Source organism: Rattus rattus, chromosome 2 (assembly GCF_011064425.1).
Source record: "Rattus rattus isolate New Zealand chromosome 2, Rrattus_CSIRO_v1, whole genome shotgun sequence".
Lineage (NCBI taxonomy): Eukaryota > Metazoa > Chordata > Mammalia > Rodentia > Muridae > Rattus > Rattus rattus.
In genome coordinates, this window is record NC_046155.1 from 23,182,599 (window position 1) to 23,253,908 (window position 71,310).

General features: G+C 46.1%; 1 protein-coding gene across 1 annotated transcript; it reads left to right on the forward strand.

The window, feature by feature from the left end:
* Positions 1–21,180: 21,180 nt before the first annotated feature.
* Klf9 (Kruppel like factor 9) lies at positions 21,181–44,490 on the forward strand. Its single transcript, XM_032891720.1, has 2 exons — positions 21,181–22,195; positions 43,279–44,490. Exons 1-2 carry the CDS (start codon positions 21,691–21,693, stop codon positions 43,506–43,508), a joined length of 735 nt encoding a protein of 244 aa, XP_032747611.1. The 5' UTR covers positions 21,181–21,690; the 3' UTR covers positions 43,509–44,490.
* The last annotated feature ends 26,820 nt before the right edge of the window (positions 44,491–71,310 follow it).

Consider the following 71,310-nt stretch of genomic DNA (forward strand, 5'->3'; position numbering starts at 1 on the left):
CTGATAAGGATTAATTCATTAACAGATCAACAGCAATAACTAAAGGCTAGAAATGGAGCTGGGAGGCAAAATGATTGCTTAGTAATAACTAATTATATAATTGAATATTCATGGACTGTAGATGCAGCTTAGGGATAGAGATCTTGCTAATTATGGGTTTGGTCTTCTGGACCTCAGAAAGTTATAACAATATACTGCAAGAACAACTATATGAGCTAAGCGTGGCAGTGCAGGGCTGTCATCTAAGTACTTGGAAGGCACAAGTAGGAGGCCAGCCTAGGGTACATAGCAAGACTCTGTCTCAAATATGTAGGGCTGGCAAGATGGCTCAGTGGGTAAAGGCTTGCTGCCAAGTCTAACAACCCCAGGACCCACACTCTTGAAGGAGGGAGCTGACTCTGATCTCCACGTAAATGCCATAGTATGCATGCACACCAATAAATGAGTAAATGGATAAGTGTAATTAAAAATATATAAAGGAAAATCTTATATTGTGTTGTATTATCGTGTATTTTGTTAATTTTTCTCACCTGCGGCTGATAGTGAATAATATGGCTGGGATATATCTTTAAATCCACCACCTGGCTCACGCAAGCCCACATGATGTCTCATCCGACACAACACATGTTTTCTGATGTTGTCCACTCCGTTCCCAGGGCTTGTTCTTTGTTTTTGTTTTGTTTTTCTTTCAAGATTTTTTTCTCTCTCTGCTCTTCTGACTACATCATTTCCACTGGTCTATGGCCAGGTTTATTGAGTCTCCGTTAACCGCCATCTGATGTTAAGCTTATACTATGGCTGCTTCATTCCTCTCTCCCTCTCCCTCCTCTGCTCCCATCCTTCCTTGCTATCTTCCCTTCTTTCTTTCCACATGGGGCTAGGAATCAAACCCAGAGCCTTCTACCACTGGGCTATTTCTCTAGGCATATGTTTTCATGTTCTAGAAATTCCATTTGAGTTTTACATCTCTGCTGAGGTTTCCTCTCCACTCATCACGAGTAGTTGCTTTAGAAGTCCTAGCCCCAGAATCCAACATCTGGTCAACCTCTATTGATGACCGTCTTTTCTGGTGGTAGTGGACTGTGATTCGCTGTCCACATACTGAGTTGAAAATCTATTCTGGATGTTGTCGGTAATGCGTCTGCCACAGGCTAGTTCCTCCTCCGTAGCTCAGGCTAGTTCCTCCTCTTATCTGGAATCTCTCCTTAGCTTTTCATCAACTAAGGGTGCCCCAGACTTTGTCCTCTGGCTCTCAAGACAATAAAGTCAAGTATGCTGCCTTGGGGCTGCAATCCCAGACTTCAGGAGGCAGAGTCAGGATTTTTGTGAGTTCATGGTTAGCCTAAGCTACAGAGTAAAACCCTGTCTCAGGAGAGAAAAGTGGGAGAAGGGGAGAAACAAGATTATTTGTGTACATGCATCCTGTTTGCCTTTTAGCTACTTTTAAGTGGCACAGATTGGGACTGTCCTCCTTTGCTTTCGATTGCTCTGATGGACACCATGACCAAAAGCAACTGTGGAAGAAAGGGTTTATTTCTTCTTACAATTCTGTCACTGTCTACTACTGAAGGAAGTCAGAGCATCAGGGCAGGACCCATGAGTTCCTGAAGCCGAGACCACGGGGAAAGGAGGCTTACCAGCTTCCTCCTCCAGGCTGCTTTCCTGTACCACACGACCACCTCTTCCCAGGTGACCCTTGCTCATATCAAGTTATCAAATAACCATCCCAGAGATGATGGATGTTCACTCTCAAAGCTGTCATCACTGAGACGTTCTCTCTCTCTCTCTCTCTCTCTCTCTCTCTCTCTCTCTCTCTCGATTTATTTATTATATATAAGTACACTCTACTGTCTTCAGACACACAGATGGTTGTGAGCCACCATGTGGTTGCTGGGATTTGAACTCACGACCTCTGGAAGAGCAGTCAGTGCTCTTAACCACTGAGCCATCTCTCCAGCCAAACGTTGTCTCATTTTAAATGTCTGCATTTTTAATTAATTTCTGTGACATTAGGGATAAAATCCAGGAATTCACCAAGCTACACCCTGAATCCCTAAATTCGGAGATATTTGATTGACAAATAAAGATTATATATGCGACAGGATAGCAATGACTACCCACCAGAACCCAGTGAATTAAGACACCTGTCCTTAGCTATCAGACTTAGTGGACTTACAAGTGAACGTGTGTGCCTTTCATCAACATCCTTTTTTCTCTCTACCTTGGTGATCCTCTTCACTATCAGTCCAGTCTGGAAATATCAACTCTTTCTACTGCCTGCTCTCCTGGTCCTCCCAGAGCCCGAGTAGTTGGGTTTTGTTTTCTTATTGGTGTTCATTTTGTTTGTTTTCCCATTTCATTTACAATTTTGCTTTAGACAGATACATAAGTTGTTTTGTTTTGTGTGTGTGTGTGCTTTCTTATTTTTTGGTTTTGTTTTATATTTTGTTTTGTCTTTTGTTTTTGTTTTGTTTATTCATTTTTTTATTCCGTTTAGAATTTTGTTTTAGAGTGATATATAAGTTGTTTTGTTTTGTGTGTGTTGTTTCTTGGTTTTGTTTTTTTGTTTGTTTGTTTTGCTTTGTTTTGGATTTTGTTTCTTTTTTCATTCCATTTAGAATTTTGTTTTAGCGAGATATATAAATTGTTTTGTTTTGTTTGAGACTGGCTTCAAACTGGTAATCCTCCTGCCTCAGCCTCCTTAGTGTTGGCATCATAGACTTGTACCACATGTCAGGTTTATTTTTGTATTTTATCCAGAGTGCATGGTTTATTTTTTCTTATATCTAGATGAATATACACCAGAAGCTTACTCAGCTATGCTAGATATAGGCCCAGTAACTATTTCTATCTCTGTGCCTTCTGGACATGTGGATGAATCGTGCTTTCTATTCCTTGAGGGTGGGATGACAACATATGAGATGTGATGGAAAGTTCCGCCTTCAGTGTTCCAGATGGTGGCTCTTCCCTCAACCTGGACCCTGAATTGACAGACGCATCACCCAATCTTTGTTTTAAATGTATTCCGAACAATAAACAAATCATTTTTTTTTTACCTCAGCAACTAGCAAGGGGCATCGTATGCTATTATTGCTTCGTCGTCTAACCTATCCTGACGGATCCACGCCTCATTTTCCTGTCATTTGCATCAGTTCCTGGGGCTGCTGGCACAATGTACCACAACTTTAGTGGATTAAAAATCAGGAAAACAAATCAGCTTCGAGAATCAGCAAGTGTAAAATCTGCCTGTAGGGCCGCATTCCTTCAAAGTCTCCTGAGAAAACATCACTTTAACTTTTGGGCTTCCGAAAGCTGCCTGTTTTTTCCCCCTCCATCTTCAAGGATAGAACTGTGACGCCATCTTCCAGCCTCCTCTCTCATCAGATTGTGTCGTGCCTACTCTGTTAACCCAAGATAAACGTCCTATCTCAAGGTCCTCATCTGAAAACTTGCTTTTGCTGTGTAAGGTCATGGATACAAAGGCTGAGAATCCGAATGTGGATGCTTTTGGGAGACTAATATTCAGCCTACCAAATAAAATGGCAGTAGTCTCTCTAACACAGTAACTCAGATAGAGGAGGTGCTTGCTAAGTGTGCATTAATTAAACACAATTTTTGCTATTAGCATTAGCACCACTCGGGAGCTCGTTAAAATGTAGCAGTTTGGCCCACCCCAAACCTACTGAACCCAAATCTTCATTTTAACAAGCTCCCCAGGTGGGCCTCTCTACAGTGATGCATGAGGTGGGTTGGGGTGAGTCATCTAATCTAATAACAATGGCTAACACTGACTGAGACTTGGAAATCCGTTCTCTGTACGCTCTGCCTCACAGGGTCATGACCCACCTCTAACCTCAGCTGCACCGAACATTTCTGTAGAGTGCAAATTTTGGGAGGAGCCCAGAAATGGAGGGGTAAATAAACCTGAAAGAGACTCTCGTCAGAGAGAATGGAGTGCTGGTGAACACGTCTCGTTGCTTCCCATCCTTGGAAAGGATAATTGTAAGAAGGTTTCCTACAGGAGGGATCTCAGTTGTGCTCTCAAATGCTTACTCCTCTTTCCTGGCATCCACCACAGAGAAGCTATCTGTCTCTACAGCAAACACCAAGGTGGTACTCAGCACCAGCCCCTCAGCTGAATGTCCTTTATCTCGTGCTGTACTTGTAGCAGCTCTGTGAAGAGGCACTATTTTCATTCCCTGTTTTTTGTCTTGTTTTTATTTTGTTTGTTTGTTTTGTTTTTTTGAGACAGGGTTTCTCTGTGTAGCTCTTGAGCTGTAGTCTGGGCTGGCCTCAGACTCACCAGAGATCCACCTGCCACTACCACCCCGAATCATTTTTACCTCTTTTTAGATGAAATTTTAAGACTACAAGTCTCAGCAAGGCCCTGGGTTGGTCCCCAGCTCGAAAAAAAAAAAAAAAAAAAAAAAAAAAGACTACAAGTCTCAGTCATGGTGAGATAGGGAGAACCATCAAGAATAGAAGGTGAGTCTGGGCTACATAGTGAGAATCCACCCCCCACCCCCCCCAAAAGAAACCATGCAAACAAAGCTAGTGTGGTACTATTGTAAGCCAGGAATCCCAGCACGCAGGAACTGGAGGCAGGAAGACCTGAAGTTGAAGGTCGTCCTCAAGTGTACAGCCAGTTCTAGGCTAACGAGGGCTATATGAAAACTCAACTCAAAAACAAAACAAAACAAAACAACCACAACAACAAAACCAAGTCCACGAAATTCTAAAAGAACTAATACAATTTTCCCAACTTCAATGAAATAACGAGTGGTAGTGTCCATTGAAAACGGCCAACTGGCTTGACTTTATAGCCTGACGCTCAGTGTTGCACCTGTTCAAGTTATGGTCCAGTTCTGCATCCCAGCCCCACACTCCCAGAAATAAGACTCAGACTCAAAGTAGATTCACTAATACTTCAGACATATAGTTAGGCTCTTCTCTAACGAGAATCGTAACTTAATAGAATCTATTTATTTCAGTTTATATTCTGCCACATGGCTGGTTACCTGTGCTCAGGCACCAGGTGTCCATCTCCTCACATCTTCCTGGGTCTCTCTTCCTCCCCAACCCCCACACCTGGCTTTACCCTCCTGGATGTCCCACCTCCCATTTTCTGCCTAAACCATAGCCCGTCAGATTTATTATTATCTGGTGCCACTTCCATACACACGTAAGATAGTCTCTCTATAACACCGCTCCTGAAAGAACACACAGTGTCTTCCACTACATAGCGTTTCTCATATTATGACTGGAAACCAATGTGGCCTGGTGCATACACCTTAACCCAGTGCCTCAGTTAATCTAGTAACTTCAGTAGGCTAGAGCAGGCAGACCGTCCCAAGTCTAGGACCAGCCGTAGATACACAAGGAGACCTTGTCTCAAACGGAGGTCAGCAAGATGGCTCAGCAAATAAAGGCACATGCCTACAGCTCAGGTCCTTCCTGGCACCCACATAAAGATAGAAGGGGAGAACCAACTCCACAGAGTTGCCCTCTGACGTCCAACCATGCCGTGATATCATGTACACACAGGATAAACTCTAAACAAGTAAAACTCTAAAACTACAAGCAAAAAGAGTTAAATAATTAAGACGGAAAAAGAGTAGGCCCGGGGAGGTGGGCCTGTAACCTCAGCTACTCAGAAGGCTGAAGGGAGGATTGAGAGAGCTCTAGGGCAACTCCAGTCTTCTCAACTTCGTGAGAACTACCTCAAAACAGAGATCCGCTGTGGAGCTGGGACAACAGCTCAACTGGTAAAGTACTTTCTGCATAGCATGAGGACCTGAGTTCGAATCCTCAGCACCCAAGTAAAAAGCCATAAGCCAGGTGTGGGGGTGTGTGCGGTAACCCCAATGCTGTGGGAGGGGGCTGAAGAGACAAAAGAATCCTAGGGGCCAACTGGCAAGTCAACCAAGCCAAGACAGTGAGCTCCACATTCAGTGAGAAACTGACTCAAGTCCATCTCCGAAGGCCAGCAAATAAGGCAGGTGGAGGTACCCTGCAGAGGAAACACCATTTGTCCATCCAGCTCTGTTCCTTCCTTCCTTCCTTCCTTTCTTCCTTCCTTCCTTCCTTCCTAACAACATGCCAAATGCCACACCTCCCCCACTATGACCCTTAGTACTCAGCAAAGAAAATCCACTTCTAAATCCAGAAGCATAATTTAACCGATTCTAGTGTCCCACCTACTTCTCCTCCTCTTTTCCCTTCCTGCCCTCCTTTTCCCTCTCCCACTCTTCTCTTTCTCCCTACTTCTTTCTCCCTTCCTTTCCTTTCTTTTCCTTTCCTTTCCTTTCCTTGCCTTGCCCCGCCTTGCCTTGCCTGCCCTTCCTTCTTTCCTTCCTTCCTTCCTTCCTTTCTTTCTTTCTTTCTTTCTTTCTTTCTTTCTTTCTTTCTTTCTTTCTTTCTAGGCAGGGTCTTGAATTAGCAATCCTGCCTCTGCCTCCCAGTCACTGGGGTGACAGGTCTGAGCCATTGTCTCAGAGGAGTCAGCAAACTGTCTTGAACATTGCTGGTGCCGTCTCTTCTTTCCTTACTGTATAATGCCTGGCCAATGAAAGCTTTGTCACCTTGCCACTCATTAGCTTTTAAAAGCATTTTCCAAAACCTTCTAGAAAGGACTGACTGGTGAATCTCTAGAATCACCAAGTATCCCCCAGCCTCCATTAGAGGTCCATGGAAGTAATTTAGCTCAATCAAGCTGAAGGAAAGACTTGCATAACCCATGGCTGTCTTCCTGTTTTGTTATGGCAAGTGTGAACAAGAAGGCACATTATACCAACATTATACCATTGCTCCTGGCTGCCACTGTCCACAGTGTGAGGAACTGACTAGGAGGAAGGGACACTGTGCAGAGTGGGGGGGGAGAGAGAGAGAGAGAGAGAGAGAGAGAGAGAGAGAGAGCAGGCATCATTGATGCTAGGACTGTAAAGACGGAAGAGATGTTGTGCTGTGATCACGCAATGTCTGTGGGCCTTTGGCTCAGGAGCTTTTCCCACCACACTGTGATGTCTTCACACAAGTCCTCTCAGCATCTTCATGAGGACTAAGATCCTCCAGCCAAGACAAACACACAGCCGTGTCCCCACTCGGCACGGCACTCTTTCTTCGGTGTTTGTGTCTGGAGTAGGAGGAATGGCCTGCCCCTGCGACACGCTCTGCTCTGCCACACATACAGATGACATCTGGAAATGCCATTGTGTGCTTCTGCAGCTGACTGCAGCTACAGAGGAAGAACTTGTTGACAGTTTTTCCCCCCTTTTACAGGCAGAGGCAGGACCACAGAGTGCTGGATGCAGGGCCCTGAGAGCAAACCCCAGCTTTGCCACTGTGTGACCTTGGGTTTGAACCTTTATTTCCTCATCAATAAACATGGAGTGCCCAAATCACAAAGTACATAATTTAGTGATGTCTGGAAAATGTAAGAGTTTAAACGTTCCAGGCTTTCTATCCTCTGATTTGGGCATTTGGCAAAATGTATTGGGAATGTATTATCTTCCAGGCATTGTTGTAGGAACGAAGAACACGTCGGCGAGCAGAATGGCTTGTATTCCAGCAAGAGAGAGACCCAGAATTAACAATTAATATGAAATGAGAAAACAAAGCCATGGAGTGAAAAAAAAAAGACAACAAATGTTTTCTTTGGAAAAGAAAATGTGAAACAGAGCCAGGGGCAACAGGAAGCTGCGGCGTTTGCAGTGATGAACTGGCCAGGGCAGCCTTCTGTTGGGAGGGAAAGCAGGGTGTAGTTCACAGGTCTATAATCACAGCATTTGGAAGGCGGGGGCAGGGAGGTCAGGAGGTCAAGGCTAGCCTTGGCCACATAGAGAATGAGGCCGATCTGAGACCCTGTCTCAAACCAAATAAATAATGAATAAATGAACAAAGGAATGAATGATTACCCAAAAGAATAAGGAGTGAGCTTGGGGAGAGGGGAGTCATGTAGAATGGGGGAGAAGAGGGTTCCAGAATAAAGTAATGCACCTCTGTGAAGGATTCTAAGGCTAGAAAGCAGCTGGTTAGCTTCCATGAACGGAAGGTGAGCAGACGGTTGGAGTGGACTGAGGAAAAGCAGCAAAGTAGAAGAGGGGCCCAGCATGTTCAGGAAGGTAGTCCAGACAGACAGACAGACAGACAGACAGATAGACACACACACACACACACACACACACACACACACACATACACACACACCCGAGCCCCGCAGGAGGTTGTTCTCACTGTGCAGATCGCAACAGGTGCTCTGTGGGACATACAAGGTTTTACGGAGAGAAGTCCTGTCACCTGATGTATTAAGGAATCTCTAGTTGTGTGAAAAGAGGAAACTAGGGTCAGGTGGAGGCAAGGAGACCCACTGGAAGCCCAGTGCAGTGAGAGGCAAAGGTGGCAGCAATTGGGGTGACGGGAAGGGTCAGGTTGTGAAGACATGGGGGGAACTTGACTGAGAGAAGACCCAGAGGTACACAGAGAGGTCCTGTCTTTCAGTAGACACCTATCACATCCGCTCTTGACCCAAGCCACCAAACAATACAAGGAGACACCAAACAGAGGGCATGAAGTCTTAAGGGCTTACGAAGTCACCAATGGAATGGGGAAGATGTAGGCAGAGCTCAGGGGTCACTCAGTTCTGAGAGAGTTAGAAGAGGGCTGGAGAAATGACTCAGCAGGTAAAAAGCATTTACCACACCAACCTAACCAACTGAGTTTGGTTCCTGGAACTCACAAAGTTGAAGGAGGGAACGGACTACCAAAACTCATCCTCTAATCTCCACAGACAGTGAGACATTCATACAATAATACGTATTTCCTTCTTTCTCCCCTCCCCAGTCTTTCTTCCTTTTTGTTTTTTTTAAATGACACAGGATCTCACTGTATCACCCCGGCTGACCTGTAACTTGCTACCTACACCAAGCTGGCTTCCAACTCAGAGAGAGCCACCCATTTCTAGCTCTAGTGCTAGGAATAAAGGCACATGTGGCCTTTCTGTGGTTTTGTTTCAATTTTATTTTATGTGTGTGGTTCTTTTGCTGCACACATGTCTGTTGTACCACATTCGTGGGCCCAGAGGCCAGAAGAAGGTGTCATCTCCCCTGGAACTGGATTTACAGAGTTGTGAGCTGTCATGTGGTATTGGGAATCAAGGGTCCTCAGGAAGAGCAGCAAGCGATCTTAACTGCAGAGCCACCTCTCCAGTTTCTTATACATAAACCTCTTTTAAAAAGATTAATATATATGACTACACTATAGCTGTCTTCAGACACACCAGAAGAGGACATCACATTCCATTACAGATGGTCGTGAGCCACCATGTGGTTGCTGGGATTTGAACTCAGGACCTCTGGAAGAGCAGTCAGTGCTCTTAACCGCTGAGCCATCTCCCCAGCCCTAAAAGCTGTTTTATTCACCTGTTTTTCATTATTGTCTTAGTTTCTATTGCTGTGAAGAGACACCATGACCACAACAACTTTTACGAAGGAAAACGTTTCATTGAGACTGGCTTACAGTTGCAGGGGTTCAGTCCTTTATCATCATGGCGGGAAACATGGTGGCATGCTGGCAGACACGGTGTTAGGAAGGAGTTCTACACCTTGATCCCCAGGCAGCAGAAGGAGACTGTCACTGGATAGATCTTGAGCATATGAGACCTCAAAGCCTATCCCCACGGTGACACACTCATACATTGTCATTTATGCATCATCATACTTTGTGTGTGTGTGTGTGTGTGTGTGTGTGTCTGTGTGTGTGTGTGTGAGAGAGAGAGTGTCTGTGTGTGTGTGTGTGTGTGTGTGTGTGTGTGTGTGTGTGCACGCAGAGACCAGGAGTTCTTTCCTTAGCTCCAATAGACAAAGATTTTTGTCATAAAGCTAGCACAGTTTTGTGTTTCACATTAAAGTATGTGATCTGCTGCCTTAGTGTTTTGCATGAAGGATGTGACATAGGGTGGCATTCACTTACTTATTCCTTTTGCTTATGGATGGATATCCTGTTGTCATAGTGGACACAGGGCCACAGCTACTCCAACAGGGCCATACCTACTCCTCTTTTTTCCATTAATTTTTTTTTATATCAGATCTAAACTTCCCCTCCCTCTTCTCCTCCCAACCTCTCACTCTCCTCTCCCCTTCCCACACTCCCTTCTTCTCTTCTCTGCAGAGAAAGGGAGGCCATCCATGGATATTAACTACTTTGGCATATGAGGTTGCAGTAGGACCAAGTGCATCTTCTACTGAGGCTAGACAAGGTAGTTAGGGGAAAGGTACCCAAAGGCAGACAGCAGAGTTGGAGACAGCTCCTGTTCCTGCTGTCAGGGGATCTACATGAAGACCAAGCTGCACATCTGTTACTTATGTGTAGGGGCATAGGTCCATCCTGTGCATGCTCTCTGGCTGGTGGTTCAGTCTCTGTGAGCCCCTGTGGGCCCAGGTTAGAAGAGTCTTTAAGTTTTCTTGTGGTGGTCTTAACTTCTCTGGCTCCTTCGATCCTTCTTCCTCCTCTTCCATAAGATTCCCTGAGCTCCATTGATAAGTGGCTATTAGCCCAAATGCTTAAATTACCCTAGATGCCTAGAACAAATGAAACTCAGGCGGATGATCAAAATGTGAATACTTCACTCCTTCTTTAAAAAAGGGAACAAGAATACCCTTGGCAGGGAATAGAGAGGCAAAAGATTAAAACAGACACAGAAGGAACACCCATTCAGAGCCTGCCCCACATGTGGCCCATACATATACAGCCATCCAATTAGACAAGATGGATGAAGCAAAAGTGCAGGCCGACAGGAGCCGGATGTAGATCGCTCCTGAGAGACACAGCCAGAATACAGCAAACAAGAGGCAAATGCCAGCAGCAAACCACTGAACTGAGAATAGGACCCCGTTGAAGGAATCAGAGAAAGAACTGGAAGAGCTTGAAGGGGCTCGAGACCCCATATGTACAACAATGCCAAGCAACCAGAGCTTCCAGGGACTAAGCCACTACCTAAAGACTATCGTGGACTGACCCTGGACTCTGACCTCATAGGTAGCAATGAATATCCTAGTAAGAGCACCAGTGGAAGGGAAGCCCTTGGTCCCTGCTAGAATGAACCCCAGTGAACTAGATTGTTGGGGGGGCGGCAATGGGGGAAGGATGGGGAGGGGAACACCCACAAAGAAGGGGAGGGGAAGGGGGATGTTTGCCCGGAAACCAGGAAAGGGAATAACATTCGAAATGTATATAAAAAATACTCAAGTTAATAAAAAAAAAAAGAAAAGAAAAAAAAAAAAAAAAAGATTCCCTGAGCTCCGCCTAATTTTTGGCCGTTGTTCTTTGCAGCTGTTCCCATCAGTTGCTGGGTGAAACCTCTCTGATGATGGTCATGCTAGGCTCCTGTCTGCAGGTAGAGCAGAATATTATTAATAGCATCAAGGATGGACTCTGTTTCTGGCATGAGTCTCAAGCTGGACCAGTCATCGCTTGGCCAGTCCCTCAATTTCTGCTTCATCTTTGTCCCCGCATATCTTGTAGGCAGGACAAATTGTGGGTTGAAAGTTCTGTGGTTAGGGGCTGGGGATTTAGCTCAGTGGTAGAGCGCTTGCCTAACAAGCACAAGGCCCTGGGTTCGGTCCCCAGCTCCGAAGGAAAAAAAAAAAGAAAGAAAGTTCTGTGGCTGGGTTGGTGTCCCCATCCCTCCATTGGAAGCCTTGCTTGCTTACAGGAGGTGGTCATTTCAAATCCTATATCCTCTCTTCCTAGGAGTCTTGGCTAGGGTCACCCTCATAGATTCCTGGGAGTTTCCATTGTCCTAGGTTTCTAGCTTATCCCAGAGATGTCCTACCCCAACCATGCACTGATTCCAGTTCTCTGGAGGGTTCAAGTCTAGGGGGGTGTGTGGAGGAGAGAGAGAGAGAGAGAGAGAGAGAGAGAGAGAGAGAGAAGGAGGGAAGGACTGGGGACCACACCTCTTAACTCCTATGCCAAGCATTCAGACTCATTCATTATTTATGGAGGATATTCCTATTCAAACCACCACAATTTCTATAACAAAATAAGGCAGACTGCTTTAAAGAGAAAGGCATGTTTTGGCTCATGATTCTAGAGATACAAGGCCTAGGAGGGCAGTGCTAGTCTTAAAGGCATAGAGCTTCACCTGCCAAGGGACAAGGATACTAGAATCTGCCAGTGACTGTCCTCTGAGCCAAACAACTGCTCTCTTGGGGAGTTCAGCTATACCCCTTTGCCAAAAGATTGTCCCAGTTGTACTATCCGGGTGTTTACTAGGATCTTAGTAGAAGGGACCTGTAGGTAGACAAGCATTTACATGGCTTCTAGGGACCAACCTAATGTCCTCTTGCTCATTTAGCAACACAAAGGGTAAGGAAGCACCGAGCATGGACACCAGTCTTGAACTCCCAGATTAAATTATATTCTCACGCGCTACCAATTCGTGGGTCCTGGCCTATTCTTTTACAATCTCAAATAGGGATTAAACTTCAACACACAAAGCCTTGGGATCAAACAATATCCTACCCACAGCAATAGACAATGGGGAGGCACCCTGGAGAGGCAGCCTGGTGTTGTGTGTGAGGTATGAATGAGTATCCAAGGGACAGAAGTGTGGGCAGAACCTGAATAGAAAAACAGAGAGCATGGCAGTGCAGTAGGTGGAAGGTGAGGTGTTTTGTCAAATTGCCCTTATTTTCTCAGTGAAATAAGCAGCAGGAGTTTTAGCTCAGAGTGGAATGAAGAGGGTGTTGGGGACAGAAGGTGCAACTTAGTTATTTCAGAGTGTGGGAAAGGAAAGTCCCTGTGGATATGCAAAAGGACAGTGTTCAGAGCCCACCAGAGACTGGTGGCAACAGTTAGCCTTGCTATTTTAGTTCAGCATGGCAAGTGAGAGAGAAACTGTGTCTTGCCAGGACGTTCCAGGAGCCAGGTGAGCAATGCATGCGTAGAGACTGTGATGTCATAGCTCGGGAGGAAGGATGTAAGGACAAGATTGAACACTGAGGAAAGGAGATTGGAGGCCACAACCAAGTCGAAGGATTGTTCAAAGATGGTCATTGACTCAAATCAAATAGAGAAAGAATGTTGGTAGGTGTCTTAGGGTTTCTATTCCTGCACAAAACATCACGATCGAGAAGCAAGTTGGGGAGAAAAGGGTTTATTCAGCTTACACTTTTGCATTGCTGTTCATCACCAAAGGAAGTCAGGACTGGAACTCAAGCAGGTCAGGAAGCAGGAGCTGATGCAGAGGCCATGGAGGGATGTTATTTACTGGCTTGCTTCCCCTGGCTTGCTCAGCTTGCTTTCTTATAGAACCCAAGACTACTAGCCCAGGGACGGCACCACCCACAATGGGCCCTCCCTCCCTTGATCACTAATTGAGAAAATGCCTTACAGGAGGATCTCATGGAGGCATTTCCTCAAGGGAGGTTCCTCTGTGATAACTCCAGCTTGTGTCAAGCTGACACAGAAAACCAGCCAGTACAGTTTGGAAGTAGGGTGCCGGAAAAGAGTTCAGAAATGGAGGTAGTATCTGGAGTTGCAAAAGTCTAGGGTACCTGAATAACAGTGAAGTGTGAGGATCTCACCCAGAGGGGCCACTTACCTACCTGAATGCTAACCCCACTAACTGTTAATGGCTGGGAGGGAAGGCTGTATGTGAGTTAAGTGTGTGGTACTTACAGAGCGTGAAGGTGAGTGAAAGTCACAAGGTTTCCACAGGGCACCAGGTGGAGCTTGCTTAGCCTGTGGGCAAGGTCTAAAGCTGCAAAGGGGAAGAAAGAGGCAGAGTAAACAGTGAACAAGCCTAATGCTGACAGCAGGTGCTGAATTCCACTCCTTGTAAACTAGGCCTTGTAAACTTCATCCTCTCCTCCAGAGCTAAGAGGCCACCCTGGGTAAAGGATTTATTCAGGGTCCTGGACTCGGAAGGAAACAAGAAACAGCTAGACCTTTTATTTCCCTTTTTCTGTTTCCCAAATGCCAACGCAGTGTTTTGGATATTTAAAAGAACACTTAAAACGCCCTTGTTTGTTTCTGCCTTTGTATGATCAGTGCCGCTCAAGGACAGGGCGGTGGTAACCATGGCAGTGAGCAGAGGGTGGTGAAGAGGTGGTTTTTTTTAAAATGGGGTGAACCTCAGACAGGCGGCAAACAGAGCTGGAACCCCTTGTCCTCCTTGGGGCTCTTTGTTCATTCAGCTTAACTGTAAGGAAATTCTTCCCTGCAGGGAAGCAAGCTTAAAAGAGAAGGGTTTGCCTCACTCGAGGTGTGTCCCTGGGAATAGATTTCGGGGGTGGGGAGCACTAGGAAAAGTTGGGGCAGCGGGCACAAACAGGGCAGAGACAAGACAGTCTGTGATGGCAAAGAAACTAGCTCTCTTGCCTCCCGGGTGCAGAGTTCTGAGGACCTATCAGCTGTCTCGCCACCTCTCCCCAGACAGGTGGCCGCTCATTAGGGGTGGCCCAGTATTCCAGCCAAAAAGGCTTCCAGGCCCTGCCTTTGCAGGAAGGTATGGGGTTGGGGGAAGGGTAGAGGAGACGGAAGGAGAGAGCTGACGCACTGCTGGATTAGGAGCCTTAAGAACCTTCCTTTCCAGGACGAAGACGCGCCCCAAGCGGTCACAGGGCAGGGCAGGGCAGGGTAGAAAAGGGCAAACCGGAGGCACATGGGCGCAGGAAAGTCCCATGACTGCAGTGTTTTGCCGCAGGTTTCCCAGCTACTCTAGGCAGGAGGGAGGCAGCCCCGGGTGATGGGCGAAGGGAGGGAGAGGGAAGAGGAGGGAGGTAAACAGGAGACCACGGAGAGAGCCAGTTCCCGGTGTTCAGAGAACACCAGACGCCTCCAGTCTCGGTGGGTGGCTGTATGTGTGGAAATGAAACAGGGAGTGGGAGGGAGAGTGAAGAACAAGCACACACTTTTTTGCCTGTCATCCACTCACCTCTTCTTCCCGACCCTGCAGCCCACGTCCCTACTCCGGTAGGGGTGGCAGGAGGTGGGAAGAAGACAGCTCACCCAGCACCCACCCCTAAGTACAAGCAACTGTCGCTGAATCAGAACTGTCTCAGCCGCCTGTCACCTGCGCTCGCTCGGGAGGGACACATGGCATCAGACTTGAGACTTGCGACGAGAGGGGGTGGAGGACCCAGCAACGGGCCAGGGCGTGGGGTGTCTCCGAGGACTAGGAAAACGGGAGTATCTACCTCCAAACAACTAGGGGGACATCGGAGAGAATGGGTGGGACCAGGGTCTTGAGGGGACTTGGAAGCAGCGGGAGGTGATGAGAGAGGGCGGGAGTGTCCGGCAGTGGGAAGCACCGGGGAGCGGCGCCGGGGCTGAGGGGCGGCTGCTGCCGCCGCCAGTGCACGGGGTTATGCGAGGTAACCGAGCCTGGAGGAGGAGGGAGGCGGCGTGGGCCGCGGGCCGGGGTGTCTGGCGCTCGTTGGACAAAGAGATGATGAAACGTGAGCGCTATATTTACCAAGGGGGTGGAGACCGGTGGGAGGGGGGTAAAAAGGACAAACTGTTCCACAACAACCACAGGAAACACAGCCCTTCTGACTCACCCAAAGGGCCGCGCCGACCCCAGCGCAGGCTTAGCCCCGAGGCAGAACCACAGCCCGGGGGCGCCCGCACCGGACCGAACCCCGGGTGCCCGGCTGGGGATGGATTGGCTTATAAATGAAAGGGACACCGGGTCGAAAGACTTCATGCGTGTGCGCGTAGCTCTTGTGGGGGTAGGGGAGAGCAAGGGACAACATTAATGGTTTTTAACCGGGTGGCTGGGTCATCGCGGGAAAGACGTGGCTGCAGTTGTGGAGAGCACGGTTCCTGCAAAGTCATCTCCACCCGCACAGCTTGGCCTGGCAGCCCGCCCCGCCCCACCCCACCCAGGGACAGCAGCACCAGCCACCCCACCTCTCTTTTCCTCCCCCACCCCCGCGCCTTGCTCGCAGGGCCCAGAGTTGGGGTGCGGTGCGGACTATGTTTAGAAGCTGATGTCATCGCGACACCCTACTCTGCAGTGTTCCCAGGGGGACCGCAGGGCAGGTTTTCCTGATCTTCGAGGATGTGGGGGTGGAGAGTGGCCTGCCTTCTCAGCACACCTCATACCCATGGTACCCTAGGGATTTAAAAAAAAAAAAAAAATCTCTCAAGAGTTACGAAACAGGGAGGTGCGCTCACGTGGAGCGTGCAAGCCCAGTGGCTAGCGCCCCAGGGGCCAGCAACCTTCCCTTGTCACTCCACCTCCACCTCAGGTGTGGGGGCTAATTTCAAGGTTAGCTCACGTGGGCACGGGCGCCCGGAGCTCCTTGCACGAGTTTGGGGCGGGTTCCTGGTCCCCCAATCTAGGGCAGTTTGTTCAACTGCAGCAAAGGGAGCTTGATGTTCCAGCAGGGAAGGGATTTCTGAGAACTGGGACTGTCCTCAGATGAACCTGCCTCCTCCGGCTGCTGCGGCGGCGGCCGCCTGCGGAAGACTTTTTAAAAGGGCGATGCCAGGCCCAGACGCTCGGCGCGCAAGTGGCTGAACCGCCCGCCACTCTGCGGCCGGAGCTCAGCACCCGCCCCGAGCGCCACGCGGGGCTGCTCTGAGCGCAGGGGGCTGCCGGCTAAACTTATCCTCCTACATATGCATGAACGGATGGCCTTTCCGCTCTGCAATGGAGAGGCCTGGGGTTTTGCGGTAGGCTGCTTAGTGGAGCGAGGGTAAAAGTAGGGCGTCGTGGAAGTTTTCGCGCTTGTCGCAGCTCCCCGCCCCCTCCAGACACTGGGTGTTTAACCTGGCCACAATCGGTTTGCCAGATCCGGCTTTATCGGATTGTGTTTCAAATCCAGGAACATCACTAGAGTGGAGAGCTCACCCCTTCATTCTTGTCAATATTCTTCCTAAACCGACCACCTCTCACTGCCTTTCAGCAAAACGAACACAGCTTTCCCCATTAGGCCCTTCATGTGCTTTGGGTAGGACCGCTAAAACTGCTGAGCCCAGGCAGGGAAATGGGAGAGGTGAGGATCAGTCCCAACGTGAGGTCTGACACGTGATCCCCTACCCCCAGCGGGCCATCTGTTCTTCTTCCTTCCCGCCGGGAGGCTGGCAACTTTGTCCAGGCATTGTCCACGCCTCTCAGCAGGAAAAGACTGAGAAAAGCCAGAATCGGCAGAAACCTGTATCTACAGCATGTGACTTTAGGCTGAACTTCGGGCCTAGAGCAGGGACCGTACTTGGCCATCTGTGTTTTAAACTAACTGCCAGGTGATAGGGCCCCACCCAACAAGACGAGGAAACCCTGCTTCAGGCTAAATATGTCTCCAGGGGAGGGGCCCCCAAATCGGCAACGTTAGCCTGGACACACCCTACCGGGGTTTACCTAGGAAATAGAACAGATTTTAAGCTTCTAGGCCACTTCCTACAGAGCAGTGTCAGAAGCGGGTAGAGGTGAGATTATGAATTAGGATAAAATGGTATGTTAGTTAAAACTTTAGCTTTGGGGAGATCGAGGTGGGAAAATCTAAAAGTTGGAGGCTGGCCCAGGCCTTGGGTTTGTTGTTGTTGTTATTGTTTTTAATTTTGTTTTTTGTTTGTTTTTTTAATTTAGGGGGGGAAAAGGCATTCTCATTAAGTACTGGCTTTAAGGTTCCCCAGCCTTCACTGTAAGGTGATGTAAGCAGATAAGGTAGTGTTTCTGGGGGAGCAAATCTTAACTCCGCATCCTCCATTTCTGCTCGAGACAGTCTCACATACCTGTAGTCTCCTTCCCTCTTCCTCCCTAGTCCTGTGATTTCAGGTACTACAGGTGTGCCATTCCACAGCCCACCCCGTCCTGCAGGGAATTTTTACAGACCCCTGCAGCGCTGGAGTTTAAAGAGACTGCAACTGTGTTAATCTAATCCTATCAGTCCACAGATAAGAAAATGGCTCTGAGGTGGGGTGAGGTCACAGATCTCATTTAGGCCCCAGAGGCCTTCAGGGACTACCTTGTACCAGATCACACAACGGTTATATTAGGAAGCATTGTAAACGAGGCTCTCGTTTCTGGCTACAGGCTAATAAGCCTTGGCCATAGGCACTTGGAACCTCTGATTAGGGAGACCTGAGAACGGAACATAACGTGAACTAGAAACGGTTACAATCTTTGGGTTCTCTTGTTTCTCTGGGTGGGAGGTAGGAATGTATAAAGACTAACTTGGGGAAGCAGACCTCTTCGAGTGACCTGGCCCAATATTAGGAGGATATTTTGCCAAAATGTAATTGAGACAACCACATGCTGGATAAAGAGCATAAGCTGGTTTTAATCATAAAACAGTTACAGTATATTCCAGTAGAGCAAGGGAAAGAATCATGATGGAGGAAATATCACTTCTTGTGCTCTGTGCTGTCAAACTGTGCGTGTACAGGTAGCTGTCATCTTATAGACAACAGGCTCCCTCTGTATTTCTATATTTGTATATCTATTATCTGAGAATGAATGGTCGGAGAAGGGGAGCATGGCGTACAGTGCTGGAATTGCCGAATTGGAAGCGATTCTCTAAATCCAGTAGCATGTGTGCTTTCGAATCTGTGAGAGACATTCACACGGGTGAGATCTGCTTCCTTCATCTTCTTTATAACCGAGTCGAGAGTGTTGAGAGTGCAGTCACGGTCATGTGAAGTTAAAGGGCACTAGAAAGAAGGTGGCAAGAAGAAAGGGAAGTTAAGGTTTACCTTTAAAAAACCCTGAGGTGACTGTATTCCAAATCAGAATCATAACCTTTAAGGCAAGATACAGGCTCCTCCTCCTCCTCTTCTTCCTCCTTCCCCCTCTTCCTCCTCTCCTCTTCCTCTCCTTCTCTTCCTCCCCTCCTCCTCCTCTCTTCCTCTTCCTCCTCCTCCTCTGAGAATAATGCTAGTGCTAATCTTTGGTAGCCACTCAGACCCAGGCCTGAGGAGACTTCATAAGTGTAACTAATGCCAGTGGAAACACAGGTCTGGAAACACAGATCTGGGAGGCTGTGTAGGCCTCTCGGACTGATCCCTCTGGTTGTCTGTGCTGTGCCCTAGGGAGGCAGGCAGAGGTGCAAATTCTAAAGACTCACGTACCCTAGGGACAGACTTTATTCTAGGGGGAAAAAAAGATCATGAACTAGACAGTGCCAGTCCTTCCCTCTGCCCCTTTTCTTTCGTCTTCTTCCTTCATTTTTTCTTCTTTCGTCTTTCTTCCCTTTTTTATTTATTTATTTTTGAGACAGGATCTCTGTAGCCTCCTCAAATGTTCTATCCTGCCTCAGCCTCCTGAGTGCTGGGACTTCTGGTCAGCACCATCATGGCCAGCTGCAGTGAATTCTCTTCTGAAATTAAGGTTTTTAGAATGCAAGATTTCCAAGATGGCTTCCCTGTTACACAATATATACACATACCATATATATGTGTGTGTGTGTGTGTGTGCGCGCGCGTGCGTGCGTGCGCGCACACCCACACCCACACCTCACATGGATGTTATAAGGGTCTTTGGACCTGGGCCTGACACAAAGTGTGTCCCCTGGTGCTCTCAGGATGTGATGTAATGCAGTTATAATTCTCCATGGGTTAGCACCTCCTTTCTACATGTTCTTTTCCCAGCAAATGACCTTGTGTGGTATCTTTCCTGCCCCGTAGAAGTGTCCAAATCACTGAGGCTTAACCACTAGTGGGAGTCCGGGTTAGGTACTGTCTCCGAGACAAGAGCCTTTCGCACTCAGGCTAGGTGGATGGGTTTTTTAATCAGAGGTGTGGACAGTAGCCCCTGCTAGGGATACTGGCCCTAGGGTCTTTGCTCAGCTATCAAGATGGAAAACAACCCCAGTATTCACCACCGGAAGAAGCACGCTGAGTTAATCAGACTCCCAAATCCACTCTAATTGTTGACCAAGTAATGCCACCAGATTCAGTTGTTAAGGATCTCTGGCTGATTCCAGTTCTTAAAACTATTTAACACAGTTAATATTTCACTGGGGTGGTTCTTCTAAAGCAGAGTCAGGAATCAGGAACCCTGCGGTTTCTATCGAGTTCTGCCTCCTACACCAGATAAGATAGACTAGTCCTGTTCTCCACCATTGTGAAGCAAGAGGAAGGAAATGTGCCCTGCAGGAATTGGGAGGAGCCCCTAAAAAGAAAAGGATTTTTTAAAGTTATGCAAATGAAGGGTTTTACTGCCCCCCCCCTTTATGGGTTAAGATAGCTTCAAAATAGAGTTAACTTAAAGTAAATAGCACCCCAGGAAGTAGAAACCTTGAGGTTTAGCAAAATACCAAGATGGTGGTGCTTCAATGTAAGGACCATTGAATACGGAACCAGATGTTTTGTTAGCTGTGATTTTTTTTTAAAGATGAATTTCTCTTAGTTAATGTGTGGGCTGAAAAAACTTTTAAACATCTCCAAAGTGCTGCATTCCAAACAAGAACAAATTGACGCTGTTTCATCCGAGTTTGTCCTTGGAGAACGTGGCCTTCCCTACCGAGGGTTTGTTTAAAATTATAGATTCACACTGCGGTTTTTAAGCACCATGTCCTTCTACATTTTAGGGTTACCACCCGCAACACTATATAAAAAGATCTGTTCGATTTCACTACTGCTCCTCAGGTTTACAAGTGTCGAGCGCTTCCTTTTGGAACGCTCTTCTGATTGGCTGAGTCAATGCCAGTGACATCAACCAACTTACTTTTGATTGGAAGGCTGGTTGCTGGGACTGTCGCGTTTGCAGGAAGTCACTTAACTATTTGAGGGCTGGGAACACGAAGGTGAAGTTTTGTTTCGTCCCTAGGGATGGGTGTAACTGCCTAGGGGAGATGCGTTCCCAAGCCACGCCAGCTGGCACGTGGGCCGGGAGGCGTGGGCGCGCGCGCGGTCTGGGCGGCATCTGCGGAGATGCGCAGCCGCTGGTTGCCGGGCTCCGAGCAGTTTCCCTTTTAAATGTCAGCGTTCGGGGCTGGAGGGGCAGCACGCGGCGGCGGAACGGAACGGTCGGATTGGCCGCGCGCCGTAGTTCTAGACGCACCTCTCCACCGAAGGGCCCTTCTGACTGGCAGGGGGAGAAAGTAAACAGAGTTGAATCACCCTCCCCACTGGCCAATTGGAGGGGGCCTGGATTGTGACGTGATGGGATTCTGCGAAATTGTTACTGAGCTGGAGAATGCCGGAGCGGCGCGGCGCGGCAGGACCAGGGGCTCGGCGGCCGTCGGCGGACGCGGGAAGAAGTGTCTTGTAGGCGCGGCGCCCCACTCAGCCCCGGCCCCCCTCGTCCGCGTACTCGGCTGATGCCTCAGGGCGTCAGCTCGGCGGAGAGGCGGTCGAGGCGTGCGCCTGGCTAGCAGTTGGCTTTCCCCGTGACTCGGACACGTTTGCAGTCGAATAAACTTGCGACCGCCACGTGTGGCATCTCTCCAAGGAACCGGCTCAGGAGGAGGGCGCGCCCATCGTGGGATCGCGCGGGGCGCCGGGCAGGGCGGCGGCGACAGCGGCGGAGCCGGCCGCGGCTGCTGCGTGCGGAGGCGCTGCCGGTTACGTAAAGATGAGGGGCTGAGGTCGCCTCGGCGCTCCCGCGAGTCGCAAGCTCCCGCGCCCCCGCCCCCTCGGCCGCGCCGCACCGCGCTCGTCGTCCGAGACCAGGGCAGGGCTAGCCGAAGCTCCGCAGCCACCGTCAAGTTTGGCCGCACCGCCCGGGCTGCCGTCGCCCGCACCATGTCCGCGGCCGCCTACATGGACTTCGTGGCTGCCCAGTGTCTGGTTTCCATCTCCAACCGCGCCGCCGTGCCGGAGCACGGGGGCGCTCCGGACGCCGAGCGACTGCGACTACCTGAGCGCGAGGTGACCAAGGAACACGGTGACCCGGGGGACACCTGGAAGGATTATTGCACACTGGTCACCATCGCCAAGAGCTTGTTGGACCTGAACAAATACCGACCCATCCAGACCCCCTCGGTGTGCAGCGACAGTCTGGAGAGTCCCGATGAGGATATAGGATCCGACAGCGACGTGACCACCGAATCTGGGTCGAGTCCTTCCCACAGCCCGGAGGAGAGACAGGATTCTGGCAGCGCGCCCAGCCCGCTCTCCCTCCTCCACTCTGGAGTGGCTTCGAAGGGGAAACACGCCTCCGAAAAGAGGCACAAGTGCCCCTACAGTGGCTGTGGGAAAGTCTATGGAAAATCCTCCCATCTTAAAGCCCATTACAGAGTGCATACAGGTTAGCGGCGTCGCCTCTCCCCCCGCTTCGGGCTTAGCTAACCTTTGGCCAGCCAGCATTCCTGGGCGCCCAGGACACCGCACTCGGCCTAGAGGCTGCAAACATTTTGGAGACGATGCTGTTTAACTCTTGCACTCTCTCCTTACTTGACCCCAACCTTTAGGAGGTACCTGAACCCCTCCCCCCCCCCCAAGTGCCTCGCTGAGCTAGTGGCTTGCGTGGCTCGGCCTGGAGCCGGCCCGCCCCTCCCTTACCCGCCCCGCCCCCGGGACTCCATACCCCGCTGCAGCGGGGCCGCCCCACCTGGGGAGACGCTGGCGGCGGGGCAGTCAGATGGCGTAGCATTTATTCCATTCCCTGGTGGGGTTGCTGCGGAGGGGTCGGCATGGGGTTGGGGGTTGGGGGGAAAGCCTCACCCTGCGTGAATCCTTTTAGGAATGACTAAGGACTCATTTAGTTGGATGGCGGCTACTTTTCAGGGCTTGCCAAGGTGGTTTTAAATTTGGCTAAGAGTCCCCTGAGAGGTTTAAAATAAAACTGCTTCAGGCTGCAGGGGAGACTGATGAAGGGATGGATGGTGGCTTAACTTCTTGACTAGTTAGCTTTCCTAAGGAACGTGACTCAGGGCTGATCTGTTCCAATGTGACTTATTTGGTCTCACGCCTGAGGCCTAAGGAAAGAGGTGTGGTCTTTACTGGAGTTCAAGGCCTCTGGGATGAATGTGGGGGCGTTTCTGTTAGCTGTAGGCCAAGCGGCACACCAATGTGGCTGTAAAGCCATCTGCTGTATGGGATGGGCTTCAGGGGCGTTAGTAGGACCCTGTCAGTGAGCTCATGTAGTTCTTAAAACATGCGTGGGAAAAGGTGGGAAGCACCCATATGGAAAGTGATCAGCTAGGGAAGGGTCGTTTGTTATGATCTGGCAGCAGGCCTTTCCCTGTCCTGAGACAGCAGGTTTCAGAGGTTGTTGGCATTGTGTACAAAGGTGTTGAGGGTTTTGGTATGAGGGTTTGTTATTTTGTAGAAGAGGTCCTGAACCTTTGGTTTCAAAATGATACTCGTTGGGATTTTCGGTTTTGTTTGCTTTAGAAAAGACAATGTAACCACCTCTCATACACACACACACACACACATCCTCCTTTGGTAAGTGAGTCTCTGCCTGGGCCAGAATAAATCTAAATTTCCCAGTGATAATGAAAATAGGTGTTGTTTGGAGTCCATGTCTAGGTTGCCATGTGAAACAGCACCTTCGTAAGTTTGAATCTATAAAACAGTTAGGCCTGTACCCTCAGTGGGGGGTGTGACCTTTAGTAGGGCTCTGGGAGGTGAACAGTGGTCTATTAACTCAGTGTGTTACTCTTCCTCAGCTGTTGGGCGGGCCTGTCCATGTCAGCCATGTTCCCAGGGTTCAGTGACTCACATGGACACCCACTGCCACCTTGAGCAAAGGCATTTTCTCCTTCAGGAGGGCTGCCCAGTTAACGGTGCAGGTGGGGAGGCCCACAGTGCCCACTGTGGCTCAGCAGAGGAGACCCAGCATTCTGGGCCATTTCGGCTGAGTGCTTTTCTCGGGCATTTATAGAAATGGCTGCTCGTGTGTGCGTGCATGCGTGCTGCTCTCTAATTCTCCATAAGGCCCTTCAGCTCGGCTGCTTTTCAGGAGAACCTTTCACACGGATCCCAGTGGAAACGAAATGAAGTAGATGTTCTTCCCATTTTAAAATGCTAGTCATTCCTTTGGCTCTAGTGGTGTGGTGATTTCAGGGGGTCTTGTTTATGTTGGGGGTTGGGAAATAGGGGTATGGGACTGAGGACTGCTAGTGTGGACAAAATGCCAGCCTCTACAGATAAGGTCCAAAGTGTCTCGGTGAGGAGAGGTACATGCCAGGTTGAGTTTCTGGTGCTTCTCAGCTTCAGGTTAGATCATGGGTGGGGCAAGCAGCTTCCTGATTTTCTCTCTGCGGGTTCTTCAATCCAGAAGGTGCTTGGAGACGCCTTGGATCCTCTGCATTCTGTGAAAATCTTAAGAGCCGAAGTCCCTGCCACACCCCCGTGCTCAGTACTGCTCCACACAGTCCCTCGAGAATCCCTCCTGTTTGCTCACTTCCTTATAGAGTCTTGTACAGCTCTGCTTCCATAAACCCACAGCTTTGGAAGTTGAATCATTTCTTTTTTTTTTTTTTCTTCTTGGAGCTCCTTCCATGATATCCTGGGGAAGGATATAGTGGAGGTGACTGAACTGGCTTTACCTCTCTTACTTTCCTGAGACCCTACAGCAGGCCTTTGTAATTTGGGGGCTTGCAAACTGGAGTCCTGCTGCAGAATTTGCTTTGCAGATGTTTGCTGTGGACAGCACAGAGTTTATAAAAATTTCATTAGTTACCAGCATCTAAAAATCAGGATTCTGGCATAAGTCCAGATGTCTAGCGTCTCTGGAAAGATCTGACAAATAACGGGGCCCGGATTCTTGCCTAGGAACAATTGGTTTGGACCACTCTTTATCAGGTGGAAATCGTTTATTAATTTTTATTTTTGCTTTTTTGGAGACAGTGCCTTGCTGTATAGCTAAGCTGAACTTGAATTTGAGATGCTCTCCCCACCCACTAAGTGCTGAGGTTACAGGCATGCACACCGGACTTACACTTTTTCCTTGGATTCTCGGTGTCTGGCAGAAGGGAGTGGCATAGCGTCCTTCAGTTTTGGAATGAATAGACTCTTTGCCTCTGCTGCCCCCCCACCCCAGGGCTGTCCATACTGGCAACTCTAAATTGGGTGGACAAGTCACCTTCCAAGGTGTACAGCTTTTTTCACTATTCTCTGTGGCTTTGGAGTCACTGTTTGTTCGAGAAGAGTCTAGTGTTATTAGACATTTGACGTGGCCCATGTGGTAGCACATGCCTTTAATCCTAGTACTCGGGAAGCAAAAGCTGATGGATCTATCTGAGTTCAAGGCCAGCCTGATCTACTTAACAAGCTACAGGCCAACCAGGGTTATATAGTGAGACCCTGTCTCAAAGAAGTGTGATATGAAGCCACTTACGGGGGCTACAGATGCTCAGTGGCTTAGGATGCCCAAGGCCCTGGGTTCAATTCTTACCACCCAAACAAAAAGCCCAGGGAGTCTAGATTTCTGGGCCAGAGCCAGCTCTGGCTGTGTGACCCCGAGGCCTGTAGACTTTGAGGCCTTAGTGACTGAAGTGTTGTCACCTGGTCCTTATGGAAGTGTACCCTTTGCCACAGTGTTAATGGGACAGATTTCATAAACCCCATCCTTCCAGATGTGTTTCCATCTAAACCCGACTGAGTGGGGAGGGGCGACTTACCTATGGAACTATTTCTCCACTATTTTCCCATTCTGTGTCCCCTAAGGAGACTTGAGATGTTTTTCTAACAAAGCCCACCCTATACCCTATGGTGTCTTAACACCGAGAGCATGAATTCTAGAGCTATTTAGGGACTGTGCTCCTTTAGAATGCCACAAGTCATCCTAATACATACATACCTAGGATTGTTTTCATCTTTCAAAGAACCCATTTTTGCCCACCTGGGGATGATATTAACCCACCCACCCACCTCAATGCGTATGTGAGTACGTATATAGTAGTATTGAGACACACCAGAAGAGGGCACCAGATCTCATTACAGATGGTTGTGAGCCACCATGTGGTTGCTGGGAATTGAACTCAGGACCCCTGGAAGAGCAGTCAGTGCTTTTAACCTCTGAGCTGAGCCAACTCTTCAGTACCCCCTCCCCTTTTAAAGATTTATTCATTTATTATATATAAGTACACTGTAGCTGTCTTCAGACACACCAGAAGAGAGCATCTGATCTCATTACAGATGGTTGTGAGCCACTATGTGGTTGCTGGGATTTGAACTCAGGACCTCCCATTTTCAAGTGCCCTGTGTGGAGAAAGATCAATGGATTGTAGAGAGGTTGGGTGCAGAGCCAGATAGTGGCTTCCAGTTCAGGAGATAGGTTCCTGAGTTTGTTGGGTTCTTGTGGGTTTGCCTGTGAATTGTGGACGAGGCCTACTTTTCTTGAGTCCTTGGGTTATTTGGCCTAGCAGAAATCTCCCTTCGGGATGGAGACCCACCCTGGTGGCTCTTGTTTCTTCCTAGTCTGGAAGAGAAGGACCCATTGAGTGAAGGAGACCTTCTTCATCTCTTAGTTGCCCCACCTCTCTGCCCCAGCACTGGCAAAAGCAGGGTGGCCTTGGGAGCTTCCGAAGCTGGCTAGGATCCCCGCTCCACAGCACGAAATGCAAATGGGCTACAATTACAAAGCACCGGTTGTTGTTTCCCTCTCAGAGGAGTGTGGGTGTGAGTTGGAGGAGGGAGGCACTGGAGGAAGCAGAGCCCTCTGGAGGTTGGTTGCCTTCAGACACAGTGCTATAATGGCAGGGAAGTGGACTCTTGGACCCCATTTCTGTCTCCATGGTTGATGCTTATCCCAAGAACCAGTCAGCCATTCTGCAGCATCTGTGGGAAACTCCCTAAGTGAACTTCCCAGGGAGAAACATCGTAGGACCTACTGGGAAAGTGGTTGACAACGATCTTCCCTAATAAGTTCATTGAGAGGAGAGACAGATGATTTCCCGTGCTCTTTCAGCAGGCCCTAAAACCACAGGACTCTAGCTCTGCTTGGAGCCTGCTTCCCAGCCCATCAGCTTGGCTCCTGGATGCCTTCCGATCATTAGCATTGTTGATATTGAAAAACAACACCCAGGCTTGTTGTGTGTCTTAATCTGGTTTTTATTTTCTCTCTTTCTTGCCGTATCTATTCTCAGGGTTGGGGGGAGCTAGCTTACAGCTAGAAACCTCCCCCACACCACCCTCCTACCCTGCCTTAGTGTTTCTTCAGAAAGCCCAGCGCCCACGGAGGAGCGTAAATTAATGCCTAGTAATTGGTACAAAGGCACTTTCTGTTTCTATGCAACACACGCAAAAGGGGGAGAAAAAAAGAACCCACAGATGTTAAAAAGGGAAAGAGAGATCCTCCCAGCAGTGGTCTTGGGTAATCCTGGCTCCCAGTCCGCCCCACTTTTTGTTGGAAGTTAGTCACAGGCCCGAGCCTAGCGCACTTGATGGTGGTAGTTGTTGGCCTAAAGAGAATAGACCTTGGAGGTTGGAAGTGACCTTGAAAGGTCATACCGTCCATCACTTTGTCTATAAAAGCCTGTGCCCACCCTGAGGTGGGCTTGTTCTGCGGAAGCATTTGGAGGAACTTTAGGAGATTTGGAGGCCCATCGCCTGCATGCGGAAGCCCTCTAGCCTTCACTAGCACGTGACTCAGCCTCTGGAATCTTCTAGTGCCTGTAGTTTTCAGTAGATGTTAAAGCCTGTGGCTTTCAGCTTGCTTCTGTGAGTGCTCAGTTCTCCCTCCCTCGTGAGCTCCTGAGGCTTTGAATCTGTGATTAACAAGGTTTTATTTATATTGTTGTTTTAAATCTGTGTCTGAAATGCTGCTTGGAGGAATTAATCAGGGAAAGGGGCTTGGCCGTGTGGCCCAGCCTCTTCCCTTTTGTTCCCAGTCAACTTCACTTCCTGTAGCAGCTCCAGCTAAGCTCAGAGAGGGGGGGAGGGGGAGGGAGAGAGGGAGAGAGGGAGTGTTCTTGCTTCCCCTTCCTGGAAGGCCACAAGTTAGTATTTGTCTTGTCTTGGCGTCAAGTAGCTTCTCAGTAAGTGTAGTGATATTGGGAGAATGGAGTCCCCCACCAGCGTTGGGAGGAACTTTTTTTTTTTTTAATTTCTTGGGTCTTTCTGGACATTGGTTTCTTCTTGTTCCTAAACACATACGTGTGTGAGGTGTGTCTTCAAGGCCCCTTTTGCCTCGGCTACCCACTTTTTCCAGGCGCACTGGACTCTGGAAGCTTGCGGTAAGAATTGAGAATCTGACCCTGGAATCTAAAGGTTCCCACCTCGTCGTCCTAGGCCAGAGCTGCTGGGTCTTTAAATGAATGAATGTATTTTCTGGAATTGGGGGGGGATGGAACCTGGCCCCTGTGAGTGCCAGTAGCACTATTTTTAAAACGTGATCGAGAATGATCTGTGACTCTGAACAGGAGAATGGGATTCGTCCCTGACTGACCAGATTGAGTCCTTTGAAAAAAGTGAAGACATTGTTTAAATAGATGACACGGTGGGAGCTTATACCATACAAAATTAATGACTGGATTTTGAAATGCAGACAGCGAATTGTTGTGTGTTCTGTGAAGTTCTGACAGGTTTTGGAACCTCCCTCTGAGTGGAAATGAATGAATGCCTCTGAGAGTTGGGGCCACTGGGTAGGCATGGGGATGTGGCTAACCTGGGGATGACAGGCATTTTATTTTTTTTGTTTTTAATCATGTGAAGGTGTGTGTCTGCTTGTGTGTATGTGCACATGAAGTGCCGGTACCGACAGAGGCCAGGCGTGTGTGATCCTTTGGAGAGGGAGTTACATGGCTTGTTGCAAGCCACTTGACGTGGATGCTGGGAATGGAACTCAGGTCCTCTGGAAAAGCTGTAAGTGCTAACCACTGAGCCATTTCTCCAGCCCAGACGCTAGACAGGGTAAAATGAAAGGCCTTAGACAGATTATTGTGGCTCAGAGATACGGGAGAGAGGTGGGGGAACTTCACCATTTGCCTTTTCCAGGGGATCAGCTCTGCTAAGATTGCAGTTAGTGAAGAGGAGGCCCTGGCCCATCCTCTTCTTAGGACTTCTTAGGAACTATATCTAAGGTAAGGAGCTTCCAGAAGAGTCTTCACCTTCAGCATGGAGACAGGGGTACCATGGGCCTTAAGCATACTCTGCACAGGCCTACCCTAACCCTGATTCCCTAACTCTCATCACAAAGACTCAGGCAAAGCTATTATCTCCCTGAACCTCAGGCTTCTCATCTGTAAAATGGGGTTCCATAATTATATATTCATGAAGTTATGAGGCCAAGTTCAAATGAGTCATTTGAAAGATTATGCCTGCTAACCTGATGCAATTAAAAATAAATATTTACATATATATCCCAGACATCCTTGAGAGTCTTGAATTTTTGTTTAAAATTCTAGGTGGACTCAGGATCATTAGAGGATGCGGAGCAACTGTTGCAAGTGAGAGCTGTGTTAGATGCCGACAGCCATGGGCTTTAGTGAGTGCTGTCATGCTGAACTGTAGTGCGTCTCAGGTCTTGAGTTAAGTGGCTTACACACGTTTCGTTTAAACATTATTCCCATGAGATAGAAACGTGCTGTTTTTCTTTGTTGATAGGAGGAATAGGACTAGGAAGTTAACCTAGTCCAAGGTTATGCTGGGGTATTCCTACTGTTTCTAGGTCTAAGTTGTATGTGAGGGCTGTTGAGTGAAGGAGATTCTGTATTTGTTCTTATGGCTCCTTTGGGTTTGGCTCTAAAGCCACCATCTTAAGCTGTCTTCTATGTGTCCCAGCTCCGATGTGAAGACGGTTTTCATGAGTCTGAGGAAAGTCAAAAGAAATAAGCCATTCTAACTGAGTCACTTGGAACCATTTCCTGCCAACCAGGAAAAGTACCCAATTTGTCATTACTGTTTTCTATTTACCTTTTGTTTGTTTGCTCTTGTTTTTTTGAGACAGGGTCTGGCTGTGTAGCTCATGCCAGCCTGAAACTCTGTTGTCTAGGCCGTCTTTCTGCCTCAGCTTCCAGACTGCTGAGATTACAGCCAGCACCACTACATCTATCCGGGCTGGGTTTGGGATCCATAAATAGGTTGCAAGCAAGAAAGTCCAGACTTGGACTTGCTTAATAGAACACAGTCTTGGAGCTGGGCGTTGTGTCTCACACCTATAATCCCAACACTTGATAGGCTTAGGCATGAGATGACTGCCACATGTTAGAGGGCATCCTAGGCTGCTTAGCAAAACTTAAAAAAAAAAAAAAAAAAAAAAAAAGATTAGAGCTCTAGGTTCAGGTGTCGCTGGATGCCCCCTCTCTCTATGGCTTTGCTACTCTCTTGCTGGCTCTGGCTTCATTCATGAGCAGGCTGTCTCTGAATGGTACTAAAATGGCTGCCAAGCAACACCAGACTCACTTCCTGCCAATTCAGCAAAGCCCCACTGAAAAACTACTTCCGGCAAACAACCCAGGCTGAAAGCCATGGCAAAGTTTAAGTTGTGTGTCCCTTATGCAAACAGTCACCGTGGAAGGACTAGATTCCATCATATCTAAACTCTCAGGTCTGAAGGTGTGGGCTCAGAGAGGGACTGGTTGCAAAGGGAAACATGGTGCCTTACCAGTAGAGGAAATACAGGCCAGACAAGGCAAATCGAACACCGATGTCTGCTTAGGCTTGCAAACAGGATGTGTCAAAGAGCAGCATTTATTTTCTCTGCTCTCCTGAGCTTAGCTGAAAAGATAGGCCGTGAGTGAATGGACAGAGAACAGATGATTTCAACATATTTTACAAGTACTCACACACTCACAGGCCCTCCCGAGGAGATGATCTGGGAACCAAGACCGAATGCTTGACACAGGACAAGTTTGATCAGCAGCAGTGCGATCTTCAGGGGGTGTGGTCTTCAGGGGTCTTCACTCTGTATCATCCATTTCAGTGCTTGGGGGGATGACATGAATCACGTTTCCGTGAGCGCTTATCCCGGGTGCTATTTAATAGAGATCTGTAGTGGTTCCTACTGAGATTCCAAAATCCTTTCAGTGTGCACAGTACTCAACAGAAACACCATAATAAACACAAGAAACGGGAAAGAGCTTAAGGGGAAAAAAAAGCACATCAAAGTGACTTACATTCCCGGGCTGCCTTAATTCCATTGTAGTTTTTTTTTTAAAGATTTATTTACTTATTATATATAAGTACACTGCAGCTGTCTTCAGACACACCAGAAGAGGGCATCAGATCTCATTACAGCAGATGGCTGTGAGCCACCATGTGGTTGCTGGGATTTGAACTTAAGACCTCTGCGCCATCAATCCAGCCCTCCATTGTAGTTTTTGTATCGTCCCAGTTTCAAAGACAATAGCAGAATGAAGTTAGGCATGAAGTGCATGCCTCTAATGTAAGCATTTGGGGAGGGTCAGGCAGGAGGAGTGAATTCCGAGAGCATCCAAGGCCAGCCTGGACCACTCGTCCAGATCCTGTGGGGGACATGAGAGGGCTGCTTCACAGTTTCTGGAACACTAAGCAGGGGAATCTCTGACTCACTTTGTTGCAGGTATGAGTGGTTCAGTGGAGTAAGACTCTGCCCCCACAGCCATATCCTGATAGCAGCAATGTGAAGTCCCCAGAGGGGAAGCTGGAGACAAATGATGGCGCAGCACGTCACCTTTAGTCCTCATCTGTCACAGCCTAGCTAGCTGATAAAGTGGGCAGAGTTAGTAAGGCCCCAGGGCCCGTTCCCTGCCCCACCCCATTTCTGCCCTTGGAGGAAAGCTCTATCTTGGCAGTATGAGTTCTTAGTCACTGCTCTATTTAGGCTCAGTGACTCTTTTAAGATACGATTGTATAGCCACACTGGCCTCAAACTCGTGGTGATCCTTCTGCCTCAGCCTCCCAAGTGCTGGAATTATAGAAATGGCTTGTTAACGAATTAAATTGTATTATCTTTCTGAAGTAAAGCTCAAAACAGCCATGGTAACTTGGGAGTCCGTGCTTGCTTTCCCTGAGTGATATCTGGAATAGCAAGCTCACAGGTTGCTCCAGTGTCATGAAGGGTCACCCATGTGGCAAGCCGTCCTGCAGCTCGGTGGTCTCCACCATCTGTCACACACCCCACTCTATGCCACATCTAATGCTGAAGAGAGATTCTGGGCACCGTGACATTGTTTTTCCTCCAGTGGCCCCTCGTCCTTTCTCAACCCATTTGGAAGGGAGGAAACCCAGGTCTGTATAGAGACCTGTCCTGCTTGGCCACAGCAGTCAAGCCCCTCAGCTGACACTCCAGTAGGACCTTCCTAATCTGGGCTTTCATAAGTTTCACTTGTGGTCTGGTGAGGCTGGGAGATCTGAGCACTTTCCTGGTCTGACTTTAAAAGGAAAGAAAGAGCTCTGGCGCTCCCTAGAGACCTAACATCTGCACAGACACTGTTACTGTTCTGTGAACCCCATTCAGATCTCTCGTAGGTTGAAAATAACATGGCGAGCAGAAAAGATACATTTAAGCCTTTATGGCCCACAGCCCACTATGGACCACAGGGCTTCATCCTTGATGGTGGCTGGCATCGTGCCCAGGACAAGAGCAAAATAACCGAGTACAGTCTGTACCCAGCTCTGTTGTTTCTGCACCTTCACAAAGATGACCGAGCAGAGGTCAAGGGCCGTGTGCACTCCAAGGTCTTGGAGGTGCTAGCAAATTCAGAGGGAGTAGCTTAAGGTGCATAGCTTTTTGTTTATTGTGACAGGGCTTCTTGTAGCCCAGGCTAGTCTTAAATTTATTGGGCTACCGAGGATGACTTTGAAGTCCACCCTCCTACCTCATGCTCCCAAGTATTGGAATTTCAGGCGCTACTGCTCCTGGCTTGGTACTCTACATAAAACAAAACAAAACAAAAAAAGCAAAAAAACCATTACTTAGAGACTGAAAGTTGGGGAAATGAAGGTGGCCATTTAACTGCTTTAACCGTGAATGAGCCTTGCCCTGCCCCAGGAAAGGTATTTGATTTGCAAAGAAGGACGGAGAAGACTGCACAACCCCACCCCCACCCACAGGCATGAAAGGTTCCTTCAGTTCAAGCCTTGGCTGGTTTCTTACATCTTCTATCTTTGTGTGCACCAAACAGAAGCAAGCGTTTGAACTTGGTTTTAAACTGGTCATGCACTGTTGTCCAGTGTCTTTGGACGAATCAGCTGCCCCTTAAGATGCTCCTGAAACCTGACCAGTTAGAAAGCTCCAGCCCCTTAAGCTGCTTCTGTTAGAAAGCTCCATGCGAGGTGCTTCCAGCTGCAAACTGTGACTGACTTAAACAAAGCCTTCTAGTGAAGTGTACCAAGAGGCATCTTTTTCTTGAGTTTAAAAAAAAATGTTTGAGGTTCATATTTTGCTTCTGCACTGATTTTTAGAATTTCTGAGATGAGGCCACGAGACTCAGTTCCTACTGTTCTGGGTACCTGAAGGCTCAGGAATCTTCTCTGTCATCTTTCCTTGGCGTTCAATAGGCCTGTGTGTTTCTCACAGATCTCTTGAGTGTGGGGGTTCGTGACAGCAGTAGCAGGCAGGTTTACCCCACAGATACCAAATGGCTGGCATCAAGTATGCCCTGGGACAGACCCGTTTCCTTTTAGGATCCTACCCTGGTGCACAAGCTGCGTCCCACAGATGCCCACAGGGACCCAGCAGCAGCATCTCACATCAAAGCAACTCGGCAAACAGAATAGTGAAACCACCAAGGCTACGGAAGAGAGATGGAGCTGGCAGGGACTCTGAGGGGAGCTGGGGGGCGTTGGGGGGGGGATCGTCCCTTCAGAGGCTGCCGGGCATCCTCGCTCCTTCAGAACATGCTTGGGTGTGGCCATACTTCCGGTGAACAGGAGGCTTATCGTGCCTCGATTTTTGAGTTCAGGGCTCATGGAAGCGACTTATGCAGGAGAGGGTGGAACTCTGTCTGGGATATTCACAAACTCTGCTATTTGTACTTGAGAACACTGGAGGATGGAGGTGCTTGTTCTGCCCTGCAGATCCACTACAAGTGGAGGGAAGGTGGCAGTGGACAGCCAGGGATGTGAGCAGGTCTTTGTGGGACCCACCACGTCAAGGGCTATGATTGAGGCTGTGTTCTGGGACTGTCCCTCTTCCTAGGAAGTCTGGCAGGAGTTGGACAGCTCTGCTGATGCGGGGGCAGAACACACCTCTGAGGAGGGGGGCAGGAGGGTGCCTTTTGTCTGTTCTTGTTAGGGCCTTTCTAGGTCATTGAAAAGGAGGGAAGGAGATGGGGGATGGGTGAGAAGGCAGATGTACATTCTGAAAGGTTTTTCACTTTCTAATGAGTTGAGTCGGAAACAGCGACTTCCTCTTTCTTGTCTCCAACACCTACGGTACCCACTAATTTCTCCATAGAAACTACACATCTCTGCTCCCACCGGAACACATTGTTTGCTTTGGGTGGGTTTTTGTTTTGTTTTAAGATGGGGTCTCGGGGTTGGGGATTTAGCTCAGTGGCAGAGCGCTTACCTAGGGAAGCACAAGGCCCTGGGTTCGGTCCCCAGCTCCAAAAAAAAAAAAAAAAAAAAAAAAAAAGATGGGGTCTCATCCCTTGGCCCTCCCTGGCTGTCCTGGAGTTCATTCTATACGCTGGCCTTGGACTCCACCTGGCTTTTTTTTTTTTTTTTTTCTTTTTTTTTTTCTTTTTAAAAAATTTTATAATTTAAATTTTTTCTCTTTCCATAATTTAATTCTTTTATTCACTTTACATCCCAATCGCACACTTACAAATCTCTCCCCCACTACCCTCTTCAGTCTATACTAAAGCTTCTTCACTTTCCCTGCGATGACCAACGATTGAGCAGAGCTATTCAAGATCAGGGGCCATGTGCGCCCCAAGGTCTTGGAGGTGCTAGCAAATCCAGGGAGAGTAAGCTTTAAAGTGCAGAGCTTTCTGTGTGTGGTACCTTCCTATCCTGGGACCTCTAGACTCAGCAGGACCAAGCCCAGCCTCTCCCACTGGGACCCAACCAAGCAGTCCAGGTTCCCCAGGAAGGGGGTCTAATGTCAGCCAACAGAATCAGAGACATTCCCCACTCTAGTTGTGAGGGAACCCAAGTGAGGACCAAGCTGCACATCAACAAGAGTCTCACTGTGTAGCCTAGCCTGGCCTCAGCCTCTATCCCCCAGTCTCAGCTACCCAAGTGCTGATTTATAGGCGTGTACCACCGTGATAATCTGTGGAATACCTAAGTTCAAATGCATCGTTATTTTCAGTAAGTTTACTCACGTAAGAACACACCAGTTTTTGAAACAGTGTCTTCACATGACACTGTCTGGCCTTGAATTTACTGAGTAAACCAGAATGGCTTTGTATTGGTAAGCCTCTTGCTGTCGCTTACAAAATGCTAAGGGTGTGAGTATGGGTCACCATACTGTTCTTTTAAATATTAGATAACCTTCTATCTCCACCAAATCTGTATTTATTGGCATCTGGACATGAGCACACTGGAGAGTTGGGATGGCTGCTCCTTTCCTGCCTCTGCTGACCTCACGCTCTCTAGGTCGCCCTGTAAAGATGGACTTGCATTTCTGACTTCCTGCCTCTGCCTCCCAAATGCTGAGATACAAGCGTGCACCTGGTACGAGTGGTTCTGGAGGTCAAACCCTGGGCTTTAAAGCACGCTCTTCTACCAGGCGAGCAACGCCACACCCAGGGCTTCTTCCTTTTTTTTTTTCCTCCTCCCTCCTCCCTCCTCCCTCCTCCCTCCCTCCCTCCCTCCCTCCCTCCTTCCCTCCCTCCCTTATTGGTGCGTTGGTCAACATATTTTGAAAACTTTGTAAAATTGAATTTCCTTCTTTCATTGTGTGTGTGTGTGTTGTTTGTGTGTGTGTGTTGTTTTGAGACAGGGTCTCATTATGTCCAACCCTTGAATTTATGGCTATCTTCCCACGTCAGCGTCCTAGGTGTCGGGGTTATAGGTTTTCACCAAGCCTAGTCACTCTCCACATTATCATTAAAATTTATTCTTCTCTCATAAAATGCATCTGACCATTCCCTCCCTCCATCTCTCTCTCCATCTCTCTCCATCCATCCATCCGTCTGTCTGTCTGTCTATCTTGAGATGGGGTCTTTTTACACATCCCTGGCTATCCTGGAACTCACTATGTAGACCACGCTGGCATTGAACTCACAGAGATTGGCCTATGTCTCATTGAACCTGGACCTCACCAATTCAGCTAGACTGCTAGCCAAGGAGCTTCGGACCCTTATCAACTCTTTACCAGAGCTGGATTTCACGTGCAAATTACTATACCCAGGTGTTCAGTTTTGTTTTGTTTTAGCATGTGTGCCACAGATTAAACTCAGGTCTTCATGTTTACATAGCAAGCTGTTTACTGTCTACTATCACACAGGGTGTGTGTGTGTGTGTGTGTGTGTGTGAGTGTGTGTGTGTGAGTGTGTGTGTGTGTGTGTGTGTGTGTGTGTGTGTGTGTGTGTGTGTGTGTGTGTGTGTGTGTGTGTGTGTCTGTGTGTGTGAGTGTGTGTGTGTGTGTTTGTGTTGCTCACCAAGGCCTGCACATACTAGGCAAGTGCTTTATCGCTGATCTACATGCCTACCTATCAGGATATTGTTCTATATTTTTTAATTTAAAATTTTTTGATATCCTGATATAATTACAACATTTCTCTGGCCCCTTTCCTACCTTCAAGCCCTCTCATGCATCCCTCCCCTCTGTCCTTTAAACTCACAGCCTCTCTTTTCTAATTGTATATATACATATGTATGTATATATACACACACACACACACATATATATATATATATATTTATATGCCATACGGTGTATATTTCTACATATAAACTGCTCAGTCTGTATAATGTTTTTATGTATGTTTTCAGGGCTGACCATTTGGCCATGGAAGTGCTCTTCCCTGGGGAATTCCATCTGTCTCATTCCCTACTTTCTTCAGTTGCCTACAGTCTTTTGGGTAGTATCTTGTTAATTTACTAATATAAGTATTGTATGTGCAGTGTGTGTGGGTGGGGGAGTGGGACAGAGGACACTGCTCAGGAGTTGGCTTTTACGAGGTTCTGGAGACCAAGTTTGGGTGGCTAGCCGTGCATAGCAAGCCCTGTTACTGGCTGGGCCAACCTGCTGGTCCCCTGTGATTTGATTTGCAAGTGTTGTTAATTGTAGATAGATTTTAATCTATCATATGCCATAATTTCATGAACTCATGGCTCAAGTTACTAAGTTTCATAACGTTTTATAATGTGTATCAAGTTGCATACAAACATTGTCATATAGATCTGAGGCAGGGGGATAGTGAACTTGAGGCCGGAGTAGATTATACCAAGAGAGACCCTGTCTCAAAGACAAGGAACTAAGAAGAAAGATCCTTAAATTGTGCGTCCTCTATCCCACCATGGCTCAAAAACATTGATCTGTGTTTTCTTTAGTTTTTACCTAGATGGCCCATTTAGAATTCATTTAAGTAAAAAGTGTAGGGTAGGATTGCAGATTGTTTTTTGCCTGATGTTCCTGTTATGAAAAATCTATGTAGTCACCGACTTGCAATATCCCATGTACACAGTCTCCACAGAGTCTTCGCTTTACTGTGTACTCCGTCCCAGTGGTTTCTTGGGTTTGTTTTCAGTTCTGCTCTGTTGCTGAGCTGGTGTCTTACAATTTTAATTATTATAGCTTTAATAATACATTTTAATAAGTAGTCTCGTACTTATTGTTCTGCAGAGTTTTCCAGGCAAGACAGACATATTTATTCTTCCAAATGAACTTCAGAAATGGGTCAAGTTTAAGAAAAATCCTTACTGCGTGTGTGAGTGTCACAGATGTGTTTATGCCAAACCGTGGTATTTCCACCACCAGGCCTTACCCTCCGAGGAGACGAGAACTATTTCATTATGTTTTCTTTGATTCCTCGGGTTTTGCTGTAAAGGTCCCGAGCCTTCATTTTTAGGACTGTCCCGAGTGCTCCTGATCAGATCAGAACAAAGACCTGGCTCCTGCTTTCAAGATTTATATGGGATGGGGGTGGAGAGTTGGCTCAGCGGTTAAGAGCGTTGACTGCTCTCCCAGGGGTCCTGAGTTCAATTCCCAGCAACCACATGGTGGCTCACAACCATCTGTAATGGGATCTGATGCCCTCTTCTGGTGTGTCTGAGGACAGTGACAGTGTACTTATATACATAAAATAAATAATTCTTTAAAAAAGTTTATATGGGAATTCCACCCCACCCCAACCCTGTTATCTTGACTTCTCAGTCAGAAAGATGTATCAACTGAAAATCATAGGCTCCATTCACTCTTATTTCCTCTCCTGACTGCCCCCAAGAGACTGACCTCTTGTAATGATGGGGCAAGGGTCTCTGAAGGAGTTGGACTTTTATTTTACCATTGACCTTGCTGAAGGAAGGTTTCTGATTTGTATTCTTTTTTTTTTTTTTTTTTTTTTTTTTTTTTTTTTTCGAGCTGGGGACCAACCCAGGGCCTTGTGTTTGCTAGGGAAGCGCTCTACCACTGAGCTAAATCCCCAACCCCTCTGATTTGTATACTTTAAACTTGTTAAGTGATTATTTTTCCTGAAAGCCATTATTAGGAATGGATATTAAGTTTTATCAAGTGTTTTGCATCTATTATGATGTACATTTGTAAGAATGCAAGCAATAACATATTTTCCAATATCAAAGTGTCCCTTTTTTCCCATATACTTTTGGACTTGGTTTTACGCCCTTGCAGGAAGCTACGATTCTTTTCTTTTCTTCTTTTTTTTTTTTTCCCAGAGCTGGGGACCGAACCCAGGGCCTTGCACTTCCTAGGCAAGCGCTCTACCACTGAGCTAAATCCCCAACCCGGAAGCTACGATTCTTGATTGACACTTGAAGAGTTCTGTTCTGAAACAAAAGCTGCCCCCCCCCCCATTTGCTCTTCACTCTGGCTTTGGCCAGAGCAGTGAGAGCATTTGATTGGCCAGAAGCATCGAGGGCATTTGATTGTGGATTTGGAACTTTAACATGACAAGGTTGGATCTCTTTGAGCCCTCTTTGGCTAAGGAAGAAAAGGTGAGAAAAACCAGGGAGAATGAGGTATTGAAGGCAAAGGCCTCTGACTCTGGGTTCAGATCTCAGTGGCAGCCTTGTCTCAGCGGATGCAGGGGATCCTGCATTGGATCCTGCCAAGCACTCTGGCCTCGTGTCATGTGTGGAGTCTCAGCTCCATTCACCTCAGCACTTTCCCAATAAGAATGAGCTAGATTTGTCACCGACTGTGTCAGTTAGCTTTTCGTCACCATGACACCTGAGATAGTCAGTTTCGAAAGGAAAATGTTTATCTTGGCTTAGGATTTCAGAGGGTTCAGCCCATGGTTGCTTGCCTGGGTTCCTTTCTTTGAGTCTGTGGGGCAGTGCATCATGGTGGAAATGTGGGATAATGGAGGATGTTTGCCTTGTAGTAGCTGAGAAGCTGGGAGAGAAGAGGGCCCAGGGTCCCAATGTGCCCTTCAAGGACATCTTATGGGTAGCCTAACTTCCCCACGAGGGTCCATTTCCTGGCTGACCCACCCCCTCTCAACAGCACCATTAGCTGAGGACCAAGCCTTCAACACAGAAGCCTCAGAGAGGCATTGAGGTCGGGTCCATCAGGACTGAGGAGTTGCTAGTAGCCGGGAAATGTCTTCTCAGATGCGGGCCCCTCGTGACCATAGTTGAAGGCACAGCTGGGCCTGTCTCATGCCGCGGTAGGCCAGGGAGCATTCCGGAGACCTGGTTGTCTCCACAGAGTGAGTCTGTTCCTCATGCCGTGCCAAACTCAGTAGCTTTTTTTGGTCAGGTTTATTTTATACTCTGAGGGTCTGTTGGAAAGAGGTGCTTCGCCTGTGCTGCTAGGGGCGGGAGTGCAAAGTAAATAATGAGAATTCAGAAGCTTGGGCTAACAGCAGCTCTGCTCCAGTAAGGCAGTTTATTGTGTTGTTGCTTCTGGCTGTGTTTTCCTGAGAAGGCCAGAAACTAACTCCAGCACGAGCCTGCTTTCCCCCCACTGGAAAGGTAACTCCCATTAACACTGCAGACTGGGCTTAAAGATACTCTGACTGATGCTTCCCTTGCCATGAATGCCATGGAGAAGGCTGGCCATTTGCCCTTTGACCCTGGCCCTGAGTCGAAAGAGTGGACTTGACTTAGTTTTCCCCTCAGAATGGAACTGTGACAGGACAGCTCACAATTCTCCACCTTCTTCCTGTCTCTTGGCAAGGCCTCTGTTCCCTTCAGCCTAGAGCTCCTCTCTGCATGATTTTTCCATTCTCCCACTCCTCTGGTTTTGTTTTGTTTTTGATTTTTGGGGCTTTGTTTGTTTGAGATAGGATCTTGTTATATAAAATAGGCTTATCTCACTTGTGGCAAACCTCCTGCCTCAGCCTCCTCAGAATAGGGTTGCAGGTTTGCCCACCATGCTGGGCTTCTTTGTGTTTTACACTTTCTTAGGTGTGAACCTTGTATCACTTTTGTCAGTGACACCTTGTGTCTGTCATTCACATATCATCATATATCCCATAATAGGTTCTATGCCCATTCTCCCTGGGGTGAAGGGAAGCAAACACACACACACACACACACACACACACTGGCGCAGGGACGAATACACCCACCCCTACACCCTACACACCTGTGGGTTCCATGTCAGTTGATTCAATCAAATACAGATAAAAAAATATTCATGAAGAATGTTTCTGTTAAACATGTATTGACTTTTCTCCTTGTCATTAGTCCCTAAACAATGAAATGTAATAACTATTTAAACAACCTAGGAATCATTTAGAGTATATGTGATGTGCTTACGATATATGGAAATATAAAATATACAAGTTTATACAATTTTATTTTGAAAGTCTTTAGATTATGGTATCCCTGTGTAGGTGAGGGGCTTGGAGCCCATCCCCCACTGACACTGGGCATCCACTGAATGCTTAGCAATGATAAGTAATACAGAAGTCACAGAATATTTTCCTTGCCATAAGTTCAGTCAGAGAAAGCTGTTACAATATGGACTTCAGCTTGTGCTCAAAGATCTGCTGAAGTGGGTGCAAGCTTTTTGTTCAGCAGGAATAATGTGTTTTAGCCCCCGACTTTGTTGGATTGTTTAGTGAGAGCTTTCTGGCTGGCCTCCACCCCCAACTCTCTGTGCAGTATCACTCCTGGTTCTCTGCCCTCGTTCTGTGCTTGGCTCGGACATTCGTGCTGTGAGGATTTAGCACGGAGCTTGCACGTAGCCTTGCTTTTGCCCAGTAGACTTTCCCTCAAGACCGAGTAGGCTGTGCATACAGAACACGGCATGTACAGATTGCTGCACTGCTGGACAGCTGCCTGCCTCGGCGCCATTATTTGTGCATCTCCTTGGTGCAGGTGAAGAGGGGAGAGAGTGACTTTCCGATGACTCAGATGCATCGAGCTGGACACCTCCCAGCCTCTGCAGTAGTGTCTTTCCAGCTTCCAGCAAGCCTGGGACGGGAGTGAGAACATGATCGCTCCTCACACCTACCAAAGGCGTGTCTGTAGAGTTCTGTGGAGACCAGAGCCTGTGTGTCCTGTGTACAAAGCGGCTGGTTTGGGCTGTGCTTGGAACAGTGTGAAGGGCAGGCAGGCGGTCCCAGAGGGAGGTGATGACAGGTTACTTGCAAGAGCAACTGAGGTCCGTGTCTTAACCAGCACAGTCTGGTTTTGTGCTGGTATGTGTGTCCTTCTCGGGTGATGACATAGTCCCATCCCTGGGTGGCATCTTGTGTGTGTGTGTGTGTGTGTGTGTGTGTGTGTGTGTGTGTGTGTACAGGAGCATGTCTTCCAGACGGAACTTTGCTGCATTCTAAGTGTGCGACAGTATAGTGTGACTCCAACCAAGGAAAGCAGTCAGAAGTAGGAGAGATACGGGAAGGGGGCTAAGTCTTTCTGACCCACTAGAGGCAGGACAGCTGAGCAGCTAGGAGCCTAGGGCTTGACATTAGGCAGACAGTGAGCTCATGGTCTGCTTTTAATCGTATGTTCTCCAATACGTAACCTAACCCTCCAAGTCTCCATTTTCTCAACTGTGCGATGGCCAGCGTGTGGGACACTGAGGGACACTGAGAAGCCAGTGGGACAGTGAATGGGTAGCCCTAGCTTTCTCCCTGCACTTAATGGGAGGAACATGGAGGTTTGGGCCTCATGTAATCTGAGGAAGAGGTGCTAGTGTAAGCAGTGACAGCTGGGCCCTGAGACGCTATGACTTGGAAGATGGTTTTGCAGGAGGGCACGGTTCACAGCAACAGAAGAGTCAGCCTATCCTCAAGCCCTGCCAGGCTTCCTCCCCAGGTAGTGGCTGCAGTCCTGGGGAGGGCTAAGGGAAATGCCTGTTGTTGGGAGCGAGGGTGGCCTCTCAGTCCTCCTTTCGTCTCTGTAATGCCAGGAAAGGTCTTGGCCTGATCCGAAGATCTCATGAAACCAACAATTGTATAGGATAAAACTGGAAGGAGGAGGGGGCGTGAGAGGGGTAGGAGGAGGAAAAAGGCTTCTGAGCGATCATTGGGTACAAAGTACCAAGCTTCTTTGTTTAGAGAATTCTCGGCAATTTCCCCTTTGCTTAGCTTGCCAGAGCTGCCAGAAGGAACCACAGACATCCTCTGGCTGAGTCAACAGTAGTTTCTGGGAGTCTGGATACTCATTAGGGTCTCCCTCAGGATAGCTACTTCTCACTCTGCCCTTGTCCCTGTCTTGTTCCCCTCTTACAAGGACACCAGTCATGGGATGAAGGTCTACCTCCCCCCCAAGTGACCTCATTTAATTCCCATTACCTCTTTAACGACTCAACTTAGGGACCAAGCCCCTTTCCACTCCAGAATTCTCAGGTGCAAAGTCCTAAACAAAAATGTGAATGTGTAGACAGGTGAGATGGCTTGCCCTGCACGCCTGGTGACCAGAGAATTCAATCCCAAAGCCCCTGTAAAACTGGGAAGAGACCTGGCTCCACAGACCTGTCCCTCTGACCTCCATGTGAGTGTCAAGACACACACACCCATGTGCACACACATAGAATCAAAAAATTCAAGTATTTGCATAGAATGAATATCTACATCGCCTACAATACTTTCTAATACGGTGTAACTGGTGTACGGCCATCATGCAGAAGGAGACAGTAAAAAACGTCAGTACGCGTGACACCTTTTCCTTTCCGAATATTTTTCTGTTCATGACTAGTTGAATCCAGATATGGACCCCATGGTTAGGTGGGACAAGTATGTAGCCAGATTTTGAGACGTGTCATCTGAGATGGGAGATTGGGGGAGCTAGGGAGAAATATAACAAAGTCCATAAAACTCATGACAGTTTATCCTGTGTGTCTGTCTTAGGGATTGTCCCCCTATAGGTGGACTTCAGAATGTTTTCGACATACCCTTCCAACAGTGTTATGTCCTGGTTTCCTTCTCTTAGGTGAACGGCCCTTCCCCTGCACGTGGCCAGACTGCCTTAAAAAGTTCTCGCGCTCGGACGAGCTGACCCGCCACTACCGGACCCACACTGGCGAGAAGCAGTTCCGCTGTCCGCTGTGTGAGAAGAGATTCATGAGGAGTGACCACCTCACCAAGCATGCCCGGCGCCACACCGAGTTCCACCCCAGCATGATCAAGAGATCAAAAAAGGCTCTTGCCAGCCCCTTGTGAGGTGCTCCCCATATGGCAACCAGGCAGAGATGGTCCCCGGAAGGACAGAGCTCCCAGGAAACAGACGGACACATGGATATCTGCCACCGCAGAGGCGTGCTGGCCACAGGAGGTCACTGCTCTTTGGTCAATATTCTGACACTCTCCCTGCGCTGTTTCCAAAAAGCACACGGTAGCCCAAGATCAAAGTCAACATTTGGTCCCCTTGCAGAGGCCACTCTGAACCGTCTCTGACTGTTGGAGGGCAGGCAAATAAATGCTTTTGGTATTTTCTCCTTTGTTTTGGGGGGTGGGGGGAGGGGGCAAGGCCAAGACTTGGGGTAGGATTTTTGAAGATTCAGGCTGGTGTACATACGTCTGACTGGGTGAGTTGACCCCTGGCCTCCCACAGTGACTCTGGATCCTTGATGCTTGCTGACTCTCAGAATTGTTTTTCTTCTCTTTCAATGTCACGACCAGTGTGCTTCAGCTTGTTTAGCAGAGCCACTCTCGAATCACGTTAACTTTTGAGATTTAAAAAACAAAACAAAACAACAAAAAAAAAACCCCTCCATAGCACAGCTGTCTTTTATGCAAGCAAGAGCACACCTACTCCAGCATGATCTGTCATCTAAAGACTTCAAAACAAAACAAAACAAAAAAAAAGTTACTTATAGTCAGTGGATAAGCAGAGTCCGAATTTACACTAATCAAGACAGACCTTCGAGGGGTCATAAGTCCGGAACTTTCAAACCTTGCTTCGTATGAATCGTACTATCTGAACATAAACTGCACTTTTATTTTCTAATACTGAGGGTGAATACGGTAAATCCATGCCTTGAGGGTAGAAGCCGACATTCTGTTTGGCACACGTTATTATCTGCTTATTTTCCAGTATACACATTTCCCTGAGAACCCATGGCAGAGATGTGAGGGCAGAATGTATGGAAACATGCTGAGGAGGGGAAGGAGGAGGGGAGTGCTTTAAAGATACAAAAAAAAAGAGCAAACAATTTTAACTTCATGAATTTGTTTGAATTTTCCCATGCTTCAGATAACAACGCCACTCACGGGACTAGGACGCTGCAAGAGCATTGGGCTCTGTGTAGCATTAGCTGATAAATGGGTGTATAGCCATCACCAGACCTGGAAATGCCCCCTTTTGGTGGGGGTGGGGGTGTTTCTTGGTCTCTCTTTCGTTTCTATGAAATTTCCACTAAGAGGTGCAAGAGTTAAAGGAAAGGGAACTGAAATACGGAAAAAAAAAGTTTGCCCCTGTAAGTAGTCTCTAGGGAAGGAAGACGCCACAATGGTTCCAGAGGCGACTCTGCAGAACAGTCCCTTCTGCTGAACATAGGTCAGAGAAACACTCGTGAATGGCATCACATCGCCAACTGTCTGCATCAGTGGCCTACCACTACTTAGCTTGTATCTCGGTGTCTACACAATGGCCTGAACCACTATACCCATCCTTTGCCATTTACTGAAAACGTAATTTTGGCTTTTACATGGCCAGAAAAACAAACTCAGTTTTCATAGTTTAAAAAAAAAACAAAAAACAAACAAAAAAAATTGAAAACAAAAACCTCATTTGAGGGGAGTCAGCAGTGATCGTGGGGAAATGTTTACATTTTTTCCTTCAGAAATACCACTTTCTGATGATTTTATCTGATATTTAAAACAGGGAGCTATGGTGCACTCTAGTTTACCCGTGTGTTGCACATGGTGTGTAAACTCGGGGTTCCCACCTGCGGCGAGCTCCACATTTCACCCAGCGCATGCTCACCCCCATCTCAGCGTGGGTGCTCCTGCAGTGGGCACAGGGCACAGCTGACTCCGACTTCCAAGACGACAGCCATCACTCGCGCAGTGTTTTCTGTTTAACCAATGTAGTTGCATCAGTAGTTCTCTCAGAACTGCTTTTAACATCAGGGACTGGGAGCAGTCCATGAGCTAAAAAGGAAAGTGTTTTCTCACGAGAAAACATGTCAGGAAAAATAAAGAACACTTTCTACCTCTGTTTCAGATTTTGAAACGCTTATTTTAAACCAAATTTTAATTTCTGTGTCCAAAATAAGTTTTAAGGACATCTGTTCTTCCATATGAAATAGGTTAGGCTGCCTATTTCTCCCGAGCTCATGGGAAGGCTGTGCATAGGGTACTCCGAGCGCTGCCTTTTAGTGAGTGAGGAGTTTGGGGTTGCCTAGCAACTTGCTAACTTGTATAAACTCAGCTTTCCCTCACAGAAAGAAATGAAGGAAAACCAAGTCAGTGAAAGACAATCTTTATTGTTTCAGGAGTAAATCTGTATGTGGCTTTTGTCAAACACTTAAATGGATATAAATGGATATAAACACAGCAACTTGTTTTAAAAGATGCACAATTTACTTCCCGGAAGAGTTGCTACTTGCCTTTTCAAGTTGTTGACAGACACACATTTGATATTCTCTTAGATGTTATAGCAACGTAACGTATAAACTCAAGGCTTTTTATTCTCTGTGATAAGTCCTGTTTCACGACGTCACGAAACAGGAACCAGCATTCTAATTAGATTTACTACATGGAGCTATGGTTCAAATAGGACTACTAGAGTTCATTGAACACTAAAACTATGAAACAATTACTTTTTATATTAAAAAGACCATGGATTTAACTTATAAAAATCCAAATGCAGGATAGTAATTTTTGTTTACTTTTTTAACCAAACTGAATTTTTTGAAAGACTATCGCAGGTGTTCAAAAAGAAAGAAGCCGTTTTATCTAATACTGTAAGTAGATGTCATTCATGGAAAATATACTAGTTTTAGAGTTAAGATATCTCCTCTCCTTGGTTAGGGAAGAAGAAAGCCCTTCACCATTGTGGAATGACACCCTGGCTTTAAGCTCCACATCACGCTTCTTTTGAGAATTATATTTGGTAGTTACAATTACAGAAACCAATTAGTTTGTCAGTTTGCAGATAGATTTAGCACAGTACTCATCACTCTGAGTAGATAAGCTGTTCTTTCACAGCGGATGAATGGTCTGTAACACTGTAAGATACTGATCTTTACAACTGTTTAATCAGTTTTATTTTTGTACAGTATTAGTGACCTAAGTTATTTTGCTGTCCCGTTTTTTGTAAATCAAATGAAATTATAAAAGAGGATTCTGACCGTAGGTATTTTGTACATATGTATATATGTTGTCCAAATAAAAATAATAAATGATAAAGATTAAATTGTTCCAGCCATATGTTCTTCCATAGGGGCCCATGTCACTCTGAGGAAGTTGCTCAGTTTACCTGAATTCACAGAGTCTCGTGACAAGCGCAGAGGTGATTTAGCCCTTAGTCTTTCAGCACTCGCCCTGTTTGGACAAATGTGTCTGTGTTTACTTTTCACAGACCTCCCTGGGGGTACGAGGAATAGAGGTCACTTACACTCACTGTATTGTGTTAAAGAGAGATGAGGTAACAACGTGCCAGGGAGGGTTCAGAGAATGTTAAAGGCTTGGGCTGGACTGCCCTGATTGGTTAAGAGCACAGAAACTGAGGTATCCAAAGCCAGGCAGGAGAGAAGGCATGGCAAAGAAAAGCATGCGTGCGTGCGTGCGTGCGTGCGTGTTATTAAGTCCTTACTGGGTAGTAACCGTGATACTAAGAGTTTAGGTTTCCCCTTTAATCCTTGCAGCAGCTTTGTGTGGTTTTGTCATCCCTATGTTTTCAGTGAGGAAACTGAGGACCAAATAACTTGGCAAGAGAAATGTTAGTAGTATAGACAGTCTATTTTGCCCTGCTGGAAACTGATCTCAGGGCCTTGTCATGATAGAGTTGTGTTTTTAGCCCTTTTAAACTTGCCCAGGCTGGCCTTGAACTTGGCCCTCCTGCCTCAGTTTCTTGTGTTGCCGTGGTTACAGACCTGCACTCCCAGGCATAGCTTAATAACTGGCTTTCTCCTTTTCTTCTTTCTGTCCCTGAAAAGGAGCCTCTCCCTCCTAATACTGCACCATCCCCAACCCATTCCTTTCCACTGAACAAAGCTTCACTATGTAGCAGAGGCTGGTTAAGAATGGGCCATGTGGCCCATCCTGGCCTTGAACTCTCAATCCTTAGCCTCTCTAATGCTGGAATTAGATGGTGCTACAACACTCAACTCAAAATTCATCTTTGTTTCATATATAACTTTAAAAAAATGCCCTGAAGGCATGTGTACTTGTGCTTTGACTGCAAACCATAATGAAGTCAGATGTGTAATTTTCAACTTGAGGAATCCTGTTGGCATTCAAGATTTCAGATCTTGGAGCACTTGGATTTAAAAATTTGGGAGGTTCAATTGTTGTAGAGAACTGCTGAGTCACTCCCTCTTTCTTTCTCTGCCTGTCAGAAAGGGTAGTAATTCACTGGGCTTACTTGATTGAGCACCATGAATTACTGTCTGTGTGGATACAGAGTGAAACAATAGACCAGGTCCCTACATGAGATTGGAGGAAAACACTTCATGAACAAGGAAACAGTTATCCCATGACCTCAGATACAGATAAGCATAATGGCGACAGTGCTGTGAGTGGCTGTGGCGTGAAGTAGGGAAGGCTCCTTTATAGAGAAGGTTCAAAGGTGGTCCCTCCAAGGTCGCTAAGCAGTCCAGCTGGCACGTACAGGAGCCAGCATGCATAGATGTGGCAGGAGTCTGGGGCAACTTAGGATGTGATCGAATTTGGGAGAACTTAGGAGGGCTGGCTGCATATGAACAGAAGATGAGAAAGGCGAGGCCCTGAAGAAAGTTCAGAGGCAGAGAGAGTGTTAAGTCTCATAGGGATTTCAATAGCTCGCTCTGGGTACTGTATGGATAACGGATACTAGAGGATAATGGATACCAGAGCGCAAGTTGGGTCACCAGCAAGGAGGCTGTCATCCTTGTCAGGTTGGTCACAGCACAAGGTAACTAGCGGTGGAGTTGGTTTAAATATGCCTGGCCCAGGGAGTGGCAGTGTTTGGACGTGTGGCCTTGCTGGAGGAAGTGTGCCACCATGAGAATGGGTTTGAGACCCTCCTCCTAGCAGCCTTCAGTTCTGCAAAGATGTAGAACTCTCGGCTCCTCCTGAGCTATCCCTGCCTGGACGCTGTCATACTACTGCCTATGATAATGGACTGACCCTCTGAACCTGTAGGCCAGCCTCAATCAAATGTCCTTATAAGAGTTGCCTTTTGTGGTGCCTGCTCGCAGCAGTAAAACTAACCAAGACACGGCTAGTTCCAGGAAGTATGTCCAGATACCATTTGGACTTGACATCAGGAGGTCACTAAAGAGAGAAGAGAGAAAGGGGTAGTGTCAGGAGGAAGACCACGGGTCCCTCCTCAGACATGTTTCAGTCTCGTCTGGGGATACCTACAGCACAGTCAGAGATATTTAGAATTTAAACAAAAGCCTGGACTGGAGAGTCGGTTGTCACAGTCATAGGTGACAGTAACTAAAGCTGAAGAAGGAGAGGAGAGTCCCTGGGGAGGAAACAAAACAGTTCTTAGAGCCTAGAGCTGTCAGGCCAGGCATCTTGGTGCACATCTTGAATCCTAGCCTGGATCTGTGTAAATTCAGGCCAGCAGAGTGAACATGAACCACACAGGACTCAGGAAAAGGCAAAGAAGAGCTGGAAAACTTCAGAGTGGCAGAGTCAGGGTGCGAGGGGAGAAATCCTCTGTGTGAAAGGGCTGAGGGATTGAAGTGAGGCCAGCGCTGAAAGCCCCCATCGTGCTGAGGGATCTGACGGAGCTCACTGGAAACCTGGCAGAGCCATTTCACTCAAATGCCAGGAATCTGAATCTGGGTAGGCAAAGGAGCAAATAGGGGAAATGCACAAAGAAATGGAGCCAATTTTTGCATATTTTGCAGAAAGCAAAAACTAAACAAAAAAAAATGGACTCAGTCAACACAGATTTGATCAATACACAGCAAGAAACAAGGGTGGTATACAGAAGGGACGAAGGGAGGAAATGGAACCCACATGTCATGTAAATCTTATAGAAAGTAGGTTCTCAACTTGAGTACAAGCAAAACTGCACGTGTGCGAATGTGTGTTTCACGTATATGTATTCTTTGTGCATGCTTGTATATGAGTGTCTGTATACTCGTGTGTGTGCGTGCTTATGTGTGCCTATTCATATGTGTGTATACCTGTGTGTGCAAGCTTCTGTGAGAGTGTGTGTTTATTTTCTTAGAGACTCACTTAAAGTAAAACGCAAAGGCTAAAAACAAGGCTGTTAAAACAAAGAACAACGGCCAAAGAAAAACGGTTCAATCACCAATATAGCTCAAAACAGATAGAACTAACAGAATTTAGGGTAGAAATAACCAGGCTCACAGAGGTGCTTTTATGTATTATGTGACGACATGAGCATCTAATGACTCTTTATCAAAATACAAAGTAAAATGCTAAACAGAGCAGGAAGAAATGATGAAGACGTACCCCTAAAAATGTAATATGAACAATGTCAGTCCCACAAAATAGCTGGTGCTGCCCAGGAAATCACAGTAGCGCAGGTTAGCCTCACAGTCAAAGCAGTTACTTCACTGCATCCAGTTGAGAGGTGAAAGACGTCATTCCATGTTTATATATTTTTAAATATCCACAGAACTATATAACAAAGACTACAAACAGTGCATAGACCATGTCTTAGAGACTTTCTATTACTGTGATAACACACCATGACCAAGGAGACTTGTGGAAGAAAGTTTATTGGGAGCTTAGTTTCAGAGAGTGAGTCCAAGGACATCATGGCAGAGAGCACGGCAGAGAGCACAGCAGGCAGGCAGGCAGGCAGGCAGGCAGGCAGGCAGGCAGGCAGGCAGGCAGGCAGGCAGGCAGGCAGGCAGGCAGGCGTGGTGTTGAGCAGTAACTGCGGGCTCACATCTCAACTCACACACTAGCAGGTGGCACAGAGCTGCTAATTGGGATTGGAGGTGGCTTTTGAAACCTCAAAGTGGCACACCTTCTACAACAAAACCAGACTATATTATCCAATCACCAGGCAACAAAGGGAGTAATTAAGAGAATTAACAAAGATTTTAAAGCTAAAAGTACTTGGAAAGCAGCCGCAGAAAGATCCGAAGCTCAGAGAGAGTGGAAGGTGTGGGGGATGGGAGATGGGGTTAGGGAAAGAGGGAGAGAAGTGTGGAGAAGACAAGAGTGACTTCCTTAAAAATTCTTAGGTCAAGCCAGGTATGGGGGCCTACTCAGGAGGCAGAGGCAGGTGGATCTCTGAGTTCAGAGCCAGCCTGGTCTATACAACTAAAGACAGACAAGCCAGGTATACATAGTGAGATCCATTAAAAAGAAACTAATGGGCTTGAGAGAATGCATACACAGTAGTTAAGTGTATATACTACTATTAAAGGACTCAGTTCAGTTCTCAGCACCCACACTGGCAGCTCATAATCATCTGTCACTCCACCTGAAGCCAGAGGATCCCAACAGCTCAGGGTAGCTTCCAGAGGAACCTGCACACAAGGGCACATACCTCAACCCAGGCACACATATACATAATTAGAAATAATAAAGATCTTTTAAAATTGCTTAGGCCACCCGGTGGTGGTGGTGTGTGCCTTTCATTCCAGCACTTCAGAGTCAGAGTTAAGCAGATCTCTGAGTTTGAGGCATCCTGGTCTACAGAGTGTGTTCCAGGAAAGTCAGAGCTACACAGAGAAATCCTCTCACAAAACAAAAACAATACAAAAAATCCCAAACAAACAAACTAAACAAACACAGAAAGAAAAAGAAACAATTATGTAGAAGAAAAATCAATGTGTAGAGTTTAAGGATATAAGAAGTAGGAAAAAATATTCAAAGTATACCCCAAATAGAGGAAATTTCAAAGTCTTATTGTGGTGGTTTGAATGAGAATGGACCAATAGGCTTATGTATTTGAATACTTGATCCCCAGTTGGTGGAACTGCTTGAGAAGGATTAAGAGGTGTGGCCTAGTCACTGAGTGATTTCAAGGTTTTGAATTCTACGCTATTCCTAGTTAGTTCTCTTTCTGCCTTATGCTTGTGGATCAAGATGTATACTCTGAGCTCCAGCTCCAGCATCATGCCTGTCTGCTGGCTGCCAGACTCCTTGGCATGATGGTCATGAACTCTCAAAAGCTATGAGCACCGAATCAAACACTTCCCTAATAAATTGTCATGGTCATGATGTTCTGTCACAGTAATAGCAAAGTAACTAAGACACTCCCTTGTACACTCATTCTTTGCTTTATATGCTTCATGAATGTGAAAATATAAATAGGCAGCAAGTTCAATGAGCCATAAAATTAATAACTAAGAAAGATATAGGTAAGATGGGATTTAAACACAAATCCAAGAAGCAGAGCTTTGAAAAGACCTTCAGAGTTACACCGCGGTAAACCTAACAAGAAACAGAGACAAAAAACAACCTAATGTGAATGAAGAACACATAGCTATAGATATAATATGCTAATAATTTTGGACACTTTAATAAAAGCCTATTGATTTTTCTAGGAAAAGAATTCTGGTGAGTGAGGTGAAACTTATGAATATACTAAAATCTTTAAATGCAGTTGGTGGTGGCTGGGGTAGGGGGATGTGCCACCAGACATGGCAGTGTCTTTACCCAACAAACCATGTGTCTATTTACTGGCCTGTGTTTCAATTTTAATAGCAGAAATATCATTTTAAAATAAACTATTTCTAGTTAGCTCGTGAAGTCACAGGCTTCATTACAACATTAGGATTAATATGCTGTGCATAATTCACAAGTGCGCATGCGCAGATGGATACATACTGAGTAAAATCTGACAAGTGATATAAAATAAGGCTTCATCAACAAGTCTCCATACTTTCAAAGCTATGTAATGTACGATAATGAAGCATAATTTCCTTGGGCAATTAACACAGACATAGTTTGCTTTTGACTCATAGTTTAGGGACACAACGAGTCATGGCAGGGCGGGTGTAGTGGGGAACACAGCTCTGGCTGTGGGCGTAGGGGTATGAGGAAGCCAGTCACAATCCACAGGAAGCAGAGAGTGAAAGCTGCTGTGTTCCCCCTCTTTTTATTCAGTCTGGGAGCCCAGCCCACCGAATAGCGCTACCCATATTCAAGGTAAACATTTACACTTCAGCTAAACCTCTCCAGAAATGCCCTCATAGACACACCTGGAGGTTAAGTAATCAACTCAAGTTGACAAGATTAACCATTACACGTGTTCATGTTACATCTACTGAAAAATATGTATAGCATAGGCCCAATTTAAAATATGTAAGGGGTATGTTTAGAAAATAAGGCATAGCCAGGCGGTGGTAGTGCATGCCTTTAATCCCAGCACTCAGGAGGCAAAGGCAGGCAGATCTCTGATTTTGAGGCCAGCATGGTCTACAGACTGAGCTCCAGGATACAGCAGGGCTTCAAAGAACCCCTGTCCAATAAAAAAAAAAAAAAAAAAAAAAAAAAAAAAAGGAAGGAAGGAAGAGTAAAGAAGGCTCAGAAGGATCGGCAGGGCAGGAGTATGGATTCATGTCTTTAGAGACAAGATCTTGCTGTGTAGTCCTGGCTGGCCTTTAGTTTGGTGTGTAGCTGAGGTGACCTTGAACTTCTGATCCTCTTGCTCTACCTCACAAGTACTTGGCATTATAGGCATGCACCACCATACCCAACACTATTTTCCTCCAGTGCAAGGAAAAGCCCAGGGCCTCTGGCATGGCAGGTAAGGCTCTACTCCTGAGTTATGTGCCCAGAAATTTGTGGTCAAATTTCTAGAGTGAAAGTAGATTTTGTTTATAAAAGAGGAAGAAAAGATATGCCCAGAAACAAATCTAATGCCATGGACATCCCAGGACAGCAGCCCAAGCCCCTTGGTCTGTAGGAAACCTGCTGTGTGTCCTTACCTGAGTGAGGCTTGTTGACTTTGGACTGCCTACCCCACCCACTAGAGAGGCAGCTCATCTGTGGGGTCCCACCTGGAAGCCATCTTGGATTGACATAGGGCTGTGTCTGGCTGCTAGGACGGTCACAGCCGAGCTGTGAATTCTTAAGGTCTCTCATCAGTTCTCTAGTTCAAGTAGCCTCTTTTGACCTTGGCAGTGAAGCGCTTTGCTTCTTGTGTTTCCTCTCAAGTGCAGGAGCTGAGTTCAGTCTTTTCTGTTCCTGCCTGCAACCATACATTCAGTTCTTCCCAGGTAAAGATATCACATTTAAAGTTTGCCGAGGAGATTTGCCCATCTCCCGTTCTTAGCTGGCTGGGTCTGATTAATTTCTCTCAGGCTCTGGGTCCTCTTAAGAAAAGCCACTTTCAAAAGTAATATCCTGTAACTTCACCCGGAAAGTAGGCTTTGTGCATGTCTAGGGTTGCACCAAGCAGGCTCTATGGTTTCACTTCTCTCAGAGTGCATGTGGCTGGCCCTCGATTAAGTAAGAGTTAAAATCCTTGAGTCCACTCTTCTCACATTAGCTTCGTTCACGAGAATGACCTTGAAGAGGGTATTTGGTGTTTGCAAAATTATAGCCTTTGGTTAGTTTTTGTGCAGCCAGGAAACTGAGAACGGTCTTTATCTCTTTAAATGGTTGAAAACATAAAAGAGAGCTGTATTCCAAACACATAAAGAACAGAAGCAATTCAAATGGAAGTGTTCATAATAAAATGTTATTGCAATGCAGCTATTCATATGCATTTATATATTGTGACTCTAAGGCAGGTGAATGGCTATGGCAGAGACTAAAGAGCCCACAGTGACTGTACAGGAAAAGTTTACAACCCTAACCCTAGCTCTTGGCTATTATCTTCTTTTGTAGAGAAAGTATTGGGGATCAAACCTAGAATCTCATGCATACTAGACATGTGCTTTATCACTGAGCTCTATTCCTAGACCTCTTCTTACTTTTGAGACAGGATCTTATCAAGTTGCTCAGGCTGGCCGTCCATTCATTCTGTAGGCCAGGCTAGGCTTGAATTTACCATTCCCCTGCCTCAACTTCTTTGTAACGTGCCTGTAACACTAGGCCCAGAGTGGTACTTTTCTTTTTCATTAGCCAAGGACTTGGGTAGTCAGGCTGGCCCCAACTTGGAATGTACGTACGTATACACACACACTGTCTAGGATGACATTGGGCTTATGATTCTTCTGTTTCTATCTCCCCAGTGCTGGGATTACAGGTTTACATCACATCCTGTTTATAAGATTTTGAGGGTCAAACCCAGGATTTTTGATGGCTGAGCAAATACTACCAACAGCTATATTCACAGCCTCTATTTTTCCCCCTTATATTGTTTTAGATTAGTGGTGGTTTAAATTAGAATGGGCCCCATTGGGACACATGTTTGAATGTTTGGGCCCCAGTGAGTGGAACTGTTTGGGAAGGATTAGGAGGTGTGTCATTGGGCTTTGAGGTTTCAAAACCCTGTGCCAGGCCCAGCTCCCCCACCTCCCACCCTCTGCCTGGAAACTGTGGATCTGATATGAGCTTCAGTTACTTTAGTGCCATGCTTGCCTGCCTGCTGACGTGCTCTCTCCCATGGTGGTCATGGACTAACATCCCGAAACTGTAAGCAATCCCTCAGCTGGATGCTTTCTCCTAAAAATTGCCTTAATCATAGTGCCTCCTTACAGCAATAAAATAGGAAGTCCAATTTATCATTTTATGACTATGAACATTTTACCCGAATGTATATATGTGTAACATGTACATGCTTAGTGCCTGAGGTCAGAAGAGGGAATCAGATTTCCCGGAACTGGAATTACGGATGGTTTTGAGCCAACATGTGGGTGCTGGGAATTGAACCTGGGTCTTCTACAAGAGCAACAATATGCTTAATTGCTAAGACCTTTCTCCAGCCCCTTTTATGTTTTTTAAAAGAGGAGTTTAAAAAATGAGAAAGGAGCTATTCACAGAAATCCTTTTTTTTTCTTTCTTTCTTTTCTTTTTTTATTTTTGAGACAGGGACTCACTATATAGCCTCAGTTGGCCTGAAACTGGATATATGTAAACCAGGCTGGCCTCAATCTCTCAAATGCACAAACTCAAACTGCCTGTCTACGAAGTGTAGAGATTAAAAGCACATGCTACCATAAGCAGCCTGAATAGCATTTTTAAAAACTTTGAAGACTTACCTTCATATTCTCCATTTCTGCCAACTAACACCAGTGTATACACAAGTTTGTGTTCACAAAAGTGTGACACCGTGAAAGTTCGTTTCTAGTTCTTCTGCCTGTGTGCTGTTTAGGTGCTGCCAGGCCAAGATCTGCACTTAGGGTTAAACTTTTAGCATACAGGTTTTCTTCTGAAGCTTCCTTCTAATCCCATTTACTTAGCATAATAGCAAGCAAGCTTGCTTCCTGTTAATTCTGGGGAAAGTCTAGGTCTTCCAGCTGCATGCTTACCAGCAGAGAACCCTTAGTCTTACAGCTTGTTTTCCCAAAGCAATAAGTTCCTAGCCCCATTTCCTTCTTCTTTTCTTCTCCAATCCCTTGGTGTTAGCATTATGTGTGTGCACATGAGAATGCAGGTGCCCTTGGAAACCAAGAAAGCATTCATCTTAATCCCCTGGAATTGGAGTTGTTGCAGGCAAATTGTGAACTGCCTGATGTTAATGTGGTTGTTGGGAATTGAACTTGGGTCCCTTTTCAAGAGCAGTATGCATGCTTCACCCCAGAGCGTCTCTCTAACCACACAGCCCCTTCTTTCTGAATATACTTTGCCTGTAGGCTCTATTTGCTCAGAAAGATGTATCATCAAAGCAATGGGATAATAGGAGAGTTGATTGGGTTTTACTTTGCAGCACTGGGGATCAAACTCAGGGCCTTACACATACAAGGCAAGCAACCTGCCACTAAACCACACCCCCAGCCCAGTCCAACCCATCTCAGCTTCTTTGCCGTTGGGAGTACCCTTTCTTCAATGTGTCCATGGTCTTATACTTTTTAAGCAAGGCAAATTCTCTAGTATTCTGCATGACTAATACACATGTGACAAACCAGAACAGGTCTGAAAAGCCAAGGCTCTCTAGAGGGGCGCTAAGTTGTTGGGTTTCCTCAGCAGCTCTCATGCCCTGGACACACTGAGCGTTCATTATGTCGTGGCTCTGCTATCCAGGACTCCAGCTACCCTCATCTTCATGGAAGTGGAGGGCAGCACATGTGAAAGGACCCATTTCTCTGACCCGAGCGCAACACTGATGTACAACTCAGGGTTTCAAATCTCCTCTGTGGTCAGCATGTTTCCTTTTCTACAGATGTAATAGAGAATTGGTTTAAAGCCTAAACAGACAGCCTCTCTGTGTCCCGGTTAGCCCTAGGTAATCAGATTTGAACATCCTAAAAAAATCATTTTCTGGTATTACTACCCAATGAAATGCCAACAGACCTCTGAAACTTCTCCAAACAATGAACTTTTACATATTATTTCACCTATGTTTATTTTTGTTATGGAAACTTATCATTGGCATTTGTTTGTCTTCAGAATCTTCTGAGGGAATGCTTCTACCTTCAAATACTTTAAAGTGTTCTGTGGAGGAAATGTCCAAGGTTTATGTACTCCCAAAGAGACTGCCAACAGGGCTGGAGAGATGGCTCAGCGAGCGGTTAAGAGCACTGACTGCTCTTCCAAAGGTCCTGAGTTCAATTCCCAGCAACCACATGGTGGCTCACAACCATCTGTAATGGGATCCGATACCCTCTTCTGGTGTGTCTGAAGGCAGCTACAGTGTACTCACATTCATGAAATAAAGATTAATATGAGAGAGAGAGAGAGAGAGAGAGAGAGAGAGAGAGAGAGAGAGAGAGAGAGAGCGTGAGCGTGCCTGCCTGCAATTTAAATTTCCATTTTCCTAAAGCTCCTGATTCTACTGCAATCCTAATGAGAAAATGTCTACAGACTCACCATGGGGTGTGTGGTGCTCCTTTTTAATCCTATTATATGGGGGCAGAGACAGGCAGATCTCTGTTTGAGGTCAGTCTACCAAGATCCAGGCTAGGCAGGGCTAAGTAGTGAGACCCTGAATCTAAAAACCAAGAACTCACAATAATAAGATTGGGCTAGAGGCTTAGTGGGTAAAGCTAAGGTCAGGGTCTCTATATAGCTTGGTCTAGTCTAGAGCTCTGACACTGGTTTTCAACCTTCCTAATGCTGTAATCTTTAATAAAAACAGTTCCTCACATTGTGGTGACCCACAACCATACTTATTTTTATTGTAACTTCACAACTGTAATTTTGCTAGTTACGAATCATAAAGTAAATATCTAATATGCAGGATGGTCCTAGGTGACTCCTGTAAAAGGTCTGTTTGGTCCAAAGGAGTCAAGACCGAGGTTGAGAACCTGTGTTCTATGTAGCCTTGGCTGGCCTGAAACTCATCATCTCTACCTTTGTCTGCAACTGTGATGCTGTGAATACTAACATGTACATGCTACCAAACCAGACAGCATCATTATTAACTATACATATAAGAAGTCTGCATCAATAGAATACCGGGGTCTGTAGCAGTGACTAAGAGGGTAAAGATGCGGGTTGGGGATTTAGTTTCAGTGGTAGAGCGCTTGCCTAGGAAGCGCAAGGCCCTGTCGGGTCCCCAGCTCCAAAAAAAAAGAACAAAAAAAAAAAAAAAAAAAAAAAAAAAAAAAAAAAGAGGGTAAAGATGCTTCGTGCTAAACCTGATGACCTGAGTTCAATCCTCAGGACTCACAAGGTGGAAGGAGAGAACCAACTCTGTATCATCTCTACACGTAATACACTCCCTCCTACCACGACAAATACTTCAAAATAGCACATAAGATGCTTAAAAAATCTGTATATAACACTGTGGAATGACTAAAGCAATTCATTTAATTTTTTTAAAAATGATTTTTAAAACTTTTATTTTATGTGCATGTTTTGCCTCCAAGCATGTCTGAGTGAGTTGTCGGATCTTCTGAAACTGGAGTCACAGACGGTTGTGAGCTGCCTGCCATGTGGTGACTGGGAGGAGCACGCAATGCCCCTAACCATTTTCCAGCCCTAGGGCAATCCATTTTAAAACAAGCATCTGGGGGTGTTGGAGAGAAGGCTCTGTGGCTAAATGTACTTAATGCTCTTTCAGAGGGCCCAGGTTGGTTCTCAGCACCAACATGGTAGATCATACACATACGTGTAGCAGCACTCATGAACATAAATTTAAAGTATAATGAAGAAATTAAAACAAGTATTTGGTCACAATTCTTCATCCTACTAGGTTCTTCGTTTCTAGACTTATCTTAGGATGTGTGCCTACACCCCACCCCTTCCTCTGGGGTACTCCAGCAGTCTCCCCCAGCCACTCAGACTGGCCTGATCCTCACCATTAGAGAGCTGTTTTTGTCTTCTACATTTTCTAAGTGATATGAGTAAGTCCCAAACTGCAAAACTCTCTTTTCTGGCTGTGAGAAGCAGCTCCCTTGGTTGGAGAAAACAAAGGGCACTGAACTGAGGGCCAGGGATGAACCTGGACATGAGCTGTGTCTGGCTGTGCCTGAATCTCCACTCTAGCCCTGGGCTTCCTGGTTTGTAGGTGGGTGAGAAGCATGCACGTGGGACCACAACCTCTGCAAGTCATCCTCTTTGGGTTTTTTTTTTAAGGAAGGGTTCCTTACTGAGATTTGGGGCTCCTGAATTAGTCTCCCCTAGCTGGACAGTAAGCCCCATGATGCATCTGTGTTTGCTTTCCCAGGAATGAGATTCAAGGCATGCACAATCACACCTGGCTTTTTCCGTGGGCGCTGCCAGACACTCGGCTCCTCACTCCGGTGTGGCAGACCATACTTCTGTTTGTGCCTTCATTAACGTTAGGCCTCTCTTACCTCTCAACCAAGGATTCTGTCACGTGATAAATTTCTACAAGTTGATGAGAAAATCTTAAAGTAACAAAGGATTGAAATGATTACTTCAAATCTCTTATGATTTGGTGTTTAATTTATTATAGACCAAAGAGCGCTATGATGTTTTATTGACCCAATAGTCTTTTTAACCATTTTTCTAGAAGTGAATATGGGTGAAGACAGGTAGTAATTTGAATGAACCACAGATGTCAAACCTCACCAGGCTTTTAAGTTTCTCTGGATATATCTGAGTTTTAAATTATTTAGACTTATTCTGCTGCTTAAGCAACAGTTTCATCATCTAAAAATGTTCTCTTTAAGTAAATTGCCTTCGGTCCCCAGCTCCAAAAATTCGGCCCCCCGCACCAAAAAAAAAAAAAAAACCAAAAAAAAAAAAAAAAAAGTAAATTGCCTAAGAGCAAATTGCTTTAAAAAATCCTTACTTTCTACACCTACTTCACACATTGATATCTGTTCATTCCAGTGAAATGTACAAAGTATGAAAAAATTGTTGTTTTTTTCTTTTCTTTTTTTTTTCTTTTTTTCGGAGCTGGGGACCGAACCCAGGGCCTCGCGCTTGCTAGGCAAGCGCTCTACCACTGAGCTAAATCCCCAACCCCACGTTGTTGTTGTTGAGACTGGGTCTACTATAGCCCAAGTTGGTTTGAACTCATTACATAGTAGAGATGACCCTGACCTCCTTCTGCCTCCCTCCCCAGTGCTGGGCGACAGGCACTGCCACGCCCTGTCTAAGATGCGTAAGAGTACCTTAACCCTAACAAGTTAATTTTTTTTAAATAGAGAGAACTGTATATTTGTTCTTAGGTAATTTTTTTACATTTAAATAGCTTTGATATGTTTTATTCAAAAAGAAAAATCTCCGATTACAAATAAGATGATCAATTTTTATGCTACAGTCCTGAAAAGTCCGAAACCTTTTGAGTGAGCACTGGAATAGAAGACACTGTCAGGGTGACTCCCCCTTACTGCCTGTGAAGACGTCATAACCCAACTATCCACCAGAGAGGCTGTTATGACGGACGTGGAAAATGCAAAACAATTAGCAGCAGAAAAGAATGAGACAGTATGTATGACAGAACAATTGTCAAGGTGCATTTTGTGGACTGATGATTTAATCAATAGTTATTTATTGAGCACCTTCTGAATGCCAGATACTATCATAAGCAACAGGGAAACAGAAATCAGGGCAGCTAAATTCTCTGAATCTCATGAGTACATTATTATATTTCTACTCGTGAAGTTTTTAAGAAAGCATGTTATATACTATTACATGTAGTGTACTTATACATGACAGTCTATATACTATAATAACATGTATATATGACAATATATACATCATTTTGGTTATTATTATTATTATTTTTTTTTGGTTCTTTTTTTTCCGGAGCTGGGGACCGAACCCAGGGCCTTGCGCTTCCTAGGCAAGCGCTCTACCACTGAGCTAAATCCCCAACCCCTCATTTTGGTTATTATTTAAACTATATAGATACCATTTTACTAGTATACACACACATTCATACACACATACACACACACACACACACACTCACACACACACACACACACACACACACACACAAGCTTTTGCTTTTTAGAGACCAGGGTCTCATGTACCCAAGAGAGGTTACCTGTATGGCTGTTATGACAGATCTGGAAAATGCAATAGAATTACCAGCTGAAAAGAATGAGACAGTTATCGGCGACAGGGAGCAAACTTCCAAGGTGCATTTTGTAAGCAATATACAAATGGCCTTGACCTGGCTATATAGCAGAATATAACCTTCAAGGTTTTTCTTTTGAGGCTGGGTCTTGATGTATCCCTGGCCATCCAGAACCCACTATGTAGACCAGGCTGACCTTGAACTCAGAGACCCACCTGTCTCCACCTCCCAAGTACCAGGATTAAAGTTATGTGCCATCATGACCAGCATCTTGACCTCTTAATCCTGCCTCCTAAGTATTGATTACAAGTGTAGACCACACCAGACAAACATAAGTCTACGTTTAAACTGGTAAGCATACAAATATATAACACATAGGGTTTTATGTAGCGCAAAGTGGCCTTCCCAACAGTCCTGCCTCAGCCTCCCAGGTGGGAGGAGAATAGATGAGTAGCAGCACACCTGGGGTGAGAGGACAGCATCACTAGTGTGGCCTAGAACTTGCTAGGCTGGAGAACGACCTTCAGTGTCCTTAGTCACCCACCTGTGCTTCTGAAGCACTGGAGTCACGGGTGTGTGTTACTGCACAGCTACTGACGTGCCAGGGAGGGACCCAGGACTATGAGTGCCAGCAGACACTCTACCAACTGAGCAACGTCCCCGGTCTTGTTCCTGAGACAGGTTCTTGTTAGCCCTAGCTGGCCTGGAGCTCAGTAACCAGGCAGGCCTTAAACTCATGCTAATCCCTCTGAGGGATGAGATAAGGGTAGCTGTCCTACCATGCCTGGCGTAAGGTGAACACATAACTGTTAAAATGTAAAAATTACATGCAGTAATTATAATCTCCCATTTAAGTAGATTAGCATCATTTTTTAAGGTCAAAGAACCAAAGCTGGAAAGCCATGACCAGAATTACCCATTGATCATTCAACCTGTCTGCTTCTCTGTAGTGTTCTAGAAGCTTTTTGAAATGGTAAAAAGTGTATTAGACAAACTGGAGCAAGAGGCAAGCAAAAGCAGAAAAGCATAAATCATAAAAAAGGAGACTATTAAAATATTAAGCGGCTGGAGTGATGGCTCGGCAGTCAAGAGTAATTAACGGTCTTCAGAGGATTCAAGTTTGGCTTCTCGCTGGTTGGCTTACAACTGCCTTAACGCCAGCTCCAGGCAATCTAATGCTTCTGGCCTGTGTATGTAGCTGCATGCACGTGCACACATGCACAGAAACATAGACAATATTTAAAATCTAAAATACTAATAGTATTAAAGAAGTACACACAGAAGATGGAGTAAGTGGGAACTGTTAGTGCCTATACTAAAAACAAGACCTGGCCATGTACAAGCTTGTGAGAAACTTAGAGGTGGCATTAGACAGTGAGGCATGTGAGAGGCAGGCAGGCACCCGTGCGCACCCAAACACACACATACGCACACACACATACACAGAAACACGTGTGCACGCGCAGAGGATATCAACAGACCTGAGTGAGCCGGGCCTCCTAAATTTTTCCAAACAGCTCCAAAGACCAACACAGGGATTTTACTGTCGGTAAGAGGTGGAGTGGGGTGAGGTTTGCTGTAGGTGGGCAGGTGCTTGCAAAGTTTCAGTCTTCTGCTAGAGCAAACTCAAATGGAGCAGTAAAGATAAAAATCATCAGGAACCAAATGCCCTCCCCTCCTCAAAAACCAGTGTAGCTGTGGAAGCTGGTCCTTGAAAAGGAGATCGCCTAGTGTGATGGTGTTCACTGTCACTCGGTCTAGAATCATCGGGGATGGGCTTCTGTGCAGTTTGAAGAAGACTGTCTGGGTTATATTAGTTGATGTGGGAGACCATGTTAATTGTGAACAAAACGACCCCATGGACAGGGGAATACACGACTGTGTAAAGGGGAGAAGTCGGCTGAACATACATGCATTCATTGTGTTTCTTACTGTGGTCACAATGTAACCAGCTCCTTCAACTTCCCGCTGCCTTCACTTCATCAGTACAAAACCATTTCCCACAGTTTATTTCAATACAGCACAATGACTTCTCCTTTAGGACTGGTGAGAGGAGATCAAAGCACCAAAGAGAAGAGGCACCTCACAGAACAGGCAATGTCATAGTCCACCTCACAGTGCCATAACAAAATGCCCGAAACCCAGGACTTCACACAGAATGCTGGTGTGGAGGCTCACACCTATGAATAGGACACTTGGGTGGCAGAGGCAGGAGGATTGCCACAAAGTTGGGGCAAGCCTAAATTATAGTGTGAGACTTGTTTTACAACATTCAAGAGAAAGGAAAGAAAGAAGGGAGGCAGGGGAGGGAAAGCAAGGTGTGTGTGTGTGTGTGTGTGTGTGTGTGTGTGTGTGTGTGTGTGTGTGTGTGTGTGTGATTAACCTCAGTTCTGGAAATCTAAGCAGACAGTGCAATCGAAACTAGCTTCTGGTATGAGAGGGGACAGGGGACTGAGCAGGGAGGATGCAACAGAGATTCCTGGCAGGGTATAGCTAGCGTAGACTCCCAAGAGGCCAGTCTGCTTATAACAATCAGCTCTTGTGAGCATTAGTCTAGTTGAAGAACTAGATAGAACACCCAAGAGCTGAGCATTTATCCCTTCTGAGGGCCACACTCCCAACGATTACATCTTCTACTTTTTTAATTATTTGTTTAATGCATATAAGTACACTGTAGCTGTCTTCAGACACCAAAAGAGGGCATCAGATCTCATTACAGATGGTTGTGATTCACCATGTGGTTGCTGAGATTTGAACTCAGGACCTCTGAATGAGCAGTCAGTGCTCTTAACCACTGAGCCATCTCTCCAGCCCCTATGTCTACCGCCCTTTGATACTGGGCATCAAGCTTCCAGCCCATGTACAGCTGGATGACAAACCATAACAAGACCACAAGTGTGAAAAAGGCAAAAAATGGAGGAATAGATTTTAAATGACAACTCAGAGTCACAACTAGTCAAAGTGCTGAGAGTAAATCACCTCTCCACGGCTCAGGGAGTGCTTCAGAGGTAGGAGCTCAAAGGAAGAGTCAGGGGAGCAGTGTGGTGCCTGCAGAGTACCATGTTCTGGGCATGACTTGCAGAGTACCATGTTCTGGGCATGACTTGCAGAGTACCATGTTCTGGGCATGACTTGCAGAGTACCATGTTCTGGGCATGACTTGCAGAGTACCATGTTCTGGGCATGACTTGCAGAGTACCATGTTCTGGGCATGACTTGCAGAGTACCATGTTCTGGGCATGACTTGCAGAGTACCATGTTCTGGGCATGACTTGCAGAGTACCATGTTCTGGGCATGACTTGCAGAGTACCATGTTCTAGGCATGACTCGGCGTGCACTCTGGAGGTGTCAGCCTCGATTATATGCATCAACATGTCTGGACCTCTCACAAGGCTCCACCTCTCCCTGAGGGTCTATAGGCAGCTATGGTTGCTGGGGGATGGGAAGCCATTTGTTAGGTGGTAATCTGCCCATGATTCTGTAAATGACTCTCTACACTCATTACTGAAAGGAACCTTGATCAATGGTCAATGAAAAGGAAAAAAACAAAAACAAAATCCAGAACAGACAGACAGGAAAGTAGACTAGCCAACCACGGCGGTTATGACGGGGGAAAGAGACCAATGCAAGCGACCATGGCTAAAAACATAGTGAAAAACTGTAAAAAAGTAAAAGCCAGAAACTTCAAAGATGCTAAGAACACTTGGGTGTTCTTTACAGGCAAGAGTCCTAGAGTGCTACAATGTGCTTACAGGTTTAAAAGCAATACAACAATAAAGAGAGGGGATGGGTGGGGTGGGGTGAAGAATATGAACCACAGGAAATGATTGGTTCCTAATAGGCTTTTAATATCAATATCAAACTTTTATTCATACATATTTTGCTTAGAAAAGCATTTGGAGTGATGCACTCAAGAGAAGGATATGGAGGTCATACAGAATCCAAGGAGGCAGTCTGTCCTCAGGCTAAGACTCTACGTACACAGCAGCTGGCTTCAGATGTTACCACCACATTCAGCCGTGTAGAGTGAGAATGTTTCTGTAAGCCTTCTTTACCACTGTACAGCAGGGCTAATGTCAAGAATAACCTTGCTGTGATGGTTCAATTACACACACACTGCCTTGCTGAGGGTGAGGCCTGGTGACTCATCTAATGCTGGTAACAGACGGATGGAGGCTACTTGGTAGGAAGGCAGCTGCTCTTTGTAGAATGTACACTATTTACTTACTCCCGCTATTTGTTAAACCGTTCTATAACACATGGCACTAATGTACTCATTTTACAGAAGTAGAAACACAAAATCAGTATTACTGGTCCAGGATAGCACGCAAATAAAGGTCTTTGTGGCTTCAGAGTATTCAACTATGCTATACCCCATTTGCTTTTGTTACTCTCTGATGGATATAATATGGGAAAAGAGAGGAAGAATAATGACTCTTAGGAACAAAGAAACATAAAAACCAATAGGCAGGAGACAGAATGGAACCAATGACCCAATGTAAAGATATAAAGTAAACAAAACCAGAGGACAGACAAATAATGGCCCTAGTATACTGTATTAGAAACTTATGCAGTCTGTGGAAAAGTTCTTGGGAAAAGTGTACATAAATATGAAGACTCTCTTGTAACTAAAACCTGTGAGGAAGAGATGTGACAAAGTAACTTCCCAACAAGACAGCCATGGACACAGGAGCCCTCCATGGTACTTTTTAAGAGGAAATGCCCAATAAGAGACAGCACATGTCTACACAAATAGCACCACTTATGAGTCCCTCAGCTCCTTTTCTACAATTCTTGATTGACCATCTGTCATTTTCATGTGTTATTCATTGGCTATATACACACTTACTATGCTTCTAACAGCCAATACAAACCCAGTGAGAAGTAATCATTTGTTATTCTGTCTCTCAAACTTGCTAGAGTGTTCTTTCTTGGGATTCTTCAACATCTAGCTTCTGAAAACGGACCCAGTGGGAACTGGGACCAGAATGTGAAAGACTAGTGCAATAGAAGCAGGGACTGAGTATCACCATCCTAGCCATTGAGAGAGAGAACACGCCTTTGTCCTTTCAGTGGCTCACATACCCATGTGACACAGCAGCATCTATAAACTCCCTACACCGTCCCTTACACCAAACGTTGATAAATATGGTACTGGTATGGATGAATTGTCTCTTTATGAGATTTTGCCCATTTGGGGATTATATGCAAAGCTGGGAGCAGGAGGGTAGAGAAGAATCCCTCCAGTGAGGCATTCTAAGTTCCAAAGACTTGAGGCTTAGGTGGAGAAATTCAATTCAGTCTTATAGAAAATGAATTTACTTTTACATATTACAAAAAAAAGGACAAAACCAAATAGAACTAAATCCTCTGTAAGAGTCACAATGGTGCTGACACAGGGTAATGACTTGTGGGACCAACCTTTCCCCTCCTAACAGGAAGAACTATCAGCACTGAAACTGTCCTGCTCCCTCTAGAGGGGCTACAAGTGAGCCAGTCAGAATTGTAAAGACATTTTCAAGAGGCTCTTCTTTTCTCCCTTATTCTATAATTTAATAATCATACCAATTCTCAGAACTAGCATCAAAAATGACATTCTGGCTGGGTGGTAGTAACAGATGTCTTTAATCTCAACACTTGGGAGGCAGGGATAGGCAGATCTCTGTGAGTTCAAGGCCAGCCTAGACTACAGATTGAGTTCAAGTCAGGGCTACACAGAGAAACCCTGTCTCAAAAACAAACAACAGACAGACAGACAGAAATTCTGCCTTTGGGTTACATCAAATTTCTTTCTTCCCTTCCAAAGCATTGGTGATTACTGATATTATGGTGTGCAAGCATGGATCACACAGAAACCATAAGCAACAGGCCCATGCTGGGTTGTTTGTTGTTCTAATGTTATTAGCCTGAAACTACAAATGCTTTAAAAATTACATTTATTTGTGTGTATGAGCAATTAACAGTGTGGCAACCAGAAGATGATACAACCTGGGTCCTTAGGCCTGAACCTAGGTCACAGGCTTGGAAATAAGTGCCTCCACCATCTGAGTCATCCTTTTGGCTCTGAAATGATTAATTCTGAACAGGCATTCTGTGTTCTTACATTGCACTGGACCCTGCAAAATGTTTAGCTAGTACCAATGGTCAGATCTCACCAACCTGCTCACTGATCATTGATATTGGCCAGTGAAGGCCACTGTACTGTTCTGAGTTAGGGGTAAAGAGATATTAGCAAACAGACAGACTGACAGACACCATGTGGCAGCTGTAGTTTAGAGGTATAATCTTACTTAGTCCTGAAGAGTCCTGCAAGGTAGATGTGATTATCCACATCTGAATGACAAGCATCAGAAAGAGTAACATGTTACACATAATACTGAAAGGAAACTGTGTGAACTGATCACAAACGTGTTTAAAATATGTAGTCAGCTCAGGTGGCACAGACCTGGAGTAACAACTAAGGAGGCTGAGGCAGGAAAATAAGAACTGAAGGCCTATCGAGGATATCAAGTAGTTCAAGGTCATTCTGGACAGCGCTTAAATGAGACCCGGTTTTAAAATAAAACATTTTAACAAAGAGAGCTCAGAGACTGGGGATAGCTCAGGTGGCAGAGTGCTTGCCTAGCAGGCATGACATTCAGGGTTCAACTCTTCACTCTGAATAAACCAGGCATGGTAGTACACACCTGTAGTCCCAGAATGTGGAAGGCAGACAGAAGAGCATCAGAAGTTTAAGGCCGTCCCCGGTTACATAGCATATAGAGCCAACTTGAGTTAGAAGACACCCTATCTCACAAGACTGAAACTACTAGTTGGCCCTGCTTCCTGACAACCCTGCCTCCCTAAGTAAATTCCAGTGAACCAAACAAACATCTTCACAAGCAACATCCCAGCCCAAGGTCTAGGCATTGTTTACAGCATTCCTGGGTAATCAGGGTAGAAAGGAAGTCAGTAGGCAAGGTAAGTATTAGACAGACCCTACTTCACTCTACTCAATCAAGAATTAAATATAGGGGGAATATATGGGAGCAAGGCAGTGGGTGAAAGAGAATAAAACAAAAAAATACGACAAACAACTGCAAACAGGAACAAATATCAATCTCTCCCAAAATAGCAAACCAGAAAGAAAACTATCAAATATCAGAGTAAAAAGGTATTTTTAGAGAAAATATCCAAAGCATTTCAGACACAAAATCCTCAACTACTCAACCATACAGTAAAAACAAACAAACAAAGAAACAAATGAAACACAAAGTGAGAGACCATGGAGGGGAAACAGAATATACTGTTATAATGGAAGAAAGGAGAGACTAGACCACCACTCTGCAAGTTCAGATTATCCCAAGGCTGCTCTCCCAGCCTGACGATAAGGCACTACTGCTGAAGATGTCACTTAGGGATGTCATCGAATACGAAGAAATCAAGCTGGTTCCCAGCTATAAGACACACTCTTCCGGACTAGTGTTCATGGTGCCAGAAGGTGCCCTGCACACTACTGGAGGGGAAGGTGATCATCAGCCTCGGCTACAACCCTGTGACCTACACAGTGACTTGCCTGCAAAATCCACTGGGACAGCAGCGGCAGGGATGTTACGGGAATAGTCAACCACTATCTAACTGGATGTCAGACCTACTCCTTGTTCCACTCTGGGATATGAGGCCCAACACTGCTAAGCAGCCAAGAATACAAGACTAGAGAGAAGACATGGGCCTAGGGACACACTCCTACTCTGCTAAAGAAACATAACAAAATGACTCCTGCTGACACACTGTTCTACCCATAGACCAGAGCGTACCACAACCCTCATTAGAGCAGCGTCTACAGCAGATGGGAATTAAGACAGAGGTCCAAGTGGACAATGTGCAGAGAGTGAGAGACTTTGGAGCACTGAGTCTTTATCAAACCTCTCCCCTAAAGGTCCTATAAGGAAAAGTTGGAGGTGCCTATAAGGTACAGTTACTGTATAAGCCAAACGTGGTGGAAAACTCTAAGGAAACAGCACCTTCTTGACACAAGTGGACTGATGTACAGTGACTGTGTGTGTCATCACACAAGTGGACTGATGTACAATGACTGTGTGTCATCATACACAAGGCCTGCACAAATTCAACCCAAACAAATCCTAGCAGGTAGAGGAAATGGGCACAAACTCCCACCCTTAACCAAGAATTAAAATGGGCTAATCAGTGTTTTCCTAACAGAGAACTGGCTATATTATTCATACTTTAAGGCAGGTACCATGCTTAATAGATGGCCAACACTACGTAGATTTCATTTTTGTTTTGGTATTTTTATCACTTTGTTTTTATTTTTGTTCTTGTATTTATTTTGAAAGGAAAAAAGAACGTAATATTAGGTGGGTAGGAAGGATATGATGTAATTGGGGGAAAGGAAAAATATGATCAAAATATATTGCATGGAAAAATTTTAAGTCAATGAATATCAAAAAAAGAAAAACAAAAACCTCACTCCAAACAAAAACAAACACTCTGCCAAACAACAAACAAATAAAAAAACAAGTCAGGAAAGAAACCATCAACTATGAGTAGAAAAAATATTTTGAAAGAAAAACTATTGAAGTATTTCAGTTACAAAATACTTAACTCTGAAGTAGAAGATAGAATGGAAACAAGGAAGGTGATAGCAATGGAAGACCCAACCAAGCAAAGACTCAGAGAAAAGAGGTTACAGAAATGAAGACCATATTAGAAATAACAAGATGCCAATGGTGGCGGTGTATACCCTTAATCCCAGTAACCCAGGAGGCAGAGGCAGGTGGATCCCTGACTTTGAGGCCAGCCTGTCCTACAGAGTGAGTTCCAGGGCGAGGGCTACACAGAGAAACCATGACTTAAAAACCAAACCAAGAGAGGGGCCAAGCCGTGTCCAAACCCCAGGGAAATCTATCCTGAGATCAGTGGGAGTAGGATGCCTGCATGTCCTGGTGCATACAGCCCTGTGCCCTGACCTTTGAGCACTGGCAGAAGTCACCTGACCCACTAGCCAGGTGAATCTTCCTCTCCCTTCATCATGTCATGTATAGCAGTACCTGGAATTCCTCCTTATTGCTAATTGGCCCTGGCCAATGATGGACACTTATCCCTGCAAAGGTTTAAAACAGCCTTTGTTGCCCTATTAAAATGAGCTGTCTCACTGAATCTGCTGCCTACAGTCCTGCATCGCTTCCCTTCTCCAGATCCATGGGTTGTGATCACTTGTGATTGGGCTGATCTCTCCACCAGGAAGTGGAGCAGGAACGACAATGCATCATTAATTATGATCAAATGTACTAAAAAGGGAAATCTTACATACAATGGGAAAAAGAATAAAAGCTACTAAAAGCAAACTATTAGGTGTAGAAAACAGAATCAACACAGGTATTAACCAGCGTTCTCTGATGAGAATGAATGTGTGGTGTGGGGGAAATCAAAACCAAGGCAGAAGAGTAGTCTTTGATCATGAACAGCAGCATGCAGGCAAGGCTGGTAAGGCAGGATGGGTCAAGTGGTACTCCAACTACCAGCCAAGCAGAGAAACATCATGACTCTACTAATTTGGTACTCCTTAACGGTGCACCCACTTCCTCTGAAAAACAAGGAGACAAATACAATCTCCTGAGAGGAGGTCTGACTATCCCAGCAACACTGCAGAGACTGACCTCAAGCAGTGGCCCTCAGTGAAGAGGCTTCCCAGCCCACAGTCATGGGTAAGGGACACTGAGGTCAAGAAGCTAGCAAACACATGGAGCAGGAGAGCTCTGGAGCCACATGAAGGATGTGAGCAGACTGGGGAATTACATCTGACGGAAACGCTAGGCTCCAAGACACTTAGAACGCGGGGACTATGGAAGTAGGACAAAGAACTCTGCCTGGCCATAGCAGGACGGGTAAAAAGAGGAGCTTGGGGACTGAACCTGTTGCAGTGTCCAGAGATAGAGCTAAAGTAAACCTGGAGAGCTGGGATTAATCTGTTGAACATATCAATTTAAGCTTATAGCTCATTTAGATGGATGTTTACCATTAAACATTCACACATCATTTCATTTTTTTGTTATTTTTAAAATTAATTTTTTTCTTAGAAGGTACATTTTGTATTTTAAGATACAAAAAGCTAAGTTATAAGTTATAATTTGCTGGAAAAAGCTATTAGTCAGTTTCTCCTTTCTCCTGTTTTTCATACTCCTAATCCATATGCTCCCCATATTCCTCCTACCTGACCCACTTTTACCCCATTTCAAAATACACATTTTCCCCAACCAGTGTCATTACCACTCCTATTTCAAAACCTTACAAGGGACAAGAGCGGAGCAGAGTAATCTTTC

What these genes read in the sequence shown, in the direction of transcription:
- Klf9 (XM_032891720.1), top strand. Translation starts at nt 21,691, where the DNA reads ATGTCCGCGGCCGCCTACATGGACTTCGTGGCTGCCCAGTGTCTGGTT. An exon ending in CCATTACAGAGTGCATACAG is followed by an intron (nt 22,196 to 43,278) that starts GTTAGCGGCGTC and finishes TCCTTCTCTTAG; the next exon opens with GTGAACGGCCCTTCCCCTGC.